Source organism: Chiloscyllium punctatum, chromosome 45 (genome assembly GCF_047496795.1).
Source record: "Chiloscyllium punctatum isolate Juve2018m chromosome 45, sChiPun1.3, whole genome shotgun sequence".
NCBI lineage: Eukaryota > Metazoa > Chordata > Chondrichthyes > Orectolobiformes > Hemiscylliidae > Chiloscyllium > Chiloscyllium punctatum.
Genome location: NC_092783.1, coordinates 36,097,014 through 36,162,526, shown reverse-complemented (window position 1 = coordinate 36,162,526; position 65,513 = coordinate 36,097,014). Strand labels below are relative to the sequence as shown.

Below are 65,513 nucleotides of genomic sequence, written 5' to 3'. Positions count from 1 at the left end.
GCTGTACAGATCTCAGTCAGGCGTCCAGTCACGCATCAGTGAGGACAATTGTTCCAAGTTAGTCAGGGGGTTTAGGTTATAGTCAATCCTCAGGGTCTGTTTATTAAAAGTCAAGGTAGGTTATTTAAGGCAATGGTGGGGAAGTAAGGGAATTCAATTGTATGTATTGGATACAAAATGCTGGGATACAAAGGGGAGCAATAATTGTGACAAGGGCAAATCAACATAAGGATCAGAGATGGTCGTGCATTGAAGGACATGGGTACTGCAGGTGGGTGGATTCACCATTACCCTGGTCTCAACAGGGGAAGGAGCCATGGGGAGGGGGCTTCAAGATAGTTGGTATGGCTACGTGGTAGGGCTGAGGCTTAGGGAGTAATGTTGAGAGATGAAAACATAAATGAAAGACCTGGGTCAAAAATGTAGAAGCTCAGAACTGTTGGGTTCAACAAGGTGTGCAAAGAACAAAGGAACATGAAATGTTTGGTGGGGAGGGGGTTTGTCATCAAGATCACCATCTGGGCCTCTGACTCACTCTGTGAAATGTGACATGTATTGGCTTCCATGCTCAACTGATTCACAATTAGTGAAATTGCACTAGAAATAGAAAATGGTTGTGACCTCATGTGGAGAGAGGCAAGTAAGTTTTTTTTCCCTGTCTGAATATGAGAGCTCTATTGATGTAAGGCCCTTCAAGGGGAAATTGCATCAATCAGGGACTTACACTGTACAAGTTAAAGTCATCTCCAATCATAATATGCTGCATGTGAAACCCATGCACTGACCAATTGTGAGACACAAATCCTGGTCACAAGCAATCATGACAATATCATGGTGCCTCAGTGGTTAGCACTGTTGCCTCACAGCACCAGGGTCCCAGGTTTGATTCCAGCCTCTGGTAACTGGCTGTGTGGAGTTTGCACATTCTCCTTGTGTCTGTCTGGGTTTCCTCCCACAAATCAAAGATATGCAGGTCAGGTGAATTGGTCTTTCTAAATTGCCCATTGTGTTAAAGTGCATTAGTCAGAGGGAAGGTCGGCTGAAGGGCCTGTTTCCAACTGTAGGGAATCTAATCTAAATTATTATAGATATAGCGTTGTGAAGTAGAAGTAACTACAGATGACCTTAACAGTGTCACCTGCAGGCCACAATTCAAAATGGCAATCCAAGATCTCATAGGTTGAAGAGCTGATTTCCTCTCTCCTTGAACTGTAAGTATTTTCCATCATGCACTGACATGTAACAATGCTTTCTTTGAAGATGTTGGAGGGAGTCTGTGCTGGGGATGGAGTAGAGGGGGTGGGGAGACGTTTCAGTAATCCTCCTGCATTTATAGTCTTCCACTCGTAGCTTGTAATGCATATATCAGAGTAAGGTCCCTGTGCCAAAGATCCATGTAAAGATATTACATGGCCTTCCATGTCAGAGTCCTCCATGCCCCACTGTGGAGAGAACGATGCTAAATTATCATTTGTGTGTGATGCGAGTGCTGACTGCTCACATTAAGAAGAATCTGTTCTGATACTGGAACTGTGACTATTGGACCTAAGCACAGCAGGATTACCATCATTATGATCATCGTGCAATAAATGCACAGAGACATTGAGGAGGAACAGATGCATCAGCAAATCCAGGAACTGTTGAACAGTTCTGAAGGAGAGTCATGTCTGTCATTAATCTATTTTTCTCTCTCTACAAATGCTACCTGACCTGATGCATTTCTCCAACATTTTCTCTTATTTCAGATATCCAGTATCCGTTATATTTTGCTTTTACTAACATTTTATTCAACTGGTTACTTCTAAAGATCCCCTGGGATTCTGTTGGGTTCTCTCAATTCTCAATCCACAAACGATTCCAGACTATTAACAATGCAATTTGCTCAAGATCACACTGCTTGGATTTATCAGCTTGCAGCTTCATCAGTTTTATTAGTACCATTTCCCTTGTAATTGTAATTTCACTAAGTACTACTCTCCCTTCCACCTTTTGATTTATAGATATTACTTGAATGTTTTGGGTATTCTCAATAGTGAAAACAGAAGCAAAATATTCATTTGATCCATCATTCCCTTATCAATCAAGTTTTATTGACTACTCTCAATTCTCATATTGTAGACGACCCAGAATCTTTAATTTCTGTTTTGTTTTCTAAATACTTGTAGAAGCCTTTGCTATCCATTATTATCTTCCTACATAGATTCCTCTGCAATTCTGATTCCTTCCTTCTGATTAATTCATTCCTTTAGTCATTCTCTGTCACACTATAAATTCTGACAAATCATCTTACCTGCCGCTCATTTCCAGATCTAAGCTTTTGTCTTAAATTTGATGCTTTCCGTAACTACTTTAGTTAACCATAGATGATAGATCCCCCCTTGAGAACCTTTCTTTATAGTGGGAATATATGTATTCAGGGTATCTTGAAGTTTCCCCTTAAATGTCTACCATTACATCTGTTGATGCATCCCTCAGCTACTATGGCAATTCACTTCAACTAGCTCAGTTTTCATGCCAATATAGTTGCCAATCTTTAGGTTTAAAATATTGTGTAAGCCTCAATCTTCTCCCTATTAAACTGTACATAAAATCCAATAATATTGTCCTACCTGAGGATGCCTTTACTCTAACATCATTAATGAATCATGTCACATTACTGCTCTCTGGTCAGTTCAATCACAGAAAGCTCTTAGAAACAACCTCAAATGCATTCTGAGCTAGCATAAGCTAGTTGACATAATAACAACAACATCTTGATGTCCTGAGCCCATTCACAATGGCATTAGAAAGCAAGATATGAAACCAAGACAAATAAGAACAACAAAATTAAAGCAGATAATCAAAAGATGGGTGAAATAGGTGTTTTAAGGAGTATCTTAAAGGACTAAGGCTAGGTAGAAGGGCAAAGAGATTTTGGGTGAAAAATTCAATTTACGGCTCAGGCAGTTGAACGTTGACATTCTGTATAATTTTCTTTTCCACTGTGTGGGCCTCAGAGGTCAATGTCACAACTAGTATGACAATGTCGATCACCGTGTGTGGAATTTTGGAGTGACTGCAGCTTAGAGGAAATATTGGCCACCAATGTTCCAAACGTCAAACTTAGGGTTGTTCAACAGATCAGAATTTAAAGAGCACAAGTATCACAGATGTGAAACTAGTAGAGATTACACAAGGTTTGAAAACAAGGTTGAGAATTTTAGAATTAAGGCATTACATAAACAGAGATGTGCCCCTCCAGTATGATATAGGTGGGATATTGAAGACAGGATTCTTTCTGTGGCCTACCGGTGCCAATGTCCACGTAGTCTCTAGATTCATTCTTGCATAATTTCCATACTTCCGAGGCAGAAAACTGACATGTCCTTTTCCCAACAAGTCTGACTGCAGGATGGCCTGGAGATCACGTGGTGCCAAAGAAAAATGTTCTTGGCTCCAAGACGAACTCAATGTTTGTTGAGACCCTGGCTGCTACTGTGCAGAGCTCAGCCATATTCCATTATAGATCAATCCATGACAGAGTGTGCACTCCTCATCAGTCCTCTCGAACCAAAGCCTGCATTTTCTCTTGTTAAGGCTAAGTCCTGTTAAAGGTAAGCTGTATTGTAAACAGTTATAATTTTTAGTTCTGTGCTCTCCTGCACATTCTTGACAGCATCATTGATTAATATCTAATGTCCCACAGTTAACTTTGTTACATGCACTGCTACTTATTATTTCTGTCCTTTTCCCATCTTCACTTGCCGCTATCTATGCTCCAAGTGGATGACTGATGAAGGAGTCTGCAAGGAACAAGCTTGGGACTTCAGTTATACCTTCGACATTGAACTTGAAGGAACTCAGGAAAGACAAGTTAGCAAGCCATGTTTATTTGGTAGGCTGGGGTGGGAGTTGTTGTAGTTCCTTTCGATACTTTTTACAGTGTGATTTGTTATTTTTAAATTGGTTGTGCGCTTGATTTACATTCTTTTTAGAATGATTTTTAAATTCTTTGAGTGCTGCAATTGATGTTGCCCTGTGTCCACTCAGCAGCAAAAATACCACTATTCTGACTTTTATATCTAGTTTGTTAGATACTGGCCAAACGTGGAGAATCTCTCTGGTTAGCACCAGAGTTACTGCATACAGACTGGTAACATAATGATCATTTCCAACATGTTGCACCATGACAGGCTCCTTGACCAGCATAATAAAGCAATGGTGGAAATTTGAAACAAAACTCATATTGCTGGAGAAATACAAGTCTGGCAGCACCTGTGTGGAGAAAACAGAGGGGCCAGTCATGCTGCTTCAGAATAGAACTCAGAAACTGTATTCTCCACAGCCATGCCTGCTGAGTTTCTCCAACAATTTTTGTTTCTGTTTTGACCTTGAGCAGTATCTGTGGCACAATGACTAGTATTGGTTCAAAGACTAATTACTGGTGCAATCACCAGTATTACTGATGTCAGGATCAATGTTATCAACGGGCCCCAAATGTCATAGGATACTGGTTTTTCATTGGCCCAGAACAACTGATTTTTCCCTCTTGGTGGTTTCATCTCTAAAGCTAAATTCATACAAGAGCCTGATGTCACTGAATTAAATTTTAAAAAAACTTAACCCAGTTGAGTGCTCAGAAAAAAGCCCTTGGTAAATTGCCAGCATCTCACACAATGCCCCACTCTGTGCCATGTGGTGAGCTTGGCAATAACAGGGCAGGCAGCATCAAGAAAGGGACCAGAGTGGTGGGGAGGAGAGCAGGGACGGAGCCAGCCAGCACCGAGAGGGACCAGAGTGATGGAGAGGAGAGCAGTAAAAGAGGCGGCCTGCACTGAGGGACTAGAGTGACGGGGAGGAGAGCAGTGAGGGAGGCAGCCTGCACCGAGAGAGACCAGAGAGACGGGGAGGAGAGCAGTGAGGGAGGCAGTCTGCACTGAGGGACCAGAGTGATGGGGAGGAGAGCAGTGAGGGAGGCAGCCTGCACCGAGAGAGACCAGAGAGACGGGGAGGAGAGCAGTGAGGGAGACAGCCTGCACCGAGAGAGACCAGAGAGACGGGGAGGAGAGCAGTGAGGGAGGCAGTCTGCACTGAGGGACCAGAGTGATGGGGAGGAAGCCTATAGAGGGGCGGGGCTACGCTGGAAGGGGGCGTGCCGCTGCTGTCAGCGCATGCGCCTTCGCCTTCGCCACTTCTCGCCAAAGAGAGCATCATGGCGACTGAGAAGGTGCTGGATCAGAGCTCGGACACTGCCACATCCTCCAGCTATCGACACTTTCGTGTCCGGCATTTCCACCTGGAGCTGCAGGTGGATTTCGAGCGGAGGCAGCTGCAGGGTCGGGAGGTGTTGGATCTGAGCTGTGTCCGGCCTGAGGGCGGGGGTCAGGAGCTCTGCCTGGACTCTCACTCCAGTGTCGGTGTGCAGTCGGTGTCGGTGCGCTGTGGTGACCCAGAAGGCCCGCTCCAGCCCGTGTGCCACAAGGTCCAACCCTTCACCAGCTATGGCTGCACCCTGGTGCTCACCTTACCCCGCCCGTGCCAAAGTGGTGACCAGCTGCAAGTGGTCATTGACTATACGGCCACCGATGGACCCGGGGTGAGTTCCTGCTCCCTTTTAGGTTGGAAATAAATGGTATGTTTTCCTTAGCATTGAAGCAATGCTCACTAATTTTGTTGGCACTGATTGCTCTGAGCATTGAAGGATGTTAGAGGGAGTTAACGTGCAGATCACCCTTTTCTCTTGGCTGCACTCTTATTCATTGCAATCTGCTTATTCGCTGCTCACGACCTTACAGTGTGGGGTCTGCTGTACTTTGGGGAGACGAAACGCAGACTGGGGACCACTTTGCGGAAAACCTACGTTCTGTCCGCAAATATCGCACCGAGCTGTCAAAACAAAACCCTGGAAATCTGCAGCAGTAACAGCTGCTGGAGAAACTCTGCAGCTTTAGCAAAATCTGGAGAGAGAAAACAGCATTAACATTTTGGGTGCAGTGACCCTTCTTTAGAATTGATAGCTAGGACAAAATGGTAGATTTGCAGAAGGGGTAGGGGGATGGAGAGAAAGAGAGTGGAGAATGGGATAGTTGGAAATAGAAACCCAGAAAGAAAGAGAACAGCAAAAGGGATGGATAGTAAGCCAAGGAAGGAAAACAACGTAAGTATGGGGAAGTGGGTTGGCTGAACTGAAAGCAACCCATGTGATGACAGGGCCTGTGATGTGTGTAACAATATGATAAAGAAGGGTCTGTTTCCATGCTGTACATCTCTATGACTCATACTGGAAATTTAGACTTGAAGGTCCCAAGATGGAAACTGTGATGCTGTTCTTCCAGCTTGCTCTGGGCCTTGCTGGAGCACTGCAGCAGGGTCTAGTCAGAAATGTTGGCCTGGGAGCGCAGTGTGTTGAAGTGATAGGCAACCGGAAGCTGAGGGTCGTTCTTGTAGACACACTTGGAAGTTCTGCACAGTGGTTATCCATTCACCATTTCATCTCCCAATCAGAGAAGTCCATATTATGAGTAAATACAATAGTCTTGATTGATGAAGTGCAGGTAAATCACTGTTTCACCTGGAAGGTGTGTCTAGAGCAATTGATAATGAGGAGGGAGGAGGTAAACAGGCAAGTACTGCACCTTCAGTGATTGTATAGGAAGGGGGTGTGGGGAGGTCTTGGGAGTTGAGGAAGAGTTTCCAGTTGCCTCTTCAACACACCGTGTTCCTTCACCAACATTTCTGTCTCAGACCTGCTACAGCAAGGCTCAACACAAGACAGAGGAGTACCATATCTTCTGCCTAGGTACCTTAATAGCCTTCAGGACTCATCGTTGAGTTTAACAATTTCAATGTGAACACCTTCCTCTGTGTTCATTACCCACCTCCAAGTCCTGTTCTGTATAGTTTGTTCTTAGCACAGCCAACTAATTTTCACCAGGAAACATGCATAATATCCCCCATGCGGGTGGGTAGGAGAGATCAGGGTAGGGGCAAGACATTAGGATTGGGGGGATGATGAGAACAAACTTTACATTTTTCTGTCTTCCCCTATTCTTTCTCTCTCTGTTCCCACCCCTGCTAAGCCCCATTTGATTTCCATTTCACTTCCACTTCCATTCTGCACATGTGAACTGCAGACATTGCGCATGACTCATTGATGTTGAAAGTCACTGTAGCCATGGGCAGGTGCACCGCAGGTCCAGTGTCAGCAGATACTGCCTTTCAACTAATTTCACTTCCTGTTAGCACCCATTTAGCACTTAACTGTTTCTTGGCTTATGAATAATTTCTTTGCTTTATTTTCTCTCCCTCTATCCCCTCTCTTCCTTGTAACCTAGGCTGCTGAAAAGAAAAGGGTGCGAACGGATGTCATTCTGTAACTCATCAAATGGAATTGATTTGCTCACAAATGAGCAACAAAACATTAGTGCTTCTGATATTTGGTTCTGAAAATGCTCTTTGTAGGGTCCAAGAAATAATATGAGAAAAAGCCTAGTGCTGTTGGTCAGGTCTGAACTTTGGCCATGCTAGAGTTGAGCAGTGTCCTGATGGCAGCAATAGTGTACACTAGCTTGGTGATTTTCCAGTTCAAGCAAGATAATAAACTGAACAGGACAGATGTATGGGCCTGGAAGTTCTGAAAAGCTCAGCTATTTGATGACTCGTGGGTATTGTTGGACTATAAGTGTGTTTCTAACAAGAGCCACTGAGTCAACTTTACTCTGAAAGGGCAAATGTCGCTTGGCATGTCTGAGTAGGTTGATTAAAAATACTTAAGGGCATGGCAATGTTCTATTCAGCGGGTAAGCTACTGAACCCCACAACTTTCAGGTGAATGTTTCCATATTTAATGTTGACTGAATTATGGCCCTGGCAAGTTCCTTTTGACAAAACACTGATTAATTTTGCAATTAGAAATGTACATAACAAGGAGTTTACAACATTACATTTAAGATTATGGTTAGCAAGTGATTCTTTCACCAATTCTTATCAAACCACTGGCCTAGTTTACGCACAAAGGACAATGACTGCAAAATTGAACTGGCTGTTTTACATACTGGATTGGTAAGACTTTCAATTTAAGCATTGCTGTCAGAACACATTCATTCTTTTTGGGGTCCCCTGAGTAGTATCAGAATTCATGGAGTATGATGTGACTACTAAGCCAACTATCCTGCACCATGGAGACACAATAGGATTCAATTAAAATCTGTCACTAGAAATGCAGAGACTTTTTCTTGCCTTAAAATATCAGGGGTGGAGTGGCAATCTGACTATAATGGTAATTCCTGGAAAATCAAGCCTGTTTTTAAAAATTATTTTGTGTGGCATTAATTGAACAAATACTGTTTTGATTTGGACTAATCGTAGTTTGGATAATTTCAGTTTTTAAAAAAATGTTATTGTCATGTGCCCGGCATGTGATACTGACGTGTTTCATTTTAAAAGTTCTTTGGTTGGAGTCCAGAAACCACATCACTTAATGGATCTTTGCAATCCTTCTCAAAGATTAAAATTTTTATTCCACTTTCAAAATTCGTATTTCCAAGCCTAGCTCAGGATCTAAGATCAGATTTGTTATAACATCTAACACAGATACAAAGCTCAGCATGTTTTCTGATTATTGTAGTTTTTTTAGTTTTAGAGGAAATATGCCTGTTATGTTAAATTTATCTAATGAGTAATTTTTCCCTTTAAATTTCTTGTATAGTTGTCAAAAATGTAGTAAGATAATTTCCCCGTGACTGTGTTAAAAGTTTGGAATGAACATATTTTCATATAGTTGTATGAAGTCTAAACGGATCCAAAAACATTGCTTTGCATTCAAAATACAGATACAAATGAAAGCTTTAAACATGGCATGAGAAAAGAAACACTCCATTCAACAAATCTGCTCTTCCGCAGATCAAATGCAATTTTATTCTATCATGATCTCTGCTTCACTACAAGGTTGATCTGGAGGAAGGATTGCATAGAGTCCTAAAAAGTAGTGAATGAAAATATCAAATTTCTGTTCATCTACACTTCTCCAATATTTACCCCTGCACTTCATGAACATGTGCGCCACCCACTTCTTTTTCTGCTTATCCCTGTAAACTTCGAAACCAGTTGAGTAAACTTTGGTACTGAAATTGCACTATTGATTACTAAATTAAATTGTTTGTCTGAATTTCTATGCTGTGACTTTATTATGGGCATTAATTGAATTATTTTAAATATAATATCAGGGAGAGAAATTTCAGAAATTATTAAATATTTGTATGTTAGGAGCATAATGGCAAAAACTTTGGGACTTTTTATTAAGCTTTTCATGTCTGAATATAGGTAAGTATGGAAATCTGATGTTTTGTAAGAATCAGCCAAATTAATTTAGCATATAAAGAACAAAGAAACTTACAGCACAGGAACATGCCCTTCGGCCCTCCAAGTCTGTGCCGATGCAGATCCTCTATCTCAGCCTGCCGCCTATTTCCTAAAGATCTGTATCCCTCTGCTCCCTGCCCATTCATATTTCTGTCTAGATACATCTTAAATGATGCTATTGTTCCTGCTTCTCCCACCTCTGATGGCAATGCATTCCAGGTCTCCTCCCCCTCTGCGTAAAGAACTTTCCATGAATATCTCCCCTAAAGTTTTTCCACTCACTTTGAACTCGTGACCTCTAGTAATTGAACCCTCCCACTGTGGGGGGAAAAAAGCTGCTTGCTATCCACCCTGTCTATACCTCTCATGATTTTGTAGACCTCAATCAGGTTCCCCGCCCCCCCCCCCCCCACCCACCTCCATTTTTCTAATGAAAATAATTCTAATGTATTCAATCTGTCTTCATAGCTAATGCCCTCCATACCAGACAACATCCTGGTGAACCTCCTCTGCACCCTCTCCATAGCATCCACATCCTTTTGATAGTTTGGTGACCAGAACTGTATACAGTATTCCAAATGCAGCTGAACCAAAGTCCTATACAACTGTAACATGACCTGCCAACTCTTGTACTCAATACCCCATCCAGTGAAGGAAAGCATGCGTATGCCTTCTTGACCACTTTACTGACCTGCGTTGCCACCTTCAGGGAACAATGGACCTGAACGCCCAGATCTCTCTGTACATCCATTTTCCCCAGGATGTTTTTGTTTACAGTATATTTCGCACTTGAATTTGATCTTCCAAAATGCATCACCTCGCATTTGCCCAGATTGAGCTCCATCTGCCTTTTGTCTGCCCATCTCTCCAATCTATTTATACTCTACTGTATTCTCTGACAGCCCTCTTCTTTATCTCCTACTCCGCCAATCTTGGTGTCATCTGCAAACTTGATTATCATCAACCGATACCTTCCTCCAAATCATATATAATATATCACAAACAGCAGTAACACCACTGGTCACAGCTCTCCATTTTGAGAAACTTACCCTTCTTTAACAAGGGGACAACATCAGCAATTCTCCAGTCCTCCGGGACCTCACCCATGTATAAGGATGCTGCAAAGCGATATGTTAAAGCCCCAGCTATTTCCCGTCTCGCTTCCTTCAGTAACCTGGGTAGATCCCATCCGGACCTGAGGACTTGTCTATCTTAATGCCTTTTAGAATACACAACACTTCCTCTGTCCTTATGCCGACTTGACCTAGAGTAATCAAACTGCTATCCCTAACCTCAACATCTGTTCTGTCCCTCTCTGTGAATACTGATGCCAAGTACTTATTAAGAATCTCACCCGTTTTCTCTGACTCCACGCATAACTTTCCTCCTCTGTCCTTGAGTGGGCAACCCTTTCTCTCGTTACCTTCTTGCTCCTTATATGTGAGAAAAAGGCTTTGGGAATTTCCTTAATCCTATCTGCTAAAGATATCTCGTGACTCCTTTTAGCCGTCTTTCTTCCTCGTTTCAGATTGGTCCTCCATTCCCGATGTTCTTCCAAAGTTTTGTCTGTCTTCAGCCTTGACCTTATACACTCATCCTTTTTCCTCTTAGCCAGTCCCTCAATTTCACCTGCCATCCACAGTTCCCTAACCTTGCCATTTCAATCCCTCCTTTTCACAGAAGCATACCTCTTCTGGACTCTAATCAACCTCTCTTTAAAAGCCTCCCATATGTCGAATGTGGATTTACCTTCAATCAGCTGCTTCCAATCTACATTCTCCAGCTCGTGTCAAATTTTGGTATAGTTAGCCTTCCCCAATTTAACACTATTCCTTTAGGGCCACTCTCGTCTTTGTCCATGAGTATTCTAAAACTTTTATGGAATTATGATCACTATTCCCAAAGTAATTCCCTACTGAAACTTCAACCACCTGACTGGGCTCATTATCCAACACCAGGTCCAGTATGGCTCCTTCCCGAGTTCGACTATTTACATACTATTCTAGAAAACCTTCCTGGATGCTTGTTATAAGTTCTGCTCCATCTAGACTTCTAACACTAAGTGAATCATATGACTTCCAATATCTCTTATGATAAGAAAGTTAGCATTAAGGTGCTTTACCTGAATGCGCGTAGCATTCATAACAAAGCAGATGAACTAATGGCACAGATCGTAGTGAATGATTTTGATGTGGTAGGCATCACAGAGACTTGGTTACAAGGGGTCAGGACTGGCAGTTAAACCTCCAAGGATTTTCAACTTATCGAAAAGACAGGGAGGTCGGCAGAGGGGGTGGGGTTGCCTTGTTAGTTAAGAACAATATTAAATCTATGGCACTGAATGACATAGCGTCAGATGATGTGGAGTCTGTGTGGGTGGAATTGAGGAACCACAAAGGCAAAAAAACCATAATTGGAGTAGTGTACAGACCTCCTAACAGTGGTCAGGAGCAGGCACGCGACATGTACCGGGAAATAGAGAAGGCATGTCAGAAAGGCAAGGTCACGGTGATCATGGGAGACTTCAATATGCAGGTGGACTGGGTAAATAATGTTGCCAGTGGATCCAAAGAGAGGGAATTCATGGAATGCTTACAGGATGGCTTTTTGGAACAGCTTGTCATGGAGCCCACAAGGGAGCAAGCTATTCTGTACCTAGTGCTTTGCAATGAACCAGACTTTATAAAAGATCTTAAAGTAAGGGAACCCTTAGCAAGCAGCGATCATAATATGGTAGAGTTTAGTCTGCAGTTTGAAAGAGAGAAGGCAAAATCGGATGTAATGGTGTTACAGTTAAATAAAGGTAATTATGAGGGCATGAGAGCGGAACTGACAAAAATAGACTGGAAGCAGAGGCTTGCGGGGAAGACAGTAGAGCAAAAATGGCAGGAGTTTGTGGGTATAATTAAGGACACTGTACAGAGGTTCATCCCCAAGAAAAGAGAGATTATCCAGGGAGGGAGTAGACAGACAAAGGAAGTCAGGAAACGTATTAAATGTATTAAAGAAAAAGAGAGATCCTATAAAGTGGCCAAGAGCAGTGGGAAATCAGAAGATTGGGAAGGCTACAAAAACAAACAGAGGATAACAAAGAGAGTAATAAGAAAGGAGAGGATCAAATATGAAGGTAGGCTAGCCAGTAATATTAGAAATGATAGTAAATGTTTCTTTCAATACATAAGAAACAAACAACAGACAAAAGTAGACATTGAGCCACTTCAAACTGATGCTGGAAGCCTAGTGATGGGAGATAAGGAAATAGCAGGAGAACTTAACAAGTACTTTGCGTCAGTTTTCACAGTGGAAGACAGGAGTAATATCCCAACAATTAAAGGGAGTCAGGGGGCTGAGTTGAGTATGGTTGTCATTACAAAAGAGATAGTGCTGGAAAAGCTAAAAAGTCTTAAAATTGATAAATCTCCTGGCCCCGATGGGATACATCCTAGAGTTTTGAGAGAGGTGGCTGAGGAAATAGCGGAGGCGTTGGTTGAGATCTTTCAAGAGTCACTGGAGTCACGGAAAGTCCTGGATGATTGGAAGATCGCGGTTGTAACCCCATTGTTCTAGAAAGGATCAAGACAAAAGATGGAAAATTATAGGCCAATTAGCCTAACCTCGGTTGTTGGTAAAATTCTAGAATCCATCATTAAGGATGAGATTTCTAAATTCTTAGAACAGCAGAGTCTGATTAGAACAAGTCAACATGGATTTACTCAGGGGAGGTCATGCCTGACAAACTTGTTGGTATTCTTTGAAGAGGTGACAAGTAGGTTAGATCAGGGAAACCCAGTGGATGTGGTCTATCTAGACTTCCAAAAGGCCTTTGATAAGGTGCCACACGGGAGGCTGCTGAGCAAGGTGAGGGCCCACGGTGTTCGAGGTGAGCTACTGGGATGGATTGAGGATTGGCTGTCTGACAGAAGGCAGAGAGTTGGGATAAAAGGTTCTTTTTCAGAATGGCAGCCGGTGACGAGCGGTGTCCCGCAGGGTTCAGTGTTGGGGCCACAGCTGTTTGCATTCTATATTAATGATCTGGATGAAGGGACTGGGGGCATTCTAGCGAAGTTTGCAGATGATACGAAGATAGGTGGACAGGCAGGTAGTACTGAGGAAGTGGGGAGGCTGCAGAAGGATCTAGACAGTTTGGGAGAGTGGTCCAGGAAATGGCTGATGGAATTCAACGTGAACAAATGCGAGGTCTTGCACTTTGGCAAAAAGAATAAAAGCACAGACTACTTTCTAAATGGTGAGAACATTCGTAAAGCCAAAGTACAAAGGGATCTGGGAGTGCTAGTCGAGGATTCTCTAAAGGTCAACATGCAGTTTGAGTCTGTGATTAAGAAAGCGAATACGATGTTGTCACTTATCTCAAGAGGGTTGGAATATAAAAACACCATTGTGCTACTGAGACTTTATAAAGCTCTGGTTAGGCCCCATTTGGAGTACTGTGTCCAGTTTTGGTCCCCACACCTCAGGAAGGACATACGGGCACTGGAACGTGTCCAGCGGAGATTCACACGGATGATCCCTGGAATGGTAGGTCTAACATATGAGGAACGGCTGAGGATCTTGGGATTGTATTCATTGGAGTTTAGAAGATTAAGGGGAGACTTAATAGTGACGTACAAGATAATACATGGCTTGGAAAGGGTGGATGCTAGGAAATTGTTTCCGTTAGGTGAGGAGACTAGGACCCGTGGGCACAGCCTTAGAATTAGAGGGGGTAAATTCAGAAGAGAAATGCGGAGACATTTCTTCAGCCAGAGAGTGGTGGGCCTGTGGAATTCATTGCCGCAGAGTGCAGTGGAGGCCGGGACGCTAAATGTCTTCAAGGCAGAGATTGATAGATTCTTGTTGTCTCGGGGAATTGAGGGCTACGGGGAGAATGCGGGTAAGTGGAGTTGAAGTGCCCAGCAGCCATGATCGAATGGCGAAGTGGACTCGATGGGCCGAATGGCCTTACTTCCACTCCTATGTCTTATGGTCTTTTGGAATCCCAGTCAATTTTAGGAAAATTAAAATCTCCCATCACTACCACCCTGTTGCTCCCACATCTTTCCATGATCTGTTTACATACTTGTACCTTTATCTCACATTCACTGTTGGAAGGCCTGTAGTACAGCACCAACATTGTTTCCGCACCCTTCCTATTTCTGACCTCTGCCAATAAGATATGCATCTTTGCGTTATTCTGTAATGGCAGCTGCTTAGAAGCTAGCAGAGGGCACAAGAGAACAGGTTTTCCTGGTTTGATGTTAAACTTGTATGCAGTTACTGATCACACTATTAAATGGGTGGTGGTGGGGGCGGGGGCGGGGGGGAGAGGTTCTCATTGCTGATCTGACAGCCTTTCTAAGGCAATTATGATCATAGTTAAGAATTTTTGTTTTGTAGGCTGTTTCTGAAATTAAAGAGGAACTAAACTTTTTTAAGTTATGACATTGCCTTATTGAAAGGACCATAGGCATCTCTCTTCATTAGAGACATATAACTTATGCACAGCTTGGAGAGTAACTGCTCTACATGTTGGCTGAGGTGAGGAAGTAGGCCTCTGTCAACTACAACTGACAGTGCAGGGATTGAACGCACACTACTGGCTTTATTCTGCCATCTAGCAATCTGAGTTTACCAACCCCTCATTCTTTATTAGTGAAGATGAGTGGGATGAACTGAAGACATTTTTTTAAAAGACCAGTTCGAATAGTTGTATTTAATAGTTCAAGCGTTGAAGTTAACATTGATCACTCTGGGTGTTATTGGTGACCAATTGATTGATCGTTGATGATTGAAACTTGGCAGACGTTGATTGGAGTAGGAAATTCCTACATTACAGTAGGTCCAAATGTAACCAATTAGTAAAAAAAGCAGTGGAAATTTTAAAAAGGAAGAGGACTAATTGTATTTCGACCACACCTTTCACAAATTGGATTGTCCCAAAGTACTTTAAGTACTTGTTGAAATGTAGCCAGTATACAGTCGTTTTAACTATAGCTATACTCAAATTGCCATGAACAATATTGCTAAAAGCTGAAGTCTATATTCCACAGTATTTTGGCAGTATTTTTCTAATGTAAAAGTTATTTCTTTGCATTTTGCCACTCCAGATTTCCTGGCTTCATCCAGTACAAACTGCCAACAAAGAGAAAGCTTTTCTATATACGTCTGGCTTTCCTGTGCTGAATAGGTCTTTTTTTCCCCTTCTTCCACACCCCAGCCAGGAAGTGCACATACTCTGCTGCCGTGCAGGTAAAATGCTCTGTTTCTGTATGAATATAGCTTGTTATTGCATTATTTTTGTTAGGTTGTTTGGCTGGACCCAGAACAGACAGCAGGAAAAGTCAAGCCATACCTCTTCACTCAAGGCCAGGCTGTCTTGAACAGGTCCTTCTTCCCTTGTTTTGATACCCCTGCAGTTAAGAGTTCTTATTCAGCCTCCATTAAGGTAAGACCTACATATTAACTTTTCCTCTAAATTTAACTAAGCTCAGATAAAGAGGGTTGAAAACTGCAGAAAGATACCCAGACAGAATTCTCAAATAATTTGATATTACTGTGAAGGCCTGTGTGTAATTTTCAAAATGAAAACATTGAGTAATCTTACTCTAGAGTGATACAATTTGACCTCTTAAAACAAGTGATTAATGATTCAAGGAGTTTTTTTTTAGATTAGTTTACCCTACAGTATGGAAACAGGCCCTTCGGCCCAACCAGTCCACACCGACCCTCTGAAGAGTAACCCATCCATTCTCATTTCCCTCTGACTAATGCACCTACTACTACGGGCAATTTAGCATGGCCAATTCATCTGACCTGCATATCTTTGGACTGTGGGAGGAAACTGGAGCACCCGGAGGAAACCCACACACACAAAGGGAGAATGTGCAAACTCCACACGGACAGTTGCCCAAGGCTGGAATCGAACTTGGGACCCTAGTGGTGTGAGGCAGCAGTGCTAACCACTACATGATTTTACATGTTGCCAACTGGGAATTTTGATTTTTTTTTCTTTTTTAATTCACTGTTTTAACACTGAGAAACTGCTGATATGAGGGATACATTGAACATGTTATTGGTGTAATCTTTTTTCTTTCAATGATGCCATGATTTGGAATATTTACTGATTGCTGTCCATTCCATACCTTTTATTGAAACAAGCTTCGTGACAGCGAAGGGTAGAATCTACTCAAAATGTCTGCTTTAAGATTTCCTCTGAATAGCAGATTTTAAGCTGATGACCATGGGAAATGATAAACCAACTATAGTTATAGTCGTTAAATATTCAGATACATCAATTGCTACACAATATATAAATTTGATGAAGTGACACAGTGACGTTGGAATGAAAAAGACTTTTGTATATTCAACCAGATAAAGAGTGCATGAATGATGTTGTCAGGCCTGAACAAATTTATGATTGTGCCTGCACTGCAGTTTGGAATCCAGGAATTTAAAAACCAAATAGAATTGCAGTTGTCTTCACAGACTGAATATTCAGCTTACACCATTTCAAAAGCACAGAAGACACGTGCGCACACATTAATCTCGGTTTGATTATTTATTGGATTGATTAATTCAATATTTATATATCCAAAAAAATCATAATTTTGCTTTCTGTAGTAGGCAGTAAAAAAAACTACAACACCAGCATTGAGGCCAGACACTATTAACAAATGCCAGATCCCATGCTCTAGTCCTTCCACATGTTGATTGTTTCCGTCCTGAAGTGTAACATTAACATTGCCAATGGTCTGGCAGTGTGCCCAGTTACTGAAGTATACCTTCTATTCACAACGAATGTGAGATGAATCTAGCCTGACTAAGTGACGATCTATTAGTCTTGTAATTTCGGGATAAGAAATAGAAATATTTCTCTTGGACAATGTGTGAATGTTTAATATTACTGTCACTTATCTTTTAGGTTCCTAAAGGCTTTACAGCAGTTATGAGTGCAACTAACTGGGATCACGATGAAGAGGAAAACATATTCCACTTCAAAATGCAACACCCAATTCCTTCATATCTTGTTGCTTTAGCAGTTGGTGACATTGTCTCTGCTGATGTTGGACCAAGGTGAGCTCATCCTCTGTCTAGCTATTTTGTAGTGGCTAGAGTTTCAAGGATGAGACGTTTTTACCAAGTGGTGAATTCCAACATTGGGAAATTAGAAATCTGCTATTTGAACTCTTGTTTCTGAATTTAATGTTTAAAGCAAGAAGTGACTTGTTCGATTCACTAATGGTCACTTCAAGTAAGCTGCTCCTGACATCACACATCCTTATGAGTTTCTGCACAATCTAGGTAAAAGAAATTGGAATTGTTAATGTTGGACTTTTTTTTTGCCCAGCCTGATTGAAAATCCAAGAAGATGCCTGATTTGTCATAAGCAGCTTACTCCAAACAAGTCAGTTAAATTTGACAAGATGTTTTAAAAGCAACCAATCACAATGCTACTTGCTCTTAGCAAGTGACAGCCACTTCTGCCTAGTCCAGCTCTCCCACATCTGAGCAACCTAGAGATAGTGGGGAAGATGGAGGAGTGGTTGAGTGAGGTGGATGGGAGTACAGAGGGCATGAGTAAGTGAGTTGGGGGAAGCAGGGGTTGGGGCAACGGAGACGAAACAGAGATAGGGGGTGCGGGAGCGAGGAGAGAATGCTGGTTTCACTGTATGGGAGTGGAGTCTTCTCGAGTTTGGCTCAAAGCTACAGGAATACAGAACATAACATTTCTACAAAAAACTTAAAAAAACCTGTTTCCTATGTTTATCTGTAATAGTTGAACATTTTACTGACATAACAAATGTTACTATCCTGCTTTATTGCCATTTGTTTGCTGGCATGTGGGGTCATGTTAACTGATGCATGAACGTAATCTAGCCAAGCCATGTTATATTGTAAATATGGACTTTGTCCTATGTATTACATGCATAGACTTCGTTAAATGTTGAAATACTGGATCACTTTGATTTTGTCCAAATGGATTGGTCTGCAAAAGTAGATAGGAAGTAAACAGAAACTGAAGCTTCAAATAACTTCAAGTCAAAAAATTCCATCCATTTGAAATGACCCAGAAATGTGCATTTCATGACAGATTATCAAAAGTGATTCCTTGTCACCAAAACTTTTCAAACTTCTCTTTGGCACGGTAGCACAGTGTTTAGTACTGCTGCCTCACAGTGCCAGGCAACCAGGTTCAATTGTAGCATTGGATAAATGTTGGCGTGGAGACCTCTGGGTGCTCCATAGGCCAAAGATGTGCAGGATAGGTGGATTGACCGTGTTAAAAATAAATTGCCCTAAAATATTCAGGGGTGTGCTAGTTATGTAAGTTAGCCATGGTTTAAAAATCCTATGTGGGATTATGGAGATGGTTGGATCTGCGTGGCGTGCTGTTTGGAAGGTCCGTGCAGACTCGATGGACTGAATAGCCTCTTTCTGCACTGTCGGGATTGTATGATTCTGTAGCACTCACAATGGAGTTTAAAAGTGCAGAGAAATCATTTTGTTTTTTTTTTGCCAGTATGTAACAGTTAACATACAACTTAATTTCTGACAGTGTCAAAATGAAAGTTCTTTCCCTTCTGCTGAACAGGATATCACATTTATTACAAGAAGTAATTCATAATGAAGGGATAAATTCCTAGCTTTTCACTGTCAATGACGAATGCAAAAAGACTAAGCAGTTTTTGTTTTTCAAAATTATGTCCAAAAAAAAATTCCTTGCAGTATTCCTTTAGTCCAGTTGTCTTTTTTTTGTACCTATGACCAATAAAGTGAATTATGATTGTATTTGTTTCCTGTTATGTCATGTGATAAGGCCCACTGATTCTATAAAAGCATTCAAATATAATGAAACATGAGGCTTATTATAGGACTGCAGGTGTTATTTGACAATATCATTTAATTAAAATATTCTGTTTCTACATTTTGCATGTGCACTGACTGCTATGGCAACAGGTATGTGGGAAATGAGGAATGCAGTTCTTAAAGGGATGCAGCATTTTTATTTTGCTTTGGGCTTAGGAGAAACCTCCACCTTTTTAGAATTGGTTATTTGAGTGAATGTAGTGTCTCATGTCAGGTCATTGGGTGTGCTCTTCTAGACTAAGGAAGACTATTAAGGTTGTTTAAATGGGAGTGTGTGTTCCGTTTGAATCAAGCACCATGCCCATAATACAATGAGATGCCACCATTTCAACACTGAAGTGTTGAATTTGTTTATCATACAAAACAGGCTTTTAGAGCATGAGATCAGACGTTTAACAATCTATACATTCTGATTAGAGGCCAGCAATAGAAAAGGGTACAATGAGAAAGGATGTTGAATAGTTTGATAAACTGCTGTCATTTTCTGTGGAACTTATGGTTATATCATTTGGTTTATTATAATTGCTTCTGTTGTCAAAAGGGATGCATTAATGTTATCTACAAGTGGCAGGAATCTGAAAGAATTAATATAGATTGGAGTGACAAGACTGAGGATTTAAGGGAGCAGCGTGGTAAGAAGAGGGTTGTCAATATAAAGAACTATAGTTTATTCCTAATATTCTACCTTATGTCTGTAGGGAAAGTTTAGGAAAGCATTATAAGAGATGGGATTTATAATCTAGCGAGCAACAATTTGATTGGAGATGGTCAACATGGTTTCATCAAGGGCAGGTAGTGTCTCACAAACCTCATTGAGTTTTTTGAGAAGATGACTAAGCATGTGGATGAGGGTAGGGCAGTTAACATGGTGTACATGGGGCTTCAGTAAAGCCTTTGGTAAGATTCTACATGGTAGGCTATTGGAGAAAATGCTGAGGCATTGGATTGAGGGTGATTTAGCAGTTTGGATTAGAAATTGGCTTTCTGAAAGAAGGCAGCAAGTGGTGGTTGATGGAAAATATTCAGCCCGGAGTCCGGTTACTAGTGGTATGCCACAAGGATCTGTTTTGGGACCTCTGATGTTTGTCATTTTTATAAATGACTTAGACACAGGCGTAGGTGGATGGGTTAGTAAGTTTGCAGGTGACACTAAAGTCAGTGGAGTAGTGGACAGTGTGGAAGAATGTTGCAAGGGAACTTAGTAAACTGCAGAATTGGGCTGAAAGGTGGCAAATGGAGTTGAATGCATATAAATGTGAGGTGATTCACTTTGGAAAGAATAACAGAAAGGCAGAATACTGGGTCGATGGAAAGATTCTTAGTCATGTGGGTGTGCAGAGGGATCTTGGTGTCCATGCACATAAATTCCTGAAAGTTGCCAGCCAGGTTGATGGTGCTGTTAAGAAGGCATTCGGTGTGTTAGATTTTATTGGTAGAGGAATTGCGTTCCGGAGCCATGATGTCATGCTGCAACTGTACAAAACGCTAGTCAGGGCTCACTTGGAATATTGTGTACAGTTCTAGTTGCCCCATTACAGGAAGGATGTGGAAGCATTGGAAAAGGTGCAGAGGAGAGGAACGAAGGCCTTATAAGGAAAGGCTGAGCCACTTGGGTCTGTTTCATTGGAGAGAAGAAAGCTAAAAGGGGATTTAATAGAGACATACAAGATGATTAGATAGGGTGGACATTGAGCGTCTTTTTTTCCTAGGATGATGACGTCAGATTGTACAAGGAGGCGTAGCTGCAAATTGCGGATTGGTAGATTTAAGACAGATGTCAGAGCCAGGTTCTTTACTCTGAGTGGTAAGGGCTTGGAATGTCCTGCCTGCCAATGTAGTTAACTCATCCACGTTAGGGGCATTTAAACAGTCCTTGGTTGAGATAGTGTGGGGGGTTGGGATTAGATTAGTTCACAGGTTGGCGCAACATCGAGGGCCGAAGGGCCTGTTTTGCGCTTTATTTTTCTATGTTGTATGTACCTTGGTAATTGTGCAACATATGCATTGGTCTAGTGAACCTTGTAATTTTACATGTTGCAGGGTTTCATTATGCGAGTGGTCAAGTATTTGCCATTAATGAGATTCTGGACTTTGCAGGAGCCATACACTTGTCCAATGTTTGGCATCCTCTCCTAGTTTTCATGAGGAAGATAGGAAATATGTATCTGTAGACATGGGGAATCTTTCACTAGCTTGATCCAGTGATGTGCCAGATGTTCCAGTGGTAAGCTGAAAGGATCCAATAGAGTGAAATGTCAATACTTATGGGTGACCATTTAGCAATGTTAAGGCCTGTCCATATGCCAGATCTTGTGAGCACATCAGGGGATGAATGAATTTTGTGGAATAACAACATAACAGTAGAAACTGAAACAGGAATAGTCCACAGCCGGATCAACCACCTCCAGCACTTAACATGATTTTGGCTAATCTTAGGTTTCAACCCCACCTGCTCCCCTTCCCTTTTTGATTCCCTGAGACTGTCTCACAGTCTATCTCAGCCTTAAATATATTCAGTGATACTGCATCCACCAGCCTCTGAGATACAGAATTCAACAGATACACAAACCTTTTGAGTGAAGTAATTTCTCTTCTTAGTCCCAAATGATTAATCCCTTATTTTAAGACTGCCCCTTCAGCACCTACCCCATCAAGCTCCTTCGGTGTATTGTACATTTTCAATGAGATCACTTCTCACTCTTCTCAACTCTAGAGAACATTGATCTAATTTACACAGCTTCTCATCATAGGACAGCCCCTTCATCCCAGGGTCCTTCACTAAAGCACCACCAAATGTAAGTAAAACAAATTGATCTGTTTATGGACAACACTTCCTGTAATCACTATGAAAGAAACGATTTTATGAATTGGACCATATCATTTTTCCAAAGTTGCTAGATACAGGTACAGTTATAACATTTAAAAGACGTTTGGGCAGTTACATGAATAGGAAAGGTTGAGAAGGATATGGGCCAAATGCAGACAAATGGGACTAGTTTAGTTTGGGAACCTGCTCAGCGTGGATGAGTTGGACTGAAGAGTCGGATTGGTGCTGTATGACTCCACCTCTTTAAGCGTACGTTATTAACATTGGCAACAACATGTTGCCATCTCCAGTTTCAGTGCTGATTCACTTGTGCAGTCAAGATTTAGTTTTGTATTAAAATAACTTTGTAATGCTCTCAGCACAGGATCAGTGTGATGTTTCAGTGTTCATGTATTTTGTTTGCTTTGCTTCCTGATGCAAAGCTGTGTTTCTTACTAGGATGTGATTTGGTGTTATTTACAGCTCTCTTACTTATGGAATCAACTTCAAACATTATTGTCATCCCTCCAAGCTATATACCATCCTAACTCAGAACTAAATTGTTGCTTATCCACTCAAAACCCTGCAACTCAGTCCCAAACAGTACTGTGGCACTACAAAGATTTTGGTAATTCAAGAAGTTGACTCACCATCACTTTCTCAAGTGAAATTAGGAATGGACAACAAATGTTGGTCTAGCTAGTAATGTACACATTCTATGAACAAAAAAATAGACCGTATTTTTCATTGTAGATAGCCTGAAGACCGGTTTTCCCTAATGTGGTCATGTGTTTTTGTGTCTAAAAACAAAGCTCTGGGCTTGATCTGATTGCTTGCCCTTCTTCCCCATTTATGAGCATCCTTTCCACCTCCAAATCCACACTCGTCTGCCCAGTTCTACATTGTGCACATATTGAATTCATACTGTAACTCAAAGGAGGTGGTCTTTATTGAATTCTTTTGTTTGCTTTCTTTCTGGCCTTGTACCACCTCGCACCTAGTCTTTTAAACACTGCCATATGTGTTTTGGTTCAATCTTTCTCACCTCTTTTACTCTGTTTTGTTTATAAAATTTTATAGCATTCGTGGTACAATAATAAATTAGCCTGAATGTTTCTCTATTTCGTATTTGAATCGTTTTCACGGTCGTCTTCAGTTTACATCTGAAGAAGAGATTTTTTTTTAGGTTTACCTATAAATTTGAGCATTCAATGAATGCTATCAACTTGTAGTCACACTATATAATAAGAGGTGGTAACAGGATCTGGATTTGTTTTCTGGACATTATGCTTCCTCCAGTGAATTAAACAATTCTATCTACTGAAAATGTCTGTCACCTCAGTAGAGGAATTATGTTGACTAAAGTGCATAGATTTCATTGTTTCATTCTTACTGTTTAAAAATATTGATAGTAATCATATTTCTGGGACAGGAGTCGTGTCTGGACTGAACCCAGTCTGTTAGAAGCTGCTAAAGAAGAATATGATGGTGTGATTGAAGATTTCTTGAAAGTTGGTGAAAAGCTATTTGGGCCATATGTATGGGGACGGTAAGTCTTTCTGCTGTCTTTTATTCAAAAAATCTTGTAAGCACACAGTTCCTGCACACAAACCCCGCTTCACATTGTCATTGCTTTTGTTAATTCTTTTACATTTAACTTAAAATTACATATTTTATGTTGGATCTGCCAACATAAACATTTTATTATGGTGTTTTCCATTAAAAGCAAATTGCTTGTCACAGGTTCTCAATAAATTAACTGAAACGCTGATAACAAATGTCTTTTCTAATTGAAATTTCTAATGCCTGAAAGAAGCAAACTGAATTATTCTTTGCAGTAACAAACTCGCTTTCTCTAAATTAATGTCTATTTGCTAATTCCAGCTGCATATATGTTAACTCCTGTCTACAACACTAGAGAATCAAACCTTTGACATGCAAGTTTAATTGCATCATTTTTCTCATACTTCTTTTGCCTTTTGCATACACTCTCGCATGCCCTCTCTTGTCGTCTTCCTCTTGCCTTTCAAGTTTTTCACATGTGAACCTCTGCCTTCTCCCACTGTTTCATTTTCTTTATTTGTTTTTCTTAATGTGCTTTGTAACATTCATAGTACAGCTTTAATATGAACCACTCCTAACTGGCATTTTTAAAATGCCTATTTCGCAATTATGTTATTAAACTCGACCCGACTGAATTTGTTGTGCTTTTAAATATCTTTTTATAAGGTTCTTACTGAATCTTCAACTTTGTTTGAATAAGCATAAATCATAAAACAGGAGGACAGTTTTTTTTCTCATCTGTATAACATTAGTTTTGCAATGCATCTCAGTAAATCAGTGTGTCTATTGCTGTCAGTGTTTGACATGATGCCCCGGTGTTTAAAATCTTCAACTCTGTGCCTAATGGCACAGTCTAGAATAGTGGGTACTAAAGAAAGATTTAATTGAAGAACCAATAAAACAGAGCTACAAATTCTAGGGATCTGAAACAGCCAGCAATTTCTGGCTTTGCTTCATTGAGGAGGACTATGCCCATCATAAACCCCTGCAGATTAGATTGTAGGTTTTAACTCCATTGTCTGCAGTTTTCAATGACATTGTTCATTAAGCAATGATTAAACATTTTGCTATTCTGAAGAACAACTTGTTTGTGTTTGATTAGCTGAAATATACGGCAATGCGCATGCTATTTCTAAGGTCATTTCATTAATTTACTGTCCTTATCTGTTCACTATGTACATGTTCATTGTAATTGACAGTCTCCACTACACCCTTGATATCGATTATAATCTGGTAATTTATAAATAAAATTCTAGTTTGACATTTTAAGATGTAATTAATATTTAGGGTTTCAATCACTGACATCGATCAATTGAATTGGAAAACCGTGTTGGAAAGAAAACTTTAAAGGAATGAGAAATATCTACGATAATAAGTATATTCTTTGACTAGATCCTGGGTTTATTTTTCAAAAAAAGTTCATTTTCAAAGTTCGTAAAATTGTTTTCAAGTTATTGTTTTGCGGCTGGTGGCAGTCTTCTCTGAATTTAAATCCACGTTATGAATTTAAACTTGCAATCTAGGCAGTCCCTTCATTGGTGTACTTTTGGGATAGCTGCAATGACAGAGTTGCAATCTTTCTGCTTTGATTAGGCAGAGGTTCCATCTGTTCGCGCAAGTGGGTGTAAAAGATGCCATGGCATGAATTGGAAAACATTAAAAGCAATTTCCTAGTATCCTGGCTAGAATATTTCCGTTTCAGAAGCAAACAATAATTTGAAGTCCTGAGAACATGATAAGCTGCAGATCCTTTTCCTGATCAAAAAAAATTATCGTTTTCTTTCTCTAACATATTATGAAGTTGGATTCGAGAAGTTGAGACTAAGGAGAAGGCTGAGGGGAGATTTGATAGAAGTATGTCCAAATCATTAGAGGTCAGGGCATACTAAAAAGGGAGGAACTTCTGACATGTAAAATTGAGAATCAGATCACATGCTTTTAAAGTGTTTTGCAAAAGAAGCATATGCAAGGTGAGAAAAAGCTTTTTCTCACAGTCAATAGTTATAAGCCAAGGTCTAGAATGCAGTGCCTACAAGTGTGGAGGAGGCAGGGTCGATTGCAGTGTTCAAAAAGACATTGTTTGTACTTAAATAATCATAATGTGCAGAGTTACAGAAAAAATACAGATTGGCTCTCTGAACATTTTGGACTTAGTGCCAGTGTAGATACAAGGCGCTGAATCACCACCTTCTGCACCATAAAGTTCTGTGGTTTTATGACTTGTTTCTGTGCCCCCAAACTAAATTCCATTTGATTGCTCATGGCTCTCAGCCTGTATGTTGTTTAGCTGCACAAAACCTAGCAGCCAAATTTAAAATACATACACATTTACTAGAAGATAAAACTTTGAACCATAATGTCTGCAGTGTCTTTTAAAGGGACATCCAAAAGATTGCCACGTCATTTCTCAGATTCAGAGTGATAGGTTACAAAGTGAACTGTCTGTTTGTTACGCAAGTTCTTTTGTTTTTGCAGCTGTACGGAGCTAGCTTCTGGGAATTGCTCTCCACTGAGGTGTGGTTTTCAAAAATCTTTTTTTGTTCTTTTGAAATCAAGGGAGTAGCAAGGTTCGTGAATAGATTCCAGAAAGCCAAGATGAAACTGCAGATTGCAGTACAGAAAGTGAAAGATAAATTCTGGAGATGCTGAACGTCTGAAATAAAAATAAAATGATGAAAATACTCAGCTGCGTTAATGAGTTCTGATAAAAAGTCAATAATCTGAAATGTTGAATATATTTTTTCTTTCCATCAATGCTGCCTGAATTTGAGGTTTTCCAAGCTTCTATTTTTATTCTACTGTGTGGAAAATAAACTCAAGTAACTGAATTGATTTATCAACTGGCAATAGACTGGATTTTTGCGGATCCCTGTACATTTTATTTTTGTAACATATTTGAGCTATTGTATAGGGTAAGAAACTTAATGGAGAAAATCACAGGATGTGCCCATCGAGACTGATTGCAAGCTTCAGAATACAGCTCTGTCCCTGCCTAATTTCATCAATTCTTCCATAGGTTACATATTCTGATACAGATCCATTCCTTCATCCAGCCACAGTGACTATCTCAAGTCTTCATTTGCAGAACTAATTTACGATTCATGTTTTATGCCATTGTTGGTGAGGAGAAGATGAGTTTTGGGACATGATATAGTGAGAAAATCATGTGTGGATACATTTAGGGGATGTTTTTATCTGTTTAAAATAAATAACCCCAAGTTTCTTGTAATATTCTAAGGTATGATCTTCTCTTCATGCCTCCGTCTTTCCCATTTGGTGGGATGGAGAATCCCTGTCTTACGTTTGTTACTCCATGTCTGTTGGCTGGAGATCGTTCATTGGCTGATGTCATCATCCATGAGATTTCTCACAGCTGGTTTGGCAATCTTGTAACAAATGCCAACTGGGGAGATTTCTGGCTTAATGAAGGTTTTACAATGTATGCTCAGCGGAGAATTTCAACAGAACTTTATGGTATGTCTTTTAAGAGTGTACATTAGTGATTTAGAATTTCAGTCTTCCAATTGTGATTTCTATAAAATGTGATAATGCTTATTATTCATCTTCATGCCATTTGGGTATACTGCTCAATTGAGGTATTGAGCCTCAGTACATTTTTTCAGAGTTTTTAAAATAAATTTATTTATTTCATATGATTTAAAATGTAAATGCTTAAGTGTCACTTAATTTTATTAGTGTCATTCATGATTTTGGGGTTAAAACACTTTTTTTCTAACGGAGTCAATGAAGGGAATTGTTTCTTCTCCTAACATTTATAATGGAGATTTTTCAATGTGATGTTGTCAAGTTGAACAGACTCATGGTAAGGAACTGACTAGAAGTTAATCACATCTCAGTTTGGGAAGTTGTTGAAAGGGTTTGCCTTCTATGAAGTATAGCAGATAATAAGGTGTCGAATCAAACAGCATGTGAACAAATTGTACATGCATCTTTGTTCGTATTTTTATGAAGCGGAAGGGCCTAAAGAAAAGGGAGATTTTTTAAAAACAGAGTCATTGGTTTTTAGTTTTTAATCCTGTTAAAGATGGGGTCTAACTAGTTATGAGCATTCTCATTGTTACTGCCTGTGGCACTCCAGGAGAGTATGAGGGAAAGTTTCTTTATCTCTGAAAGATTGTTGTCTGTTCCTAGTTTTGCTCTTTAAACCTAAATCCAGCCCCTGTCAAACTGCTGAATTGTTTGTTGTCAATTCTATCCAATTTTATTTGCACGTAGACTCTGTTGCATGATGTTACAGATATTGTTAGTAGATTAATCTATCTGTACATTTTATTTCTCAGGTGCTGCATATACTTGTCTCGAGGCTGCTACAGGGAGAGCCCTGCTTCGTCAACATATGGATAACACAGGGGAGGACCATCCACTCAACAAACTGAAGGTCAAAATTGAACCAGGTGAGAGTTTAGCCTTTAGATCTACACAAAAACAAAGTGCTAAAGCAACTCCATTGATCTGGCAACATTTATGGAAAGTAAAATAGAATTAACTTTTTGACCCAAAAGACTGCTCTGCAGAACTGAATCGACCTTCATGAATTTAATGAATTAAAAAAAAGCTTTGTTTAGATTCACTTAGAGTGAATCCTGATAGAGGCTTAATTTCAAAAATCTTTCTAATTAATAGAGCCTGCTCTATAATTTTTATGGTTATTAGTGCACCAGAATCAAGTGAATATTTCAACGAAGTGAACAGAAGTGAATGGTTGAAAACATTTTGCAATTGTTGCTTTGTTTAGATTCACATTTTGTATAGTTCTTACATAGAAGACATTTGATTTGCTCACCTCAATTTCTCTGCTTCCCTCATCTATTCTAAGCTAGCTTTCTCCCAAGCTAAGCTGTATTCTATTCTTTCCAATCTACCCCTCATTTGGTGCACTGACCTGTAACATTCAGAGGTTACGCATCAACTCTCCAACACTTTCTCTCATCTGGGCCATGAGCCCACCACTGAACATTATGCCATTGTTTCTAGGATTGTCACTGAACCTTTCTCCTCAGTGATCTTTGCTGCACAGCTTCCCACCTTGCAGTTCCCTCAGCCTCTTCTGGCCCACTTCTACCAACAGAATGCCCTAGCATGCCCACTGTTTCAACTTGTTTCCGCAACACTGAACTTACCTCTTCCTATTCTAGGTTTTTTATGTCATTTTGTTCAGTCTGTTCTAACTTCCATTTCATTCTTCTGATACTTTACATCAGTTCCACAGTTTCCAGTTTCCTGACCCCAGGTACCACCTTCACCATGGATGTGCAACCCCTCTACACCTTCATCCCTCACCAGGACAATCTGCAGGCTGTCTTTCAGTTTCTTAAATGGAAGTCTGAACAGTCCCAATCCATCTTTAACCTTCTGCGCATTGTTGAGCTTGTTCTTCTTTGAACAATGTCTTCTTTAATTTGTCTTGTTTTCTCCAAATAAAGGTGTGACTTAGTACACATATGGACCTTTTGGCACTCCTATCTTTGTTATGGTTCTGTTCGCTGAGCTGGGAATTTGTCTTGCAAACGTTTCGTCCCCTGTCTAGGTGACATCCTCAGTGCTTGGGAGCCTCCTGTGAAGCTCGAACTGACAACCGGAAGCGGCAGAGACAGGCCACTATAAATGCCGGAGGAAACAGCACAGAAGCGCTTCACAGGAGGCTCCCAAGCACTGAGGATGTCACCTAGACAGGGGACGAAACGTTTGCAAGACAAATTCCCAGCACGGCGAACAGAACCACAACAACGAGCACCCGAGCTACAAATCTTCTACCAAACTTTGAACTCCTATCTTTCTTTGTGCAGAGGGGTTTGTGGAACAACTCTGCTTCCAGTTCCTCTTGGGTGTCAATCCATATACTCGAAGAGATCAGTGACTGTATATTCACCCTTCCTGCTCTAGTATAGATCTCGAAACATTTTATCAATTTTGCTTTGAATTTCATCCTTTATTTCTCTCATGTGAGAGTCTTGCCTTCCCTTCCTTGACTTCTCTATCTCCATTTCCAGGGATAGACTGTTAATGTTCATTACAATTGTGGCAACTCCCACATCTCAATTTTGTTGCATTCTGCTATATCCCATTTTCCCATTTTTTCATCTGAAACTAAAGTGCCAAGACTACTGAGTAATTGATACTGTAAAGACATTAGTGGGTAATGAAAAATAGGCAGACATAGATTTATATAGGGTCTTTCAAACTTTTGAGCCTGCCAAAGTATTTAAAAACAATGGCAAACTTGTTGAATTGCTCTGGTAATGTTAGAGAAAGAAGTGATATTCAGTGCTCTGTAAGTTTAGATGGTCCACCTAACCTTTGCTTCCAAATTTTGCAGATTTTCTTAGCACTCAGATGTGAGCCCATTTGTATAGGAAATTTATTTTTCTTTTAATTGTAATTAAATTAATTTGTTGTTTAATTCATAACTGCTGAATTCATTTCATTGTAACTTATTTTAGGCATTGATCCTGATGACACATATAATGAAACTCCGTATGAGAAGGGCTATTGTTTCGTGTCATATTTGGCTCACCTTGTGGGTGATCAGAACAAATTTGATGCATTCCTTCGGGTAAGAACCCTTTATTAAGTCTTTCACTAATAATGATATTTATTTAGTTTTATGATAAACTGGCCTATTTTAGATAAAACCTTATGGGACTTAGACATGAAGTTCCAGCTGTACTCCAAAACTTCATTTATTTTACGTTCACTCTTCTCAAGCTTAGCTGAAGCCATAGAGTCTTAAAATGTTGGCTTACACACTCTTTTTATCTACTTTTATTGCAAAAGGTAACCTCCATTGACCAGTTTTGTTTTGGGTTTTCAAGTAGATGTTTGGCTTGTGCTCTGTGCTAAAGACTGCTTCTATACTCCAACAAAGCAGGATCTGACCTTATACCTGCAGGGGCAATTTTACAGAAACTCATTAGGTAATGCAAATAACTTACTTGATTTGAGAAAAGCCATTGAATTATGTCCTGACCTCATGATTAAGAAATAGTAAACACTTCTTTATAATTGAAAGCATAAATTATATAACCGTTTAATTAAAATTTGTCATAAGCAGTAACACCGGCTTTCACTTGAAGTTTCATTAATTCATTTGTTGTTAGTAAACCTGGGATGGAGGCTTTGGTATTTTTATATAAATGGCTACCTGTAACAGCCCCTGGAAGTCCCTGGGATGTCTCCATTCAAATTACAGTACCGATTGGTAAACTGGGAGAATGCCACTTGGCATCACTTACTGTGTCCTTTCAAATTGATACTTGGAACATAAGAAACAAAAAGCTCCTTCTGTTGCTGAATTATTTATCATATTAACATAATGCTTCTCCAGTCCAGTCTTTATGACTTCCACAAACTTTGTAACAAATGTATCTGTGGGATAAAAATAATGCCTTTAGTTGACGTATCAAATAATTTGTGTATGTTACTGTCAGGGATAGACAGATTTGTAGTAACAAAGTCTAGTTATCTGAAACTTCATCTCATATGTTTTAAATGTGAAAAGCATTGTACAACAAGGAAAACTATCTTCTCTTGCAGTGAAAACGTATAATTGAATAGTATGTAGGATGCTGTTACATCACACATTTAAGGGTAATGTTAGTCATTCCTGATGCTTTTTGGAACAAGTTAAGGAATTTCTTTTTTGGAATTGCAGTAGGTAAACAAATGTATTCACATATAGATTGATTTAGAGAAACACATTGTTGAAGAGTTACGTTAAACTGTTCAGTTTAACAGTGGCAGTCCGGGGATCAAGTATAGGAGACCACTAGAAATCTTGCAGAACACAAGATGAACTGCAACTGAATGAAATAAGCGATGAAAACACTAAAAGTTCTTTACACACAAATTAATCTTCAAGTTAAACTGTTAACATGGAAAAGCCCTTTATTCCTTCAACCACTCTTTTCAAGAAAAGGCACTTGTTTTGATTGTTAGACATGATTATGTACATACTGACAATTTTTCAAAAAGCATGAAGATCATCTCATTGAGTTTAGAAAATTATAGAGTTGAAACTTAGACATTTTTCACGTTTTACTTGCATCTGATTCATTGTACTTGCATATATTTTCTGACTAAAATCAAGCGACCTTATTTTCAGCATTCTGTCCTGATGGGTAGTTAGAGTTTTCATGAATATTATTCCAATTTTTAATCAAAACACAAAGATAAAGGAAGATTATAGATGGTCTATAAATACTAGTTTTATCAGTGATTTTACATTAGATTCCCTACAGTGTGGAAATAGGCCCTTCAGTTCAACAAGTCCATACCGACCTTCCGAAGAGCGACCCATTCCCCTATATTTACCCCTTCACCTAACACTACGGGCAATTTAACATGGCCAATTCACCTGACCTGCATATCTTTGGACTGTGGGAGGAAACTGAAGCACAGGGAGAATGTGCAAACTCCACACAGACAGTTGCCCGAGGTGGGAATTGAACCCAGGTCTCTGGCGCTGTGAGGCAGCAGTGCTAATCACTGTGCCATTTCATTTTCATTCCAAGAACATAGTTTGAGTGCTTTATTTCTCAAAGTAGGCAGACTTTTATTGAAAATCCCTATTTACAATTATGTAAACAATCTTGGTCAAGGTTTTCACTGCCTCCCAAGTCATGGGTTTCTTCCTTTTTATTGCCTTTCATCAATCTCCTTTTCCTTGCTTTCCCTACTCACTGCAAATTAATTTTTGATATCTCAGTCTATAGAAACTTTCTACATGGTGTTCCTTGGAAGACAGTTTTCCAGTTAATTAAAGGATAAAATATCAGCTTGACTCAGTCCTGACCTCTGTCAGTGGAATATTGTGAATTGTAATGCCAGTCTTGTAACTGAGTATAATTTAGTAACATATACTAGTAAATTGTTACAGGTGAAGCCCTTTTGATGAAGTAATCAATCAAGTCTTATTTTGTCTGGTTTAGTGACTCATGTGGACATTAAATCCCATTGTACTGTTCAAAGAAGAGCACAAAATGCGGCAATATTCTGAGGGACTTGTCCCTCAAACATCTACCAAACACAAAATTAAGTCATTCATTTAGAGTCATGGAATTCTAAATGACAATGTTGCATCTCTGTAGATGCAGCCAGACCTGCGTTTCTTCAGCATTTTTCTTTTCCAAACACTGCAGTAGTTTGCCTTTTTAACTAGTTATTCATAGAACATAGAACAGTACAGCACAGAACAGGCCCTTCAGCCCACGATGTTGTGCCGACCATTGATCCTCATGTATGCACCCTCAAGTTTCTGTGACCATATGCATGTCCAGCAGTCTCTTAAATGTCCCCAATGACCTTGCTTCCACAACTGCCTAGGCAACGCATTCCATGCTCTCACAACTCTGTGTAAAGAACCCGCCTCTGACATCCCCTCTATACTTTCCACCAACCAGCTTAAAACTATGACCCCTCGTGTGAGCCATTTCTGCCCTGGGAAATAGTCTCTGACTATCGACTCTATCTATGCCCCTCATTATCTTGTATACCTCAATTAGGTCCCCTCTTCTCCTCCTTTTCTCCAATGAGAAAAGTCCGAGCTCAGTCAACCTCTCTTTATAAGATAAGCCCTCCAGTCCAGGCAGCATCCTGGTAAACCTCCTCTGAACCCTCTCCAAAGCATCCACAACTTTCCTATAATAGGGCGACCAGAACTGGATGCAGTACTCCAAGTGTGGTCTAACCAACGTTTTATAGAGCTGCAACAAGATCTCATGACTCTTAAACTCAGTCCCCCTGTTAATGAAAGCCAAAACACCATATGCTTTCTTAACAACCCTGTCCACTTGGGTGGCCACTCTAAAGGATCTATGTACCTACACACCAAGATCCCTCTGTTCCTCCACACTGCCAAGAATCCTATCCTTACTCCTGTACTCAGCTTTCAAATTCGACCTTCCAAAATGCATCACCTCGCATTTATCCAGGTTGAACTCCATCTGCCACCTCTCAGCCCATCTCTGCTTTCTGTCAATGTCCCGCTGCAGCCTACAATAGCCCTCTATACTGTCAACGACACCTCCAACCTTTGTGTCATCTGCAAACTTGCTGACCCATCCTTCAATTCCCTCATCCAAGTCATAAATAAAAATTACAAACAGTAGAAGCCCAAGGACAGAGCCCTGTGGAATACCACTCACCACTGACTTCCAGGCAGAATATTTTCCTTCTACTACCACTCGCTGTCTTCTGTTGGCCAGCCAATTCTGTATCCTGACAGCTAAGTTCCCCTGTATCCCATTCCTCCTGACCTTCTGAATGAGCCTACCATGGGGAACCTTTTCAAATGCCCTGCTGAAGTCCATATACACCACATCCACAGCTCGACCCTCATCAACTTTTCTAGTCACATCCTCAAAGAACTCGATAAAGTTTGTGAGGCATGACCTGCCCCTCTCAAAGCCGTGCTGACTGCATTTAATCAAGCCATGCTCATCCAGATGGTCATAAATCCTATCCCTCCGAATCCTTTCTAACACCTTGCAGACGACAGACGTGAGACTTACTGGTCTGTAAATTCACTCACCTCTCCTTGCAAAGCTTTTTCTCCCCCTCTTGCTACAATTCCCATTTATCCAAACCTGGAAGGACCTTTATTGAGTATACTTTGTAAGTTGCTTCCAAGGCCAAATGGAAATATGACAAAGTATTCATTTATGGTGTCAGATGTGCAGAGTAATGTGGATTAAGTTCTGTGGCTATTAGTTACTATGAGAAAGATGTGCCAAAATGTGCTTGGTTGAGGTTTTTTGAATCAGAGAAACACATCATGTAACCAGTAACTTGGACACAAGCACTTCACCGTGGGATTCATATTTGTCCAGTATCTGACTGCAATTTTTAAAAAAATAAAAGTTTTTATTCTTTCCAAGACAGTGTTTTGGTGCCCAACCCTAATTGCCCTTAAGTAGGTTGTGGTGAATGCATCCTTGATAAGCTGAAGTCTGTTTGGTGCAGGGGCACAGCTGTTAGGATGGAGAGCTCCAGGATTTTGTTGTGAAGGAAGAACAATATAGATCTGAAGATGTGGCTTGGAGAGGAACTTAAAATTAGTTATGTTCTCTCTGCTTGCTATTTGGTTTTTGGCATTTGTTTTCACTTGAACAAACTCTTACGTCCTTAATACTCTCTTGTTTGGTTGCAGGCTTATGTGAACAAATTTAAGTTTCAAAGTATTGTAGCTGAGGATACTTTGGATTTCTATTTAAGCTATTTCCCAGAGCTCAAGGAAAAGAATATCGAAAAAAAACCAGGTAATGCTCTTTTATTACATTTACACCTAATTTGAGGGAGGAATGCTTTTGGCATTGTAGTGCTCTTATTCAGAATTTATCTTTTTCATGTCACTAATGGCTTATGGTAGTTATGGTTTTCCAACATGTCTGTATGATACTTATATAGATGTTCTTATTATAATAGTGGATCCTTGATAAGATTTTAGTGCATTTAAGGTATTGATATCCTCAGATCCGAGGTTGGTTCATTTTAAGCTTTCCTGATGCTGCCTAATTTCATCATAATTGATAATTCCAAAGTGCATTAGCAATCTACTCCACCTCATTGCTTGTTAAAAACATAGAAATTGAAGATAGAACAAACGTCAATAAAGTCTTCTACTTATTGCAGTCATGTTGCATTTTATTCATCTTTGGGACCTCTATATTTAATAAGTATTAAAATACTAGGTAGGCCATTTTGCATCAAAGACTCCAGTGTCCGGTTGTGTCCATGGCAACCAGCATCAATATTTATTCTCAGCAACATCTACAAATGTATCAGGTGCAATGTTCTGCATCAGTAATAATCAATCAATCAGTTCTGAAACTTTGTAGCCCACAGACCACTGAGTTGGGCAAAAGACAACACAGGCTGCTTATCAGTCTTCTCATAAAAAAAAACACAAATGAGTGTAAGTTCCAGGATATTATATCACCATATATTTCTACTTAAAAATATTTTAATTGAGGGATCAAAATAAGTACTTTCTCATCCAGATCACTGTGAATATCAAAAATTAGCATTTGAGTCACAATGAGGCCACAGAATCACAAAGCACTTAAGGTTAAGACAAGAGCTAGGAATGTTTGCTTTGAATTGAATATTCTCTGTATTGGCTGCTGAACAGACTTATTTTCTTTTGATTTTAGGGTTTGAATTTGACTGCTGGTTGAACACTCCTGGGTGGCCACCTTACCTACCAGACCTTTCATCTGGTGATACTCTGATGAAACCTGCAGAAAACTTAGCAACTCTGTGGCTAGCTGCAGATCTGAATATGTATGCGATCAAAGCTGTTGATATGTCATCATGGAAAACCTACCAGATTGTGTACTTCCTTGATAAACTCTTGGAAAATTCACCTTTACCCCAAGGTAATATTTTATGATTATATCTGTCACATAACAAAGCTTAATTTCCTAGTTACTTAGAGCAACACATGACCCATAAACAGACGTTTAGACTGGGGCCATTTTACCATTAAACTCCTGAAAGAACATATTTTGAGTCTTTAAATTTGTGTATGAATAATTTTGTTTAAGCAATGAATTAAACACAGTGCTCACCTAAAGTGTTATGATCCAGCTGGTGATCTTTCAAAAGGAATCAAGTATCCTGACTTCAATTGATTACACCACAACATTTCATTGGACGTCAATTTACATTCTGCTTTCCCCAGAAATCTCTTATTGAATAAGTAAATATTAAAAATATTTAATTTTATAGGGACCACCCTTAAGTATGTCACTGTCCTATGGAAAATGTCTATGACAGCTATTCTCAGGTAAAATATTCACATCTTCTCTCTTGATTGTGGATAGTCAGGTCCCTTTCTGCTTGGTTACTTTTCCTACAATTCCAAGCTAATCTGGTTGCTTTGTCTGCAATGAGGTGCTGCAAGATATGTTTTAAGTTTTTCCAACTTTTGTTCCCCTCCACATTCAAACTAAGATTAAGAATCACTTGCAATGATGAATTTATGTTTTACTCTGTTGTGTGTGTGTGTGTGTGTCTGTCATATGTTTTAACTAATTACTCCGGGTTGCAGTCCACACTGCAACCAAAGTACACTCAGCAAGCACCAAGATAGATTGAAATCAGAGTATCTCCTTACCTTTCACCTGGCTCCATGTGGCATATCCTGATCTGGGCTGTTTGGATTTACAATTTTCTTTTGATCTGATGAAGCAAGTGAGTTTTACAACTTCTCAGAGTTCACTTAAGTGCTTTTAAAGTAATTTAGCTTTACCTCCTAAACGCAATCTTGAACTGCACTTCATGCAAACACAACAGATGTTTTCTACTCAGTTCTTTAAAAAGCAAAAAAGTCCACTGCTATTTCATACCTCTCTCTCCTGACCATTTTAACTTGCAATCTGGAAGTTATATTCCTAAAACATTCAAACTACGAGAGATTTGCAATATTATTCCTACCCAGAGCCGCCACCTTGACCCTGTATCTGAAACCTTCCCATTGCTAATTCACTTAACCTACACTGGTCAATTTAGCATGGCCAATCCACCTCATTTGCATATGGTTGGACTGAGGGAGAAAATCTGAGCGCTTGGCAGAAAGCCACGGGGAGAATAGGCAGCATGGTGGCTTAGTGATTAGCACTGCTGCCTCACAACACCAGGGACCCAGGTTCGATTGCAGCTTCAGGTAACTGTCTGTGTGGAGTTTGCACATTCTCCCCGTGTCTGCATGGGTTTTGTCTGGGTGCTCCAGTTTTCTTCCACGGTCCAAAATTGTGCAGGTTAGGTAATTGGCTATGCTAAATTGCCCTTCGTGTTTAGGGATGTGTAGGCTAGGTACATTTAGTTAGGGGAAATGTAGAGTAATAGGATAAGCAAATGGGTCTGGGTTGGATACTCTTCGGAGGGTGAGTGTGGACTTGCTGGGCCAAATGACCTGTTTCCACTCTGTAGGGATTCTATTCTATGATGTGCAAACTCCGCACAGTCGCCCAAGGGTGAAATCGAACCAGTGTTAACCACTGAGCTGCCCATTAAACATTTGATCTCTGAGTTGAAAATGATACATCATTCAACCTCTCGAGCTTGTTCTGCTATTGCATGACTGATCAAATTTTTAGAATTATTACTTGAGTTAGCAAATACTAATTTCTGTAAGCGAACCACACAATTCTTAATGCAAAGGCAAGTATGATCTTGAGCATCGCATAAGTTCTAAACCTAAGGATCAATTCATAGTGAAGGTTAAAGGCAAAAATGATCTGTGGTTATGTCCTCTTCAACACAATGGTAGACTGTTACCTCAGGTTGTGCATTCAAGTCCACTTCCGATGTTTAAGCCTGTGGTCTGGATGGTTCATGCATTGACTGAATAAACATTTGACAATGCTCTTAATACACTTGAACAAAGTACAATACAGCACAGGAACAGGCCCTTCAGCCTGCCAAATCTGCACCGATACATTTTTCCCTTCCACACTGAAACTGTCTTTACTTATAGGATCCATATCCCTCTATTCCCTTCCTATTCATATATCCGTCCAGGTTCTCCTTGAAAGCTGCTGTTGTATCTGCTTCCATCGCCACCTCTGACAGTATGTTCCAGGTACTCCCCGTCCTTTGTATGAAAACATTGCCTTGCACATCTCTCAAACACCACTCCCCCCCACCGACCTCTCTACCTTAGGAAAATGCCTCATATTTTCCCCTCGATCCATGCCATTCACAATCTTTTAAATTTCTATCAGGTCAACCCTCAACCTCCAGTATTCCAGAAAAAAAACAAACCCAGTCTATTCAACTTTTCTTTATAGCTAAAATCCCCCATGCTCAGCAATATTCTGGTAAACCTTTTCTGTACCCTGTCCAAAGCATCCATATCCTTCTGGTTGTGTGGTTACCAGAACAGTACGCAAAATTCCAAGTGTAGCCTAAAGCTGCAGCATAACTTGCCTCTCCTTATCCTGAATACCCCTACCAATGATGCATGCCAGAAGCCTTTTCCTTAACTACCTCCTTTCCTTAACTAACTGCTGTCTCACCTTCAGTGATCTGTGGACCTGCACACCCAGATCCTTCTCCATATCAATACTCCTAAGGGTTCTGCCATTCACTGTATAATTTCCACCTGTACTAAACCTTCCAAAATGCATCTCCTCACATTTTTTCCAGATTAAACTTCATCTGCCTTTTTTCTGCCCATGCCTCCAAATGATCTAGATCCTGTTGTATCCTCTGACAATCTTCACGATCCACAACTCCTCCAATTTTTGTATCATCTGCAATCATACTAATTAGACCAAATCATTTTTCCTCCAAATCATTTATGTAGACTATGAACAGTAGAGGTCCCAGCACTGATCCCTGTGGAACACCATTAGTCACAACCCTCCATTCCGAAAAGCATTCTTTCACTCCTACCCTCTGTCTATGACTAAGCCAGTTCTGTATCCATCTTGCTAGCTCACCCCTAATGCCGTGTGAAGTCACCTTTTGTACCAGTCTGCCATGAAGGACCTTGTCAAAGGCTTTACTGAAATCCATGTAGACAACATCATCTGCTTTTCCCTCATCAATCATCCTCATCACCTCAAGGAAAACTTTGATCTAGTTGGTGAGACACAACCTATGCAGCACAAAATCATGCTGTCTATTGCTAATGAGTCAACTTACTTTTAAATGTGTTTCAATCTTGTCCCTGAGAATCTTTTCCAATAATTTTCCTATAACTGATGTGAGGCTCACAGATATGTAGTTTCCTGGATTATCCCTTTCCCCTACCTTAAACAATAGGCCATCATTGGCTATTCGATTCCCTACTGTGGAAAAAGACCCTTTGAGTCTACCACAACCTTCTGAAGAACATCCCACCCAGCCCCACTCCCACATCCTGTCCCCCTAACCCCATATTTTACCATAGCTAATCTACCCCCTGGTCACTATGGCAAAGTTAGCATGGCTAATTCACCTAACCTGCATATCTTTGGACAGTGAGAGGAAACCAGAGCACACAGAGGAAACCTACACAGACATGGGGAGAATGTGCAAACTCCATACAGCCAAAGACTCGAGGCTGGAATCAAACTTGGATTCCTGGCGCTAAGAAGCAATAGTGCTAACTACTGAGCTACCATGCTGCCTCTTCTCCAGAGTCATGGAGAGTCATGCAGCATGAAAACAGACCCTTTGTTCCAACCAGCCCATGCTGATCATGTTCCCGAACTGAACTAGTCCCACCTGCCTGCGTTTGGACGGTATCCCTCCAACCTTTCCTGTTCATGTACTTATCTAAATGTCTTTGAAATGTTGTGACTGTACCTGCATTCACCACTTCCTCGGGCAGTTCATTCCACCCAAAACCAGTCTGTGTAAAAACTGTTGTCCCTCGTCCTTGCTAAATCTTTTTGCTCTCACCTTAAAAATATTCCCCCTAGCTTTGAACCCCCCCCACCCTAGGAAAATGCCTATTGTCATTCACCTTATCCATGCCCCTTATGATTTTGTCAACCTCTATCAGGTCATTTCTCAATCTCTTACCACTCCAGTGAGCAAAGTCCCAGCCTATTCTTTATAACTCAACCCCTTCAATCTGGTAAATCTTCTCTTTACCCTCTCCAGTTTAGTAATACCTTTCCTATAACAGGGCAACCAGAACTGCACACAGTACTCCAGGAGAGGTCTCACCAGTGTCCTGTACAACCTTAATGTGAACCCCCAATCTCTACACTCAAAAGGACTGAGCAATGAGGACAAACATGTGAAATGACTTCTTAACCACCATGTCTACCTGTGATGCAAATTTCAGATAATTATGTACCTGAACCCTTAGGGGTCTCTGTTCCACAACACTATCCAGGACCCTACCATTAAGTATATAAGTCCGACCCTTGTTTGTTTAACCAAAATTCAATGCCTCTTATTTATCCAAATTAAACTCCGTCTGCCACTACTCAGCCCATTCACCAAATCGATAAGATTTCTTTGTAAGCTTCGGTAACCTTCGCTGTCCACTATACCAACAATTTTGGTGTTATTTGCAAACTTATTAACCAGGCCTCCTAAATTCTCATTCAAATTGTTTATATAAATGACAAACAAAAGTGGACCCAATACTGGTCCCTGTAGATCACTGCTGATCACAGACCTCCAGTGTGAAAAGCAACCCACCACCACCTTCTGTTTCCTACTGTCAAGCCAATTTTGTATCCAATTGGCAACTCTCCATGAGCACCATGCAATCTGACTTTATTAATAGTCAATCATGCAGAACCTTGTCAAAGACTAAGTCAGTGTAAACGTCTGCTGCTCTGCCCTCATCAATATTTTTGGTTACTTCCTCAGAAAATTCAATCAAGTTTGAGAGAGACAATTTCCTATGCGCAAAACCATGCTGACAATACTCAATCAGTCCTTGCCTCTCCAAATGCATGTCAGTCCTATCTTTCAGAATTGCCTGCAAAACCTATCCATCACCAATGTCAGATTCAAAATTTGTAGCTCCCAAGCTTCTCCTTACAGCCTTTCTTAAATTTGCTAGTCTCCAGTTCTCTGGCATCTCAACTCTGGTTGTTGATGATACAAATATTTTTGCAAGGGCCTTGCAATTTCCTCCATAACTTCGTGCAATGTTCTGGAATACATAAGATTAGGTACTGGAGATTTATCTACCTTTGTTTTCTCAGACCTCCAGCACTTCCTCTTCTAATGTGAACCGTTTTCAAAATGTTAATATTTATTTCCCCACGTACTCTAGCCTGCATTTCTTTTTCCATAGTAAAAACTGATGTGCAATAACATTTATATCTCTCCCACCTCCTGAGGTTCAACACATGGAGAACCTTGATATTGAAGGGGCCCTATTCATTGGCTAGTTGCTCTTGATGTACTTGAAGAATCTCTGTGGATTATCCTTTATCTGCCAAGGCTATCACATATCCCCTTTTTGCTTTTCTGATTTCTTTCAAGAATGCTCTTACACCCTTATACTCTTCAAGAGATTCATTTGATCCCAGTTGTTTATATTTACTATGATTCCTTATTCGTGACCATAATATCTGCATTAATCTCGATCTCTATCTTTGTTCATCTACTGTTCCCTACTCATACCAGCTTTACCCTTCACTCTAATAGGAACGTAATGCCTCTGAACTCTGGTTATCACACTTTTGAAAGCCTCCCACTTGTCATCTTTTTACCTGTGAACAGTCTACTTTAGTCAACTTTTGAAAATTCCTGTCTCATAACCATCAAAATTTGCTTTACTCCAACAAAGAACTCTTATAAAAGGCCTATTCTTTTCCATAACTATTTTAAAATATTATGATCTCTCGTCCTTAAGTATTCCCCTATTAACACTTCATTCACTTGTCCTGCTTTACTTCCCAAGAGAAGGTCAAGTTTTGCTCCTTCTCTTGGAGGTACACTTCAGTAATATCAGATGGATATGCATATGTAACCAATGTGTGGTGGTCATGACCAAATAGAAAATCATGTTCAGCAAAAACAGTATGGTAGATAATGTTAATTTTGTCATAATAATGTCTGGAACAAAATTTGAAAGCTGATTTTTTTTTTTGTAGGTAATACTGCAAAGCTGGCTGAAATGTATCCAAAAATATCCAAGGCCAAGAATGCTGAACTGCGTTTTCGCTGGGTGCAGATTGTTATAAAAAATAACTATGAGGATGCATTTGATGAACTCCAGAATTTCCTCCATAGTCAGGTATGTGAATGAATACGTTCATTGAATGAATAGGTCATAATCCCTTTACATACTGTTCAGCAAAAATACTTGACTACGTTTGTGAAAAATCTAATTAATTATAAAAACACATGCTGTTGGATACATTCATTTAAAAAATTTAGTAATTTTAAAGTGCATTGAAAATTTTATCAGATAAATAAGAGCAAGTGGAAGAATGGGATCAGGCAAAGAGGTGGATTGAGAGTATGTTTTGGGAAACATGGGGAAACATTGAGGGGGCAGAGCACGTTTCTTGAGAGGAGAAAGACTGGGATCACCGAGAAAGATGGATTGTCTGAAGAAAATAAGGTTCAAGTGGTTGAGGAAAATAATGCAACTATATTGGAGAACAAAGACATTGCATTGCCAAAAATAACCATACAACTGGAACTGAGGTACAAGCCACAAACAAGATTGTGGCATGTACAAAAAACATTTGATCATGATAGGGCAATGTTTCTTCTGCTTTCCATGTAATTTTTGATTGAGTTTAGTGCAAACATGCTCATCAGAAACAAAATTGTTAAATTACTAGAATTATTTTTAAAATGATCATAAAAGTCATAAAGTGATCAACCTTCACGAGTAGGGTGTCTATAAACTTGATGTTAATCCTATGCTACAAAATGTTTGAAATACTGGTGCTTTCCATCCTCCTGAAAATTGTCATTGTGCCTTCACAGGGAAAACAAAAGTATACTGTTCCGGTCTATCGAGTGATGTGGTCTCAAAATGAAAAGACACGTAAACTGGCACAGGAGGTCTTTGCAGCCACAAGCAAACAGCTGCACAAAAATGTTCAAAATTACGTGAAGAAAATTTTTGGCTAACATGTATGATTTATCCTATAAATGAAGTTTTAAAATTCTTAAATTTTCTACTTTACACTTTTCTTACTTCCCAGCACACTTTTGAATATTTATATTTCAAAATGTACTGCTGTTAAGCATAATTATGCCTTCAAATTTATATGTATAAAATCAGGTAAAACAGTTTTTGAATATGTAATCTCTTTGCCATTGTAGTACGAACATTTTTGTCTTTCAGTAAGGATAACAGTCCTCAACTTGGGTATTTTCCTAAATAGGTTTGACAAGTTAAAACTAGTAAATTCAACTGTTTGTTGATCCCACTGGTTCACTTGTAATCACTTTTACAGTAGCTTTTAACTTCGAAAATTAAAGGTGTTTCAGAGAAATATAACCAAGATTGGAATTCTGAACTGAGGTGCTAGCATCTAACCATTTTGATCTCTTTAGAGAGTGCATCAATTTAGCATATTCAAATCTTTGTCTTTTCAATCTAATCCCTTAGCTGTGAATGAGCTTCAGAACCATATGATGTAAAATTGCTTTTGCCAGTTGCCTGTAGGGATGACAAAGAATGTTGGGAGAATCGTTACAAAAAAGCTTAGCTATTTCTCCTGTGAGTTTGTCAACAGCCAATAGACTTGTCCAGCTTTCAAGGTCCAGACCAGAAAACCATGTACGATGCTCTTAAATTTATAGAAATTTCTAAATTTTACAAAACGTGTATCACATTTAAAAATGCATAGCAAAGTAAAGCACAAAACATTGTGACTTCCTGAAGCAACTTTGAGGGGACAAAATTTCTAACAAGCTAAGATTTTTAGTATTCCAAATTTAGTATTACCTATGTAACGTAACCTTCTAACTGTTGCAGTAATAACAATCATTTTATCAGCAATTTAAAAAAATGACTTTCAGGCACCACACCACCGTAAAGTTTTGAAAATGTGTTCTTGGAAGGAATGTAAACTATCCTTTAAATGAGGGGCACAGTGGTTCTCTGATGTCATGAGTCGCTGTTCCATGGTCATTGGCCACAACAATTCAGCCAATTGACTCACCAAACTACCTGCTCCTCGAAGTCCTTGCAAGGTGATCTTCGATATTTTCTCCAGGTGGATGATGGACCAGAAGAGGAGGAGTAAGAGTTCCCAACTTTCATTTGATCAGCACATTTCATGCCTGTCTGTCCTCCGATGTCAGTGAACAATCCCCACGTTATGGTTATATACTTCTCTTTGTCGAAAAGTGTGGTGATGGAGAAGGCACAGCGGGTCAGTCAGCATCTGAGGAGCAGGAGAGTAGACGTTTCGGGCATAAGCCCTTCATCAAGAACGTGGATGGGGAAGGGAGCTGAAAGATAAGTGGTGGGTGGAGCTGGTGTGAAGGTGACAAGTGGATGCAGTTGTGAGGTATTTGGTAGGGGGATGGAGTGGATAGGTGGGAAGATGGACAGGTCAAGATGGTGTTGCTAAGTTGGAGGGTTAGATCTGGGATAAGTTGGAGGGAGGGGAGATTTGGAAACTGGTGACGTCAATGTTGCTGCTGTGTGGTTGTAGGGTCCCAAGGTGGAAGATGAGGTGTTCTTTCTCCAGTTGATGGATGGCTTTGATTCAGCAATGGAGGCGGCCCAGGGCTTGCATGTCCTTCAGGTAGTGGGAGGACGTGTTGAATTGGTTGGCCACACGGCAATGGAACTGATGGGTGCGTGTGTCCCAGAGATGTTCCTTAAACTGCTGTCTCCTCGATGTACAGGAGACCACATAATGAGTAACGGACACCATAGAAGAGGTGGGTGGACGAGCAGGCAAATTTATGGCATATTTGAAATGATCCATTAGAGCCTTCATTGGAGGTTTTACACCTCATGCAGCAACAAGGGAAGGTGATGGGCGTGGACGTAACGAGGGAATCCTGGAGGGAGTAGTCTCTGTGGAATGCAGATAGGGACGGGGAGAGAAATATATCTTTGGTGGGGTCTAACCAAAGGTGGCAGAGGGTAATGCATTGTATTCAGTGATTCAGAGGATGGAAGGTGAGGATCAGGAGAGATCTATCTCTATTGTGGTTGGACGGGTGGGATGCAAGAGTGGAGGTGTGGGAAGTGGAGGAGATGAGTTGGAGGGCATTGTTGATCATGTGGGAGGGGAAATTGCAGTTCTTGAAATAGGAGGACATCTGGGATATCCTGGAGTGGAATTGTTTCTCCTGGGAGCAGGTCTGGCAGAGGTAAGAGAATTGGGAGTAAGGGAGTACGTTTTTACAGGAGAGGTGTAGTCAAGGTAGCCGTGGGAGCCAGTGAGTTTGAAATAGATGTCCAACTCTGATTCTCCAGCATCTGCAGTCCTCACATTCCCCTTATATACTTTTCTTTGTCTAATGAACTAATGTATTAAATTTAAACTGCTGCTTCTAAAGAAACTCAAACACTATAAACTGTCAACTGCCAGAATTAGATAATGATGATCATGAATAAAAAACATTCATTTAAAAATATTTTTGGAACTCTTGTAGTCAAAGAAATTTCACAAAGTAAAAATAAAGCGCAACCAAAATTGTTTTTCGGAGTTTGAGAGAGGTTGTCTATGTTTGCCACGTGTTGACAGCTCTGGAGAGACTTTATTTCCTGTTTGCATTGACAGAATTCTTAATATTTTTCTTTTCAATATGTTTGTTGTAACTATTTAACTATCAACAGGGATCAGCATTTCTTTTCTCAAACCATGAGATTTAAATGCTGACAAAGATTTGAGAAGGTGGCTTTTTAACGGTTGATGAGAATTCCACCTAAGTACTTGATTTTTTAAAAAAATTGAATATTTTTTCACCGCTTCATGCTTAAGACTAAAATCTGAGGGTAAGGGAGAGTAGTTTTTTTTAACATCTAAGGTTCTGTTCAGAGCTGCTTTTTAGGTTTTGTGTCACTGAGGGCATACAGGAAACAGTGTAATGATTTGTAGATTTAGACAGGTGGTTGCACAGCAGGATCAGTCAGATGGGTTACTGTCAAGAAAAGTAAGAAGGTAGTCCAGAAGTCTCCTGTGGCTATTTGTCTCAAACAGATATTCTGTTTTGGGTACTGTTGAAGGGGATAATCTGAAAGGAAAAAAATGTGGCATTCAGATCTTAGAACATTAAAGGTGTTTCGGAAAAGTGTAACCAAGGTTGGAATCCTAAACTGAGGTGCTGCCATCCAACCATTTTATACTTTTTGAGAGAGAACATCGATTAATTAGAAAATGCAGACCAGAGCAAGTCAGAACAACATAACTTTTGAAGTATTAAACTGCAATTATTTCAGTGCAATTATTTATTGCAAATAAAGCTGCTGAACTCTGGGCATATATGGGACTGGAATGTCACAGCCATTACAGAAACTTGGCTGAGGGAAGGACTGGACTGGTTGCTTAGTGTTCAGGCTTTTAGATCCTAGAGAAAGGGAGGCAAAAGAGGAGGGGGTTTGGTGTTGTTGATGAAGGAAAATATTACTACTATACTTAAGATATTTGAGGGATCATCCAATGAAGTCATATGGGTAGAAGTTCAAAATAGAGGAATGATCACTTTGGAATTATATTATAGGTCCACCAATAGTCAGAGGGAAAATTGAGCAAATATATGGAAAGATCTCCTGTAAGAATAATAGGGTTGAGTAGGGGATTTTAACTTTCCAAATATCGACTGGGACTGCCAGAATGTTAGGGGTTTGGATGGGGAAAATTTTATTAAATTTTCTTTCAGTATGTAAATGTACCGACTAGAGAAGGAATAAACTTGACCTTGGGAAATAATGTAGGGCAAGTGATTGAGGTGTTAATAGGGTAATACTTAAGGATTAGTGATCATAATTCTATTAGTTTTAAAATAGTTATGGGAAAGGATAGGCCTTTCATAAAAATTCTTAACTGAACTAAGGCAGATTTTAATGGTTAGGAGACAGGAACTTTCAAAAGTTGATTGGAATAGACTGTTTGCAGGTAGAGATGACTGTCAGCATACTTTTAAAAGTCTCCCCACTAAGAGTTCAGAGGCACTATATTCCTCTTAGAGTTAAGGCTGGTAAGAGTAGGAAACAATGGATGAATAGAAATTGAGGTTATGGTCAAGGGTAAGTTATATATTAAATATAAACAATTGGATTAACTGATATAGAAGCATTCTTAAGAGGGCAAAAAGGGAATGTGAGATAGCAACCGTTGGCAGTTAAGGTCAAGGATAATCCAAAGAGAAACTAAGAGCATGAAATTAGTATATGTGTTGAATCTCTGATGGCAGAGATACTATCTTCCCTCAGCTTTTACTGTAGACAAGGAAATGGAGATTGGAGAACTTGGTGGAAATAAATATTTAGAAAATGGGGAGATGATGATCTTGTAGTATTATTGCTGGCCTGTTAACCTAGAAACTCAGATAATGTTCTGGGGGACCTGAGTTTGAATCCTGCCACAGCAGATGGTGGAACTTTAATTCAATAAAATTCTGGAAATAAGAGTCCAATGATGACCGTGAAACCATTGCTAACCTGTCAGAAAACTCATGTGGTTTACTTATGTCCTTTTAAGGAAAGAAACTGCCATCCTTACCTGGCTTAGCCTGGCTTACATGCAACTTCAGAGCCACAGGAATGTGGTGGATTCTTAACTGCCCTCTTGGCAATTAGGGTTCAGCAATAAATGCTGGCTAGCCAGTGAAGACGTATCTTGTGAATGAATGGAAGAACAATCCATGTTACAGGCAAGTAAATGCTTGCAGCTTTAGAAAGCAAAGGTGGACAAATCTCTGGGACCTGATCAGGTATATTGTCAGACATCATGGGAAGTTAGGGAAGAAATTATGGGCTGCGTAGCAGAGATATTTGTATCATATCACAATTGTTGAGGTACCAGAGCATGGCTAATGTTAAGTTTTTAAGAAAGGCTGTATGGAAAAGCCAGGGAACTATAAACCTGAGTGATGTCGGTGGTGGGTAAGTTGTTGGTGATTCTGAATGATAGGATTGACAGGCATTTGGAGAGGCAGGGACTGATTAGGGATAGTCAGCATATCTTTGTGCAAGAAAATTGTCTCAAACTTGTTTGAATTTGTTGAGGAAGTAACCAAAAGGATTGAAGGCAGATTGGTAAATGCAGTTTATGTGGACTTTAGTAAAGCTTTTGACAAGGTTCCTCATGGTAGAATAATCACATGATTCAGGGAGATACAAAATTGGCTTGACAGTAGGAGACAGACAGTGATGGTGAAGGATTGTTTTCTGGACTGGAGGCTTGTGACCAGTGAACAGGGGAAAACGTTACCTAAGATTATGAACAGATCTTATCAGTTAGGTCAATGGGCTGAGGAGTGGCAGATGGAGTTTAATTTGGATAATTACAAGGTATTGAATTTTGGTTAAACCAAACAAGAACAGGACTTGTACAATTCGTGGTAGGGCTCTAGGTGTTGTGGAACAGAGACCTAGGGGTTCAGGTACATAATGCTTTGAACTGTGTGTCACGTAGATAATGTATTAAGATTATATTCAGCCCACTTGCAGTCATTGCTCAGATCTTTTGAGTACAGGATTTGGAACATCATATTGAGGTTGTACAGAATTTTGTTGGGGCCTCTTCTAGAGTACTGGCTCACCCTACTATAAAAACAATATTAAATTGGAGAGGCTTCAGAAAAGATTTACCAGGATGTGGCCAGGAATGGAATGTTTTTGTTATAAAGATAGCCTGGGACTTTTTGACTGGAGTTTAGAGGTTCATAAAATCATGAAGGGCACTGATAAAGTGAATAGCAAGGGTCTTTTCCCTAGGGTGGAGGAGTTCAAAACCAGGAGGCATAGTTTTTAAGATGAGAGGAGAAAGATTTAAAGTAAATGAGCAACTTTTTTTTAAACACAATGGTTTGTATGTGGAATGAACTGCCAGAATAAGTGGTGGATAAAGATAGCTGAATATTTCTTAAATATTCTAATTGTAAGTACACAAACAGGAAAGGTATGGAGGGATATGGACCAAACACAGGGATGTTACTAGTTTAGTTTTGGGATATGGTCAGAATGGACTAATTGGACCAAAGGGTCTGTTTCCATGCTCCATGACTGACTATAACCACCACCACCAAATCAAAAGTTTAATTTACCAGCACGAATTGTTTCAGCATACCTGATGTCTCTTGGATTTTAATTATCTGCTTGTACTGCAAATGTACATCTAATTTGCTGGCAAACATTAATCAATAATAATTGTTTGCACTGGTACTCAATGTTTACGTTACAGGCTACAATATATGGAATTTCAGCTGTGTCTGTTAACTTCGGTCACAGATCAGCCTTGGTCTGACTGAATATCAAGATATGTGGGGAATAAATGCCATCTTTCTGTTCTTAAACTATAGTCTCTGGGAGTTTTTCTACCATCCTTGGATCCTCATTGTCTTTCAACAAAGTTGTAGTCAGTCACATTTTCATCTCCCAGATAGTGTAATATCAAAGTAAGATTACAACTCCTGGCAAGTTAGTCAAATCAGCTGTTGGATTATCCCAGTCATAATAAATTAAGAGGTAAGAAGAAAAACTTAAGTTTCATATTTATTGAGGATATACTTTCAGAACATTTTGAACAAATGTTCTAAACACACTGGTATTTTTCATTATGCCATAATTAATAAGTCTCAGAAATTTGCTTAGGTACAATCAAGTGACAAGTTGCTTGATGCACAATTCAATTAAAGTAGTGAAGGGCAGGGTAGAAGTGATAAATGACACATTAAAATTGAAAACCCAAAAGGTGTGTTTTTCAAATAAGTGCCCAAATTCCAACATTTCTTCTTACTGTAAAAGTAATTTCTCTCTAGCCCAAATGCGTCAAGTTGAATGCAATGATAAATAATGTAAGTCAAGTAATTATCACAGCCTCTAACATCCAATTAAAATATCTACCAAAACACATTTAGCACAAAACTTTCAAATTAAGTGCCCAAAGTATTGAATAAATTAAACCACTAAATGGATGATTCAACCTTAAGTTTTAATGTAATGGGATGAAACAACTTTTCCCTCAATGTTTTGTTACCGTGCCCATTCAAATCTGCTTCAAGTACTTTGGAAGGGACTGGCTGTGGTGATTAATTTGTTGAATATGAAATGACAAAGGGTAAATGTCAATAGATTTCACCATAGTTTACACACATGACCACAGAATTCTATAAAACTCAGGCATAAAAATGATCTTGAACTATATAATTGTTGCTGATTAAGGGCCTTCATATCAAAGTAAAATATGGAATATACCATATATACATATATTTCAAGGCTAATCGCAGAAAATCATTTTATACATTCTCAAACTTTCCACAATGACCTTTTCTAATCACACCAGTGCTCCATAACTCTGATCTGCCACCTTTTAAAAAATATTGTAATGTGACTACATATAAGATGGTGTGCTCTTCACAGATGTCTGGAGTGACTTATTTGTTAACACATCTTTTCAGCATCCACAAAGTTAGAGGTATTGCAATGGATTTGTCATTGATATTGTCGATATTCGCCAAATGATGCAGTTTGTAGCTGAGTTGGTTCGTCTACAAACTGTGGACCTACAAAGTGAAAAAGATAATTTCAGTTTTAATAAAGAAAACACTTTAGCTTCTCTTTTGGTAACTGTAGAACAAACTCATTTTAGTTCAACCCTCATTAACTTCATTCACTTCTAATATGATCCAATGCCACCAAAAGTAGTTATTAACTTTAGAATTTTGCAAATTAGTACATTACCAACCAAGGCAATTACTTGAGTTCCTTGGTCTTTTCAAACCACTTTTCTATTATAAAACTACCTGTCTGCAATCTTATAAATTATATCTATAAATTGGATTCAGTTTTACTGCAATAATAAATAATCATTCAAATCTGGCTTTCACAGCTCATGGTAGTTGCTTTGATCTTTTTATATGTTTGCTTAATCCTAATCTTTCCAGGTCTATGTAAACAATCAAGAATCATTCTTTTTACCTAGCTGCTAAGTTTAAAGAGCCAAGGCTGAAAATTTCTGCATAGGGTGTAATTGGTGATCCAGGCCCAAATTACACAAAGCTATTTTGATTCCAAACTTTGCTCAATTATTTACATATCATTGTCTGTGAGGAATATCTTTCATCAGCACAGGTAGTGTTTTAGAACTGAATTGTTAACTGCATTACAAACATGTATTATTTAAATAGAGAAAAACAAAGGGATTTGTGGGTACTTGTGCACAGAACAAAGTTAGTACACAGATGCAGCAGGTCCTCAGGAAGGCTAATGGAATGGTGACTCATTTTAAGGGGGTTGAAGTGTAAGAGAAGGGGAATCTTAGTGCAAGTAAACAAGCTACTGGTGAGACCATATCTGGAGTACTGAGAGCCATTATGGTTCCCTTATTTAAGGCAAGACTTTATTAGAGACAGCTCACTAGGATGATCCTTGCAAGGAGTGATTGCATTATGAGCAAAGATTAAACAGATTGACACTCTACTCTTGGAAATAAGAAGAATGAGAGGTGATCTCAATAAAACATACAGAACTCTTAAGGGGCTTGACAAGGTAAATGCTGAGACAATGTTTCTCCTTATGGGAGGGTCTAGGACAACTAGGCGCAGTCAAGTAAGGGACACAAATTTCAGACAGATGAGGAATTTCCTGAGGGTTGAGTGTCTTTGGAACTCCTTGCCACAGAGAGCTGTGAGGGCAGATAGGTTCTTGTTCAATAGGGTTATGGGAAAGGACAAGAAGATGTGAGGAATGTCAGATCAGCCAGAGCCCAACTGAATGGTGCTATAGGCTCAAGGGGTGGAACATCCTGCTCTTGCTCTTATTTCTTGTTGCCTTGATACATTTGCGTGCCAATCTGAGTTTTATTTACACAACTGAAAGGGGACTTAACACACATTATTTCCAACTGATGTCTAGAGCATCACTTGAATATTCCAAACTTAAATAGTGGGAAAAGACTTTAGTATAGAACAGTTAGTTAGCAAATTAAAAAATCTGACAGATTCTCAGGAAAATTCTGCTATTTAAAAGAAGTGCAACCTCACAGAAACTCCATGCCCTTATGGTTGCATTTTTTTGGGGTGGGAAAAAGCTTAAGTGTGTGTGTGTGTGTGTGTGTGTGTGTGCGTGTGTGCGTGTGTAGATCATAAATGGTGCACTTGTCTTACATGTGAACACCAACTATAAAGGTTAGACATCCTTGATGTGAAGCATTTTAATTGAATTAAAATCATTTTACCAATTGAAAACTAGAATTTGTCTACCAAGTTATTCACAGAATTACTAAACCAAACACTCATTCATGTTTTCTGGATAGCATATTTCAGCTATGAGGGTTATTAGATTTGAAGTAATATCCATTTGCAGAAAACAGCTGATATTTGGAATATTAATATTTGTACTGTCTGAAATAAAACTTTTTGATCATTCCAATACAAATGAGCATTGATACATGGACATAACTCAATCTGGGAAGGTGCACAAATGCAAAAGGAAGAACCCTAGCACTGCAGCTTTCTCGTGGGTTCACTGGAAATGCATACTGTTGTATAGTCCCTACAGTGTGTAAACAGGCCATTCAGCTATAGAGTAATAGAGATGTACAACCTAGAAACAGACCCTTCAGTCCAAATCATCCATGTCAACCAGATATCCTAAACTAATCTAGTCCCATTTGCCAGCACTTGGCCCATATTCCTCTAAACCCTTCCTATTCATCCACCCATCCAGATGCCTTTTAAATGCTGTAATTGTACTAGCCTCCACCACTTTCTCTAGCAGCTCATTCCATACGCACACCATACTCTGTGAAAACGTTGCTCCTTAGGACCCTTTTATATCTTTCCCTTTTCATCCTAAACCTATGCCCTCTGGTTCTGGACCAAGTCCTAGTCCCTGGCACTGAGAGACAGCGATGCTAAATACTTACAGTTGTCCAAAACAAATTACTTATACAAAAGTATTAATATAGCATTTATATTTGCTGGTAATCTCATTTATTGCTGATCTATTTGTATTCACAACTAACCTGTTGGAAATTGTGTTGAAGCAAATCGTGTGAGCATTATTCCAGCCCCTTCAATCAAGGCAAGAAGTATACCTCCCATAGCAGCTGATCCAACCATTGCCACTGGACCATCTAAATCAAAGTACCCACATAGCTGAATTATTATAAATACACAAATAGAGAGAGAATACATTGTACTGATATTTTACGAGGCAATTTTCAAGAGAAGAAATAAAGCTAGCACTCTTGTTTTGGTAAAAGCAAAATACTGATGCAGAAAATCTTAAATAAAGCCAAAAAATGGAGAAACTCAGCAGTTCTGGCAACATTTATGAAGGGAGAAAGAGTAAATGCTTTGAGACCAAGATGACTTCTTTCGCAAGTATGGACTGCTTCTCTCTCCACAGATTCTCATAGACATGCTAAGTTTTTCCAACATTGTGTTTTCATTCTTCTCTAGGTAGTTGAGGGAAATGCAGTGGCTATGCTGGACATCAATTTCTAGAAAACTTTTGATAAGTATCATATAGAACACTACTGGGGGAAAAGAAAGAGCATAAAATTAAGAGAACATAAGCAACTGATCAAAAAGCTGATTAGAAAGGAAGAATTATTACAAGGTGGGCAGTTTCAAAGTGGTTGGAAGTAGTTAGTCATGTCTTACAAAATCATGTTCTGGGACAACAACCATTCATGACATACAACAATGATTTTAAGAAGAAGCGAGAGAACTAGCATTCCAATCTTCAAACAATACTGAAATAGATACATACCAACTCAATCTGAGGACCAAAAACAGACTGGGATATTGATGGATGATTGAATGGATTAAAAAGTGGGAAACAAATTTTAATTACATCAAGTATGAGGTAGTATTTTTGATTTATAAAAAGAAACCCTGAATTATCTATTCATTCGAAAGACGTGCAAAGACAGGGATTCAGAAGTCAGATTTTCAACACATTAAGCACATGGTCTAAAGCGACAAGGACAATGGAATATCGCTTTATGGCAGGTGCCTTAAAATTTAAAAATTAAGACAGTTCTGAATCCAATTTCTGTCCTCAAACAATGGGAAAGGTGCCAAGGAAGTAAGAGAAGATAAAACATAGGCACACTAGGATAATGCTTGTATTGAGGAAATTAATTATAAATAAAGACATGAAAAATCAAATCTATTTTCATCAGAAATGAAAATACAGGAATGATTTTATCGAAATTTTAAAATGTTGAAGGAAAAATCTAGCAAATAGAAATACAATTTCTAGAGTTAACAAGTCAATTATGAGGGACAGAGCTGCAAGATTAAAAATCAGGATAGAGAGTAGAAATAAGCCAGGTTGTACAATGAACTATTGAAATTAGCAATCTAATCAATGACCGTGCCCATTTCTGATAGGTTAGATGGATGAATCAAAGAGGGATACAGATAAATGAAAACGGGGCAGGTACAGTACACAGAATTGATCTGAAAAATAAACACTAATTGTACTAATTAACTATTTTTAATATTCTAGAAGTAGTTAACAGAGGACCATAGCGCTGTTCGCTAATTAGACAGAAGTGACTAGTTTAATGAGGGTCACACAAAATTATCATGGTTACCACAAAATAGGCTGGTATTTTTGATTATAACCTTCATGCTGGAGCAGTAATAGGTTTTTCATAACATGCACAGAATACAGCAACAGCACTTTGCAAAATTCAAGTCCTCCTACCGACAGGTATTAAGTATTACTTTTATGCTGCCTTTAAGTGGCAGACATCTGTTAAGTCAAAATATTCATACTTATAGTCAGTTTTATAGCAAAAAAAGGAACTTGTTTGAATTTAAAGCCTCTTAAGATTGCTATTCTTTAATAATACCAATACTTCATTGCACATCAAGTAGAAATATCACCGATTACAAGAAAATACAAACGGTTGCACTTACTTCGTGCAGCTAATATTGCTCCCGTTAAGGCTCCACTGGTTATGGAGTTCCACGGATCTTCTTTACCTCTGACTTTTACTAAGCCACAGTCAATCATGGAAAATAGCCCACCCCATATAGCAAAGCTTCCTAAAATTGAAAAAGAAATTGAATACAAGACACCATTAATCACAATACATTAACTGATCTAAAGTGTTACCAGCCTTTAGCAGAAAGCTGAAAACTTAAATTGCTAACAACATTATGATGATCAAAGAGGTGTATCAAATGTCAGAGAAAGCTCAAGGAGCGGAATTGCTTACTCACACTTGTAATTCTTACAAAATGTATTTAGTGAGTACTTTGACAGATTGAAGAAATTGTAAGATCAATAATGAAATACCGCATTTTTTAAATGCATGAACTGATAGTTACAGAAAACCCTTGAAGTACAGCAGCCAGAATTAGGATTAAAATTTGTTGCAATAGTTTACAACACTAACTTATTTTAAGTGAATGAGTTGTTTTTTTAAATACTTGGCAGGCATTAGAAAAATAATATCTGGAATATTCCAAACAAACAACAGTAACTCACTAAATAATTAAAACCGTTCTATCCAGGTGAGTTTCAAGAAGCAACATTATTTGCTTTAATTGCTCATTCTAAGACTATCAGCGATAATGAATCTATTGCTATAGCATAGTGGTATAACAACTTAAATGGGAATGAATACTTTATTCAGAAATACTTAGTGCCTCATTGAAGATTTCACCTTTATTGTAAAAAAAGGGCAAATATACAGTGGAGACAAAAGATTATAAGTGACTTTGACTTTCCCCACTTAATCAATTAATTGTACAACAAGGAGGATAAAACAGTTTCCAATTTTCACATTAATGTAAGATACATTGATTATTCAAATGGCATTTTTTAAAGAGAGAAATTAAAGTTAGGGCACTGGGTGATCTCCCTAATTTTCCTGAAGTCCTCTGTTTCATTCTCCACATGAAAAGACACAATGCATTCATACTTCTTTTTAATTTCTCACTGAAAAGGTAGCACATGATAGTTGTTATATTAGAATATATGTTCAAAGCCTAGAGTGTAGCAGACATTCAACATATCCTGATTCAAGTAAAAATACCATGAATTAAGCCATGCCATGAAGATAGTTCCATTGACATTATTAATAAAATGGGTTGAATTCCCTAAACATGCAACAAAATTTTGTTTTAGAAAATCTCATGGAATTCAGCTTTCTACGAAGTTTGCCACTATGAATAAAACTTGCCCTGACAAATCTCAGAATGCCAGCATTTGCTAGAGAGTAGGTAGATAGGATCATAGAGTCCCTACAGTGTGGAAACAGGCCATTTGGTCCAACAAGTCCACAGTGACTTTCCAAAAAGTATCCCACCCAAACTCATTTGCCTTCCCCTATTACTCTACACTTTCCCTGAATAATACGCCTACCGGCACATCCCTGAACACTCTGGGCAATTTTAGCATGGCCAATTCACCTAACCTGCACATCTGTGGACAGTGGGAGGAAACTGGAGCACCCAGAGGAAACCCACATAGACACAGGGAGAAGGTGCAAACCCCACACAGACAGTCACCGGAGGCTGGAATTGAATCCAGGTCAGTGGCGCTGTGAGGCAGCAGTGCTAATCATTGAGCCACCGATACTGAAGAAGGTGTTTAGTATGCTTTCCTTTATTGGTCACAGCATTGAGCATAGGAGTTGGGAGGTCATGTTGCAGCTGTACAAGACATTGGTTAGGCCACTTCTGGAATACTGTGTGCAATTCTCGTCTCCCTGTGAAACTTGAAAGGGTACAGAAAAGATTTACAAGCATGTTGTCAGGGTTAGTGGGTTTGAGCTATAGAGAGAGGCTAAATAGGCTGGGGCTGTTTTCCCTGGTGCATCAGAGGCTGAGGAGTAACCTTGTAGAGGTTTACAAAATCATGAGGGTCATGGATAGGGTAAATAGACAAGGTCTTTTTGCTGGTTTGTGGTGGGGGGGTCCAGACCTAGAGGGCATAGATTTTAGGTGTGAGGGTTTTTAAAAGGGACCTAAGGAGCAACTTTTTCACACACAGGGTGAGCGTGTATAAAATGAGCACTGAGAGGAAGTGGTGGAGCCTGGTACAACTACAACACTTGAAAGGCATCTGGATGGCTACATGAATAAGAAGGATTTAGAGTGATATGAGCCAAGTACTGGCAAATGGGACTAGGTTAGATTAGGATGTACATCTCTATGACTTGTAGAATGAATGTCTCCCTGGTCCAAGATGTCTTAGTACCCATCTTGGCACTCCTATTAAACAAATGTGTTCTGCCTGGAGTGTTTCATCTGAATAACCCGGAAGATTAACAGTAAAGAAAACCTTCTTTATACTTATATTTTAGCACAGTTCACCATTTAGCTGTATCTGGGAAGCTTGTCATTCGCTCACCACACAGTCAACTTCTCTCATGCGAGTACCAACATAATTCATAACTAAACTACTATAGCTATGACCTATTTTGTTAATAATAAAATGCAGATTACATTTTTGATAAATATAACATACCTCCTAATTGTGGAGCTCTCGTCTTAACTGCAGTCAAACTTCCACGAAGCCTGTGACTCATTCCCTGTTTTAACATGAAAAATAAAGGCATAGTAGTGCATGAAAGCAGTGCAAAAGGCTTAAAGTAATGCAATACTGTAAACACAAATTGTGAATAGCTGCAATAAAACACTGAAACAATATTTTGCAATATCAAAATAGCTCACCCAAAACGAGTTACAATGCAGAATATTCTCTACTTGTGTTTGCATGCATATTTCTGAGGCACTAGTATAGAATCATACAGTACAGAAAAAACCCTTTGGCCCAATGAGTCTGTACTGCCAAAAATACACCACCACCTCACCACCTACACCAGTCCCACACTAGATCCAAAGCCTTGAAATGTTTTGAGCCTTCAAGTACTTATCCAAGTACATTCTGAAGAGTCTAGACTCGAAATGTTAGCCTACTCTTTCTCCATGGATGCTGTCTGACCCGCAGTGATCTCCAGCAATTGTTGTTTACAGCATCTTAAGATCCCAGCGTCTGCAGTAATGTGTTCCTACATTTAAACTCAACTATGTTCCCAAGAAGTGCATTCCAGATACCCACCACACTCTAGGTGGGAAACATTTTCCTCAAATCCACTCTAATCCTCCTGCCTTTCACTATAAAAAAAAAGTACGCCTCTTTGGTCTTGAACCTTCGACTAAAGACATCAGCTGTTTTCTATTCACCCTGTCCATGTCTCTCATAATCTCTCACACCTCAATCTGGTCCCTCTCAACCTTCTACACTCCAAAGAAAGCAATCTGAGTTTATCCAATCTCTCCTTATAGCTAAAATGCTTCATTCCAGGCAATACACCAGTGGATCTCCTTTGCACCCCATACCACTGCATCATTCAAGGTGCAATAAGACTCTGCAAACATGATTACACGTAACATCTTACATTATGTGGTGAGTGCCTTTGCTTCCCCCATTCCCACAATGTGTGGATATCCTTTCCCATCAACTACCTGTGTCTTCGCCTGTCCGCTCCCCATATGAAGATCCTTTCTCCTCCACCGAGTGCTTTTACCCACTCCCCATCCAAATGGGTGTGTTCCACCTCCCCATCACAATCAAGTATACTGTCTCCCCACCAAAAGTGTCCCAGGACCAGATCCAAAGGTGCTACTACCATTCCAACAGGAAGAAATGTAAATCCTTCCTCCAGCCCTCATCCTGTTCATTTCTCCTTATGCCTGCACATTCCCCATGCCAATACATACAATCTAATGGTCTTTATCAATTCATTGGATAACCACAAGTCTCATGCACAAAGAAAAAATAATTACTTAAAATTATACATTGTTACATTGAGCTAATTCAATGTGTTGAGAAAAGAAATTGCATTAAAAATACATCGACACTTGTAGACATCCTAGCAAACCAGTCAATTCAAAGGCTATTAGGATTGGATAGAAAATGGTGGCCTTACCAATCACAACCACATTCCATAAAAGAATACAAAAGAAAATCAAGTGACATTTAGACTTGGACAGTGAACCTTAAAAAGGGATAGAGGGTACAATGCAAATTCATCAGAATTATACAATAACTCAAAGGGTTAGATTAAGATATTATGCATAATTTTGGTTTGTATTCCCTTCAAATTAGAACATGAAGGGCTGATCTAACTGGAGGTTGTTAAAATGGAAAAACGAATGGTAAATAGAGAGTAACAACAATGACCCACATTTATGCCACACTGTAAACAGCAAAAACAGCTTAATGCCCCCTGCAGGAGTGTCAAGACTTATTTAATACTGAGTTATATAAAGAGATGAAAAACAGAGCAGGAAAAGCTTGGTCAAAGAGGTAGGTTTTAATGGCTGCCTAAAAGGAGACTGATTAGAGAAGTTTTGAGATTTACAAAAATAATTCTAGAATTTAGCACGCAGCAGCTGAAAGCACAGCTACCAACAATGAAATATTAAAATAAGGACTGTACAAGCCAGAATTGGAAATGGGAGGTAGGAATGGAGAAACTACAGAAACAGAGGCCTGACGGCATGGAGACTTTGCAATCAATGCTAAAAAATTTTAAGTGGAGTCATTATAAGAGTCAATATTGGTGTGCAAGCAATGGGGTTATAAATAATGTAACTTGATGGAAGTTAGAATATAAGTAACAGAACTTTGCATGAATTCAAGTTTATTAGGAGTGGAAGATGGGAAGAAGGCTGAAAAAGCATTGAAATAGTCAAGTCTAGAGGTAACAAAGGAATGAATATGGGTTTCAGCAGATGATTTACGACACAGCAGCTATGCTGGGTATTGTTACACAGGTGGAAGTAGGTTGTCTTGGTGATGGAGTCGACATGTGGTCAGAAGCTCATCACAGGCTTGAACATGACACAAGGTTGCAAACAATCTAATTTAATCTGCAACTATAATCAAGGAGGGGGACAGAATTGGCAACTGTGGAACAGAATTTGCAGTTATTTAGTTGGAAGCGAATTTCTGCACATTCCGTCCTTAACATTAACCAAGCTGTATGAGAAATCAAAATTTGCGAGGAGCTGAAAGAGACGGTGAGGTAGAGATGTCATCAGCATACATATTGAACTATTTTTGGACAACTGCACTCAGGCACAGCCTGCAGATGAGAAATAATGGTGATGGAGGGTTGTGGTGGCGTTGGTAGGAACAGGGGTTGGTGACATAGAGCAGGGAGTACTTAAAATCTTACTGGAGTTGAGCCACTTGGAATGCAAAAATCAGGAAGCATTTGTCATGCTGCAGGTACTGGAAATCGGGAATCAAATCCCCCAAAGGCTGTGGGTCAATTTAAAATTTTTAAGACTAAGATCACAAGGTTTATGTCCAACAAGAGGATTAGGTATATTGAATAATTGAAATTTCAGCACAGATCAGTGATCTATCTGAATGACAGAATAGGTATGGGTAAGCAGGACTTGAGGCAAGATATAGAATTTTCAATGTGAAATTTATAAAAGGCAGACAATGGAAATGAATCACATCTTGTGACAATTATGATAGAATAGATAATGAGAAGAATTGTAGAAATATTTTCCGCCCTCAACTCAAAATAAACTGCACATTGAAATTACCCTGGCACGCGGGAAAAAGAAAACTACAGCTAAAGAGCTGTATTAAAAAACTGAACATTTTTAAGTTAAAAAAAATCAATAACCCGAATTGTAACAAAATCATGAAATAACTTACAACTGGAGCATTCCTGAAGCCTTTAATTGACTGAAAAATTCCACCACCAATGGCACCCATTGTAAAGGCTCCACCACAGTCATCAACTATCCTCCACGGGCTAACAAAAAAAATGGTTTCGATGATATATATTATAAATTAAACTTGGTCATATCAGATGTTCAACTAAAGAGAAAAGGCAAAAGCCTAGACCGACATGGCTATTCACCATTTCCTTTTAATAGCCAACTTCATGGCTGCTCTAACGATAGTTAAGTAGATATCCACAATCCTGCCTTCTGTTCAGCTCAGCATAACCGCAATGTTCTGCACACCTTTCTTAAGGTCTCCACAAAGTTTACTGTCAATGTTACAGCAAACAATTGTTGACGATTTTCCTGATAACTTTTTCTACCAGAAACATGTTAAATCATTTCAAATGTCATTGTTACTGGTTAAGCTAATGGAACACCTTTGGTTATTAGCCTGCATGACAACAACAGTAATTTCTCAGTCCATTAAACAGCATGATTTTTCTGCAACTTTCCTTGAACTTCAAGCCACGACAGATCACAAACTTTACAGGTATTATAACAAAAGTAGTAGTTTTTAACGGAACAATTTTCAGTAAATTTGCTCAACTACTACAGCTGATAAAAATTAGAAGCAATTTCTGGGTGAAATCCATCCAATAAAACTGATACTGATGAATGATTTCATCAGTATCAGTTTTGATGGATGAATTTCACACCAAAATCACTTCTGAAATGCAGATGGCAAGCGCAGTGAGCAAATGGCATGGAAACTTTGCACACAGCATAACTCCACAAAAAAACAAGGAGAAGCAGGCCTGAGTGGGACAAAAATAAGATTTTTCTAGGAGTATGGGGCTAGGACCACATTCTAATGTGTTAAGGTATGCCTGGTGAACAGAAAAGCAGGAAGTAAAACAATAATCATGGTACTAAGTAGGAGTGAATACAGGGATAGAAGGATACAGCAAACAATGAGTAGCTGGAAAGGTGCTGCAAGAGAGAGGGCTTTAGATTCCGGAGACATTGGGACCACTTATTGGTAGATAGGAACTATACTAGTTGGATGCAATTCATCTAAACATCCTTATGCAGACTTAAAATACATTGACAGGGGTATAGGCTCCTCACCAGTAGTTCAGAGGGAAAGAAAAATGAGATGAAATTATAAGTTAAAACAGGAATAAATAACTGGAACACATAGGAACATAAGCTAGATAACAAAGAAGTCCGTTCAGCAAAGCTAAATGTACTTTAATGCAAGGAACCCGAGGAATAAGATAAATGAGCTGACGCCACTATTATATATGTGAATGTATATCGTAACTATGACTGAGCCTTAGCTGAAAGATAAGAGGGATTGGCAGCTCAACATTCTGTTAGCTCAGGTAGCTGGTTGCAATGCAGAGCAATACCAATGGTCAAAAGCCACACAAGCTGAGGTTACCATGAGGGTTCCACCGTCTCAACCTTATTCTTCACCTGAGGCATAGTGACCCTCAGGTTAAACCCACCAGTCATATCCCTAATGAAAGGGCAGCCCTACAGACCTCTGGAGTAAGAAAGTGCACTAGAAAGCAACTGCAAGTAAAATAAAAGGAAAATGAAAGGGTTTTCTTTAAAACAAATAAGGAGATTAACTAGGGACCATGGTGGGCACGTGGATGTGTGTGCATGCATGCAGCTGCAGGGTAAGGGCACAGTCCTCAACAACATTGTTCAGTCTTCAAAATGCAAAAGGACAATGGTGGTACAGATATCAGAATGGACCGTAAAATATTAGAAAGGCTTAACATATAGAGAGAGGGGTAATGCTACAGTATTCCACAGCCTTAAAATGCAGACAACTGTGAAAGCCCAGATGAGATGCATTGAGGCTGATGAGGGAAATAAGAGGAATTTCAGACTCTCTGCCAATAATTTTCAAACCCTTCTGGCCACGAAGTGCTGGAGGGCTAACACTGTCCAATAAAACAAACTAACAATTCCCACTCAGAAATCTCTCTGGAAAAAGATCAAGTTGTGCACACACAAGAAAAACTGCTGTAACCAAAGAACTGCATGAAACCTCCCACCACCCAAAAAAACCCTTTTGTTTCCACAGTGATCTAATCCATGCCTAACAGTCAGCCCAAAATAGGGGCAAAGCACAACCAGGCTGCCTGAGCAGCCAGTAAATACATTACTCCAAAGAACCCAGTTCTGAAGAGTCATATTGAATTTGAAACATCAAGTTTTCTTTTCTCTCTGTATAGATGCTGTCAGACCTGGTGCATTTCTCCAGCACTTTCTGCTTTTATTGCGGATTGACATTATTTCAGTATTTTGCTTTGATGGGATAAAGACATGACAATGACAGTGGCTACATTCCTATACAGCCCACCAGCCCCTCCTTAGTGCACACATGGTTCTTCCCTCTTGGGAGACACAAGGCTCTTGTGCAGCCTCCGCTCACCCCCCCCCCCCCCCCCCCCAAAAAAACCCTCAGGGGGTCAGGGCTCTTTCAATATCTGTCCTCACAGACCAGGCCTCAGGGCCTTCTGGCCCCAGCGCCAGAACATCTCCCCACTTCGCCTTCCTCCAAAGATTAAAACCTTTAGGACATCTCCCCAGGCCCCACTAAAGCCCCGAGACCCGCCCCGCCCCCAGCAGGCTCCTTCAAGGAAGGTCACAGACGCCGGTTAACAGAGCGAGGAGGGGGATGAGGCCGGTAACGGCCATGGAAGGTTCCAGATTCCCGGCGCCAGCACTTCCCCCCTCCTCCTCTGCGTACCCCCGACCCCGCGGGTAATCTTGAGCCGGGTCAAGGGATTATTTTCCCTCCTCAAAAAACCACCTCACCAAGGCTCGCGTGCATATTCCTCCATCTTCCCCTGTGACGTGTTGCCCCAGACACTAGAGCGCATGCGTTGGTTGACGGCGTGGGTCCCCTCCGAGTACGCATGTGCAGAAATGTAGCGATTGGAACTGATGTCTCTTGACCCACATTAGTGTTCAGGACTGTGAATGTTTTTGGTAATTCCAATCAAGAGTATTTGCAGCTCCTCTCAAGTAATTTTTTTAAAACAAAGGGCTAGATTTTGAATATCTGAAAGACGGCGGTTACATATATATATATAGTTCAGGAATAATCAAAAAATAAGTTTGTTTCATAATAGCAGGAAACTGTTTTGGGAATTGAAGCAGCTTTTTTTTTCCTACTGGAAAGTGAGGGACCCTTGTATAACGAAGTTGTTGGCCTTTATAGGTGAACGAAAAAATGTCCCTCAAAAGTCGGTAAAACTTTCGAATGACAAAAATGAACCCGGGAACTGCGGATGCCGGAAATCTGAAACTGAATCAGAAATTGCTGGTGACGTTCAGGAGGTCTGGCAGCATGTATGGAGAGAAAGCAGAGTTAACATTTTGGGTTTGTACCTCCTTCTTCGGGACACTGAAGGGTCACGAACCCGAAACATTTGCTTTCTCTGCACAGATGATGCCAGACTTCCTGAGCTTGTCCAACACTTTCTGATGTTGTTTCTGAATGACAAGTACTGATCCAACTTCTCGCATAGTTCAACATTAAAGTTCAGTATGACCAGCACATTCATTCCTAACTATTACTGGTTTCTTGCTGATTCCTTCTGGGATTACACCAACCCTTCCAACCCAGGCTCCCTCTATTCCTTTTAAAATACTGTTGTTATTGACCCAATTGCAAGCATTAGTCACACACGTTGTTATATCTCAGCCTCTTTTATTGCTATCCTTTCAACACACTGACTGACATCAAATAATAGCGCAACTTCCTCCAGGAGCATGAACGTGATCTTTTGTTCTCATAGTGTTGTCCATTGTTATTTTAGTGGGTGTAGCCTGATGTTATTGTACAGATTCACATCAGGTCAGCTTTCATCTTTAAACCAGTTACAGGACATAATGCCAAGTGACATTCCAAAACAAAGGACCCACCTATCTTTTGCCACTTAGTGACAAAATAAAACCAACAACTGCAAATGCTGGAAATCTGAAACAGGAACATAAATTGCTGGAGAAACTTAGCAAGTGTGGCAGCATCTGTGGAGAGAAAACAGTCAATGTTTCGACTGTTTGAGTGGGTCTGCAATGTTGTCCGCATAGTGCAGTCATTCAGTTATGCGTATGCGTTGTAGAATAACATCAGTAAGCACAAAACTAAGTACAGGTAATTGCAAGACAAAAAGTTATGACAAAATTTGACTGTCTTCAGCATACTCAACTTTTACCACACAACTCAGTTTAAGATAGAGTTAAAAATCGCACAACACCAGGTTATAGTCCAACAGGTTTATTTGGAAGCACTTGCTTTCAGAGCGCTACTCCTTCATCAGGTGGTTGTTGAATGTAAGATCATAGGGCACAGAATTTGTAGCGAATTTAATGCATTGAAGGTGTGATGCTGTCTCTGCCCCAATGTTCAGACTAATTCTAATCTAAAAAAGGGATTTACAGAATCTTACCTAGATTCATGCAGTTTTTGAGCAAAATAAAATGTAATTCTGCACAGACAACCTCACACAAGGCACCTCACACCTTCAATGCCTTATCTGGGCCAACATGGCACCTATTGGTAAAGTTCACTAGAGAATGTACCTTTAAGAAAGTTCTGAAATTTACATATGAA

General features: G+C 39.6%; 2 protein-coding genes across 2 annotated transcripts; one reads left to right on the top strand and one right to left on the bottom strand.

Moving 5' to 3' along the window:
- Nucleotides 1–5,162: 5,162 nt before the first annotated feature.
- Nucleotides 5,163–43,514, top strand: rnpep (arginyl aminopeptidase (aminopeptidase B)). The gene is made up of 11 exons (XM_072563546.1): nt 5,163–5,575; nt 15,641–15,781; nt 17,258–17,409; nt 23,442–23,558; nt 26,811–27,046; nt 27,874–27,987; nt 30,034–30,146; nt 34,740–34,848; nt 35,743–35,967; nt 42,148–42,290; nt 42,995–43,514. Exons 1-11 carry the CDS (start codon nt 5,192–5,194, stop codon nt 43,139–43,141), a joined length of 1,881 nt encoding a protein of 626 aa, XP_072419647.1. The 5' UTR covers nt 5,163–5,191; the 3' UTR covers nt 43,142–43,514.
- A 6,170-nt stretch (nt 43,515–49,684) lies between these two features.
- timm17a (translocase of inner mitochondrial membrane 17 homolog A (yeast)) lies at nt 49,685–63,792 on the bottom strand. Its single transcript, XM_072563547.1, has 6 exons — nt 63,710–63,792; nt 60,858–60,957; nt 57,642–57,705; nt 55,082–55,210; nt 53,170–53,280; nt 49,685–50,707 (listed from the first exon to the last, which is right to left on the bottom strand). The coding sequence occupies exons 1-6, from the start codon at nt 63,772–63,774 to the stop codon at nt 50,637–50,639; spliced, it is 540 nt and encodes a 179-aa protein (XP_072419648.1). The 5' UTR covers nt 63,775–63,792; the 3' UTR covers nt 49,685–50,636.
- Nucleotides 63,793–65,513: the final 1,721 nt, after the last annotated feature.

Bases quoted from the DNA above. Each gene is read 5' to 3' on its own strand.
- rnpep (XM_072563546.1), top strand. From the start codon at position 5,192: ATGGCGACTGAGAAGGTGCTGGATCAGAGCTCGGACACTGCCACATCC. The intron at 23,559-26,810 runs GTAAGTCTTTCT...TAATATTCTAAG, and splicing joins GGGCCATATGTATGGGGACG to GTATGATCTTCTCTTCATGC. The intron at 42,291-42,994 runs GTATGTGAATGA...GTGCCTTCACAG, and splicing joins AGAATTTCCTCCATAGTCAG to GGAAAACAAAAGTATACTGT.
- timm17a (XM_072563547.1), bottom strand. From the start codon at position 63,774: ATGCGCTCTAGTGTCTGGGGCAACACGTCACAGGGGAAGATGGAGGAA. The intron at 60,958-63,709 runs GTGAGGTGGTTT...TTTTTTTGTTAG, and splicing joins GAATATGCACGCGAGCCTTG to CCCGTGGAGGATAGTTGATG. The intron at 53,281-55,081 runs GTAAGTGCAACC...ACTTTGATTTAG, and splicing joins AGCAATATTAGCTGCACGAA to ATGGTCCAGTGGCAATGGTT.